Source organism: Homo sapiens, chromosome 13 (assembly GCF_000001405.40).
Source record: "Homo sapiens chromosome 13, GRCh38.p14 Primary Assembly".
NCBI classification, from domain to species: domain Eukaryota; kingdom Metazoa; phylum Chordata; class Mammalia; order Primates; family Hominidae; genus Homo; species Homo sapiens.
Genome location: NC_000013.11, coordinates 86,329,435 through 86,401,523, shown reverse-complemented (window position 1 = coordinate 86,401,523; position 72,089 = coordinate 86,329,435). Strand labels below are relative to the sequence as shown.

Genomic DNA, 72,089 nt, shown 5'->3' with positions numbered 1-72,089 from the left:
AACTCAGAGAGTTTTGAGTCTCAATGCTGGACTTAAATTAGATTGAATTTAATAACATGAATAAAATGTGCACTCTTTTATGAAGAATTCAATTTTTATAATTGTACTCATTTAAATTAATTTTATTAATATTTTAGTTAAAGAAATTATTTAAATGTTATTTGCATTGTTCTTAAATATAATAATGTTTAACCTTAATTTGTCTGAATATAAGCTGTCAGGAATTATTACTAAAGATAAAATTAACAGTGGAAAAAAATGTTCCAGATACTTTAATGAAAACAAAAAACATAAGAAGTAACAAACTTTTTAAAAACAGTATTCCCAACTGAATGCAAAACATGTTTGTCATTGAATGATGAGATATACTTGGACTTGAACAGAAATGGCTTTCATTTGCTATGACAACCCTCTGGCAGTACATTGCCAAAAAGTTTTAGAAATTTTATGTTTTAGAGTGACAAAACAATTACTATTGGAATCTCTTGCTGGTTGACAGGAAATATGACCTTACAAATGTTAAACAGAAAATCCCTGCAAAGAGAGCTATCTTTCTTGGTTGATGAACTCTCTAAGGAAAATTGTGCTATTGTATAAAGAATCAATTTATTTAGTCAAGAAACTGGGTCATCTCCAACTAACTTTCCATTTGACCTCATTATAATTGCATTTTTATGTTGGGCATGGAAGTCTTTATTCCTTACATCCATTGCTCTAATTTAAGGGGAAAAAGGCAAAGGAACGTAATAATCACAAATAACTATGCATACATATTTTAACCGTTTTAGAAAAAATTAAGGATATATAGGAAACTTTATGATTATAAATTATTTATGAACATGTCTTAATTACATTTTCTTGTTGTTTAGAAAGGTGATCCTTGAAACAGTTATACATTTGTCGAAAAGATTATTTCAATGAAATTATTCCCTTTTTCTTCCTTTTACATAAGCAAAAACTTGTGTTGGTAAATGTATCAACTTTAATGTAGTTTAAGTATATTATCAGGCAAAACTGGGGTTATAGGTCTGTAATAATTATATAATTTAATATAAGAAATCATTGGAATAAGTGATAAACAACTTTCCTCCTATGAATTTACACAAAGATTGACAATCCCTGGGACTACCTTAAATGAACGCTGCAGTCATCTTTTCTTACAGCTTATATTATAAATGCCCATCGTGTACTCAGCTGCTTGAGTGAGAAATCAACTTTAGTGATAAATAAATAATATTTATGATAAAAATATTAAGCATGTAACATTCAGTTGAATATGAAACTCACACTTATCTCAGTAAGTATAATATTTTTAAACCTTTTTGTTTCCTTCAATTTGAAAATGTTTATTGCATGTTGGTTTTCTATTTCTGCCATTAAGGTATGCATTAGCACACATTTCAAAGGGAAAGTTAATGTTTTCTTATTATGCTATAGGAGGGTTCTCCAAAGAAACAGAACCCAGAGGATGTGTTTATATATATATATGTAATCGCTCACATGAATAAGGAGGCTGAGGAGTCCCAATCTGTACTTCAGAGGAGTGCTGCTGTGGAGTTCTAGTCCAAAACCAAGGAGAACTGACAGGTAGTTTTAATATGGGTCCAAAGGCCTGAGAATCAGGAGAGCTATTGGTGTGAGTTCTAATCTGAGAGCTGGCCAACTTGAGACTAAAAAAGTGCCAATGTTTCAGTCCAAGTCTGCAGGCTGCAAAAGACCAATGAGCCAGCTCAGTCAGGCAGTCAGGCAGTCACAGGGAGTCCCTTCTTGCTTAGCCTTTTTGTTCTGTTCTGATCTTCAACTGATAGGATGAGGTCCATCTACATTATAAAGGGCAATTTCCTTTACTCACTCTACAAATTAAAATGTTGATATTAACATCTTCATAGACACACCCAGAATAATGTTTGACCAAATGTCTGGGCACTCTGTGGCTCAGTCAAGTTGACACATAAAACTAGCCATTACAAATACCCCTGAAAAAGAGTTGTCTCCCCACTATACGTAAAATGTACTGCTAACATCTGATTAAAGAGGACAGATTGAATGTTCTAAAACCCCACTAAAATAATTATTGAAATGTGTAAACCTAATCTTGTGGATTCCTGTTTCTAATCAACCCATGATAAGCCATGAAAGTAAGAGAAAAACACGAATTTCAGAAAGAACCAATCAAGTGACCAATCAATAAAAACAGCAAAAACACAATAATACTTGAGAACAGCCTAGGGAGAATAAAGACTGCAAAGACCAGTGTCTTTTTGTGCTTGAGTTAGGGCAGTGGCTAAGGTACATATGGCAAAAAGAGATTAAGAGCTTCAGATGAAAAAAAATTTTGAGATTATGCTTTTTTCCTCATTTATTTACTGTCTTTGAGTAACTTCTATTATAAAGTGTGTTGTGACAGTCATGACCACTGATACTGCAGTAGGTTGTGTTACTGGATAAATAGCAAGGCAACACAAAATCTTGCTGGGGTGAGGAGTAGAAAACTGTAAGTGCAAGCTAGCCTGTGGCTATTAAGATACTCACTGTTTTAATCTTTATCCTAGTATTCTGTTTTGTTTTGTTTTTCTCCCAATGCAAATTCTTTCTAAGTTTAAAAGTGAAACAGTAGCCAGAGGGTCTGCTTTGCAGAGAAGGCAAACAAGGGTGAACATCACAGCAGAAGTAATTAGATAGTCTTGTATATGGTGTACTTTGAATTACATAAAGCAAAAATCCACCGAATGTGTCATAGATACCTTATCAAGCAATTTCACTCAGATAAAATATTAAATTTGGTAAGAGGGGCTTATAAATATTGTTTCATGTTTCTACAAAACAGCTTTCTTTCAAATGTTTATGATATACCATACTTCTCACTAAACAATTGATGTATCACAATGCACTTATTACAAACAGTAATATTTCCTGCAGGTTTACAATTTTAAAATGACATGAGAAACTCTTTCACATAATTACGCCCATGTGAGAAATTCATGTGGCTAATGGCTATGAAATGTAACTACTTAATAAATTAAAATAAATATGATAGCAACATACATTTTGATGTGTGTGTGCACTGATTTTCACTATATTTAATTTGGTTATGCTATAAAAATAACCATTTATAAAATAATATTGACTATATAAATAATTGAGAAAGTATAGTTCTAAGATACTACATATCATGAGTCATACAAGAGAAAGAAATATGATTATGTAATAAAAATTATATTTCTCTGAATTCATAATTTTAAATTTTAGCAATAAAGATGTACATGTAAGAATATAATTATAAATATGTTATTAAAACAAGTATTTAGGATATCAGATGCTTGGGATTTACCACTGAATTATTTCAATGATAGTAACACTTTGTCTTTGAAATCACCGTTTGAGTAAATTTAAATGTTAGAATATAACACCATAGAATTTCCAATATTAAGCATGATATAAATATTTTATATGTTTTTAAAATAGGATATATTGATAAAAAGAAAATAAAATATGCCTTTATATCATAAGACAGTATGTATTAAGTGAGCTACATTATTAGAAATTCCATGATAACTACTTATATAACATAAAATAAAGCTTAAAATTAACTTAAAAATACTTAAGGCCTAGCATATGAAACATTTGCTGACATCAACTGTCTAAAATTTCAATGTGTTTATGCCAACTGCTTGTAAAGACTGTCATAACTTACAGACATGTGAAACAGCTACAATCATTCATTTGATTTATGCAGAAATTTCTTCTGTCCTTAGGCAAATGGTAAGGAAAAAAATAAGTGGATTCCTTCAAAAACATTTTCTAATTAGCTGCAATAGAATCAAAGACATTTTTAGTCAGTGTATCTCACACGCATGGGTTTGTAAAAGGAAAGTGATTATTACCATGTAATATATAGCACCATTTCTCTCATTTTCAATAACAAGATTTTAAGGGCCTTAAGAAATGAAGACAATCAAACTCTAGGCAGGGGTGTAAGCTTGATTTTAATTAGAAATTGAAATGGCTTTGATGTCACAAAAAATAATGAAATCAAAATTCTACTCATTCAGAAAAATTCAATAAAGAGATATATAAGTAATAAATGTACTATCGTATTTTTTTAATGTAGGAATAATATTACAGTATTAAAAACCTACTATCGAAGTATTCTCTTGATTATAACAAAATTTGAGCAACTAAAATACATGTTTTTGGATCACCTGCACGATGCCTTATTTAACATTGATAACATTTGACTTGGAGCAAAAAGCATGAACAAAATATAAAGCTCTTATGTATGACCCAAGTACCACTGTGACAACATCAAAAGACATGAAAAACGATGAAGTAAAAGACAATTATCTCCTTAGTGCGAAAACTATCAACTCCGTGGAAGAAATAATTTGCCTAGTAAACAGAAATACATTTGTCAGTTATTTGCCATTTTGAATATTTGCAGATGTGTGACTATCCTCCTTAATATATAAAATCCAGTGCTTTGTAATCCAGACATTTTCGACAGATATTGAATGCGGAAACCGACAAGGACCTTTGCATAATCCATCATCAATCTTATTTTTAAAAAAACAGCACGCATTATGTCATGCCTTAAAATGCTTGCCACCACTACACTCTTTTTTTCATTAAGAAAAATAAATGTTCAATATAGTCTTTCTGTTTCTACAAAAAATACAGTCAGAATATTTTCTATGAAAATTGAATTATTAATTACTCATTGTACATCTTCTCATTCTTTGAAATTTAAATAGTCAATAACGGCATAAAAAGAAAAAAGTGCTTACAAATATGAATATATTTTCAAGAAAAGGACCTAAAATTTAGCTTTCTAAAAAAGTTTTGTATTTTTCCTAAGTGTTAATTATTGATTATTACATTGTTTACAGTGATAAATATCACACTAATTTAAAACACAGTCTCGTGTCTTAAACAATCTCTTCACACAATCTAAGCTCAAATTTAGCTTTTTACAAAGGGGTAGAATTTTTCCTAAGTGATTAATAATTACTGATTATTACATTGATTACATTGATAAATCTCACACTAATATAAAACACAATTATCTCTTGATTGTGAGATTTATCAATGTAAACACAACCAGGAGATTGTGTTTTAAATTATAGCTAAAAGTTTGTTTTTACCTAAAATCGGTAAGATTGGTTAACTCTTTGTCTTATTAAAGGTTGAAAATTAAATTTCTTTAATTTTCTTGGTTATTAAACAAAGATCAAGCTAATATGTAAAAGCTTTGTAATTACACTGAATTAACATAGTTGCCAATGAAGAAAGAAAAAATTGGTTGAAACATTGAAAAATACAAATATTGATAGACAAACTACACTATATTTAATTTAATATATGCACTAAAAGTTATACCTTTTTAAATAAAGTAGCTTTAAATTTTTATTTTATGCATTATATTTCCACTGACTAAAAAATGAATGACAATGTTGAAACGTGCTCACCTAATTATATGATAAAAAACACTAATCTCTATTATATGAGTATTTCAGTAATAATACAAATAATTATTAAACATCTTTTGTCTCAGTCTTCTTTGTACCAAGGCCTTATACTGAGGATGTTTTGAGATATCTACCATCTAAAAAGTTAAAATGGAAAATACTATTTTAAATTTTTAAATTTATTTTATTATTTGTTTATATCTCTAGACACAGGAAATTTAAAACAATTGAACTTGAGGTAGCTTAATATCGCTTTTTTTTCTATACAATGAAGACAATCACAAGCAGACAAGAAAAGAGTAATATTAGTCACCAGAGTGGGAAATCACCATCTCTTTAACTAGGTCCAGATTGAAGTCAATTCTCAGACTCAGATTTCCTTGACTGATGGAGTAGCTGAGTATACTTGAATAAAGGTCCTGCAATCTGATAGCAAATATATAAATACAGACTTCCCCAATCCTTTCCCAGAGCACTTAAAGCCATTTATGTGAGGAATAGGAAATTCTCACATATATGAAGGGTGTTGATTACAAGTTTTGTTTTATCACAGGCACCAGAGGATTGGAAATGCCATTACACACTCCCCCACCTCCACAAACATCCCACATATGAGTTTCTTACAGAGTCTAGGAGACAAGTAATACCCTGTTTCAAATGGGTCCAGTGGATAAATAGGCACATCTAAGTTTCATGTTCCTGGTCACTGTATGCTCTGAATTAAAGTCTATTCTGGTCATGCCTAACAAATCATAAAAGCAAACTTCAAGCTTTTCATACTGTTTCCAAGTAGCCTAACTGAGTCCCAGAACAAACTCAAGAAAATTTATAAGGATACAAAAATATACATAACCCAGCAAGGTAAAATTCACAATGTTTAGTATCCAATAAAATATTGCCTACATGCTAAGAAGCTTGAAAGTACAATCCACAAAAAGAATTTTAAAAAATAATAAATGAAAATGAACCCCAAAATGATACAAGTACTAAAATTAACAAACAGACCTTAAAACAGTCACTATAATCATATTAAATATGTTCGAAATGACAAAGAAAACATAGGTTTAGGAAGTTAAGTAAGGAAAAAAGATTTTTTTAATACATAAATTCAAATTCTGGAGATTAAAAATAGAATGAGAGGACAGACTAAAATGGATTGGTAGCAGATTAGACACTGCAGAAAACAATTAATGAACTTAAAGACATAGAAGGAGAAAGTAATAAATTGGAACACGGAGAGAAAAAATAATAATTTAAAGGTAGTGAATAAAGTATAAGTGTACTCAGAGCCACTTTTAAACAGACCAAAATACTAGATGTACTTAAAAACCCTAAGTATAATCGGAATCTTTGAAGGATAGTAATGAAGGGAGACATAAAAATGGTTAATGTAGTAGTGTGTGATAATTTTCTAAATTGGTAAAAACTACAAAACTATAGATCCGAGAATTTTAATAAAACCCAAACACACAGAAATAAAATGAACAAAACTTTATCAAGCATATTATAATCTAATTGCTTGAATGAAAAACATAATATCTTAAAAGTAGCCAGGTAATAAGGACATATCACATGTACAGTAAAAGACATAGTAACATAACTATTACCTTTATGAAAAAAGAGAATAAAGAACAACGATAAGAATCAAAGAAGAATTCTCAGAAACAATGAAAGCCTGAAAATAGTGGAGCAACATATTAACACATTGACAGGAAAACAAAACAATACAAAATCAAGGGCACACTCACATTCTATATCTAGAGCTAATATTTTTCAAATACAAATCTAAAGTTTCCTTAACATACAAATCTTGACATCAAATCTTCAAGAGAAGACCTATACTACAAGCAAGGTTAGGAAAGACAATGTGCCCAGATGGAATCTGATCTACCCAAAGAAATCGAGTAAAAGAGAAGTGAAAAATATGTGGGAATATATAATATACTTATTTTTCTTATTGCTTAAATATCTTTAAAATACAGCTGACAGTTTCAAACCAAAATATTATACTATGGGCTTATAGTATATGGAGTATTAAAATGCATATCACTAATAACACAATTCACTTGCTGGCATGAATTTCTTATTTTAGAAGTGAAATAGTGTATTACTTGAAGGTTGACTGTAAAAATCCAAAGACATTGTGATAGGCAAAATTCTGATGGCTTCCAACTTTCCACCTTTTGTGGTACATGCCCTGCAAAATATCTTCCCTTTTAGTACACATGTTCTTAGACTTACATGCAGATATGTCCAGATAAACTCATCACAAGTTGAAAATATCACGTCAGTTTACAATATTTTCAACTTACCTTGGCCAGGATGGTCTCAATCTCTTGACCTTGTGTTCCACTCTCCTCGGCCTCCCAAAGTGCTGGGATTACAGGCATGAGCCGCCACGCCTGGCCTCAGCTGTAATATTTTTTGTTCCTTCTCGACCCTTTTTTATTGTTGATCTGATTGAGTTTTCTCAGAAGGAATTCTTTAGCTCTAGATTTACTCTGTTATCTTAACCAAGGGGACACATAGATGTTTCCATTGTGATGCCTTTATGTAAATGCCATACATTTAATATTAAATGTTTGTATATTCTGTTTATTGCTCATATATTTTATAAAAGTTTTTATACTATAATTATTTAATTTGTATTGATATATAATATGAACACATATTTTGAGGCTACATATGATATTTAGATATATTCAAATAATGTGTAATGATCAAATCAAAATAATTTATCTATCACCTAAAATTTTTCTTTTTTCTTTATGGTGGGAACAATTAAATTAATCTCTTCTAGTTATTTTGAAATATACAATAGATTATTGTTAAGTAAAGTTACCCTACTGAACTATCACACAACGGATCAATTTTATTCAAAATTTTGTTCCAAACTGTACTTTTTATCATCATATTTTCTATGCTCAGACTTTGATTGTGAACAGGGAACTCAGTTCAGTGTCTGAGTCTCATCAACATTTCTGACAACTAATTTATCAGTCTGAAAATAGTGTATTAAACTTTTAGTTTTAAAGATAAAATTGCTATGAAAAAAGTGCAAATATAGGGTTATATTTTTCACATAGTTAAATTAAAAAATTCTTTAATCATTAGGAACTTCATTTTTGTAAGTTTCCGTATTTTGTTTGTTATTAAAATTTTTATTTTGAAATAGAAGAGCTGAGGCTGTCATAAGTTTTGTAGGGTTACAATTTGAGGTGAATGAGAGAAAGCAAATATAAAATGGCAAAATCAAAATGTCAAATCATTCAGCTTGAGAATTGTTTAAAAAAAACTAAAATGTTTCAGAACTTATAAAATGTTAATTTAAATTATGTTTCTTTTAGCAGAAGATAAATACTCATTACAGATTTGGTTAAAATTACATAAGCATGTTAGATGGTAGAAGGGATTATAAAGCTTGGGAAAATATAGCATTTGTTTTCTTAGGCAAATGCACAGGAAGAGAAGAAAATATCATGCCTTAAATTGCTAAAAGAAGTAAATGGTTATGATTTGGTACATTTATCAATTCCAGTCTTGACACTCACCTGGGAGGCAGTACCACACACAAAAAATGTGACTGGTGAGAACCTGAAACTTAAAAGGTTAATAGCTTACCCAAGTCACATAACTACTTTGCATCGCAATGGAATTTGGGTGAAAATTAGTTTGTCAAACTGCAAACGCATGTTCTTGCTTAGGCTGCTATAGTGCCTCCATCTATTACTGTAACAATTAAAGATTTGTATTTTAATAAATGAGGCAATGCATACATGTATGAAATATAACATGATAGCAATTTAATACCATTTATCATTGAAGTACATGGGTATTTTTTCAAATACATGTTTTACACATTTGGTCTGGAACATAACTTATAATTAGCTTACATTGACCTACTATCATCAGGCATGCTAAAAGAAAATTTAGACATTTGAAAGTTTACAAAAGGTTAATTGAAAAAATAAATTTATAAAAATTGTCCATTTAACTGGCTTTAAGCAATTTAGGATTGAAAGCAATTACACAAGCTATAGAATTGAAATATAGTGTAAGCTTTGAAGTATGTACTGACATAATTATGTGGACCATCACATTTTTCTCCCATTTGATGAAAAGAAAGAACTAGATAGAATTGGCTCAAAGGCAATGGTATTTCTCCAACAAAATAATTCCTTAGGGGTTAAAGAATCAGGAGAAAATCATCTAATAACGTGCAAGCAGAGGTATCAAGTTAAGATTTTAATGCCATTTAATTGACATAAATGTGAAGTGACTCTCTACTATAGCTAGCAAACATAATTACAGAGCACAGCTAAAGGGTTATAACTCTGGAAAATTATGCTTTTGGTGAGCTACCTCTTGTTCTTATTTTAGAGAGAGGAGGAGGAGAAAGAGAGAGCTGGATCTTTGTTTTTATTGATAATTTCTCATTCTATTTTGTCAAGTATATATCAAGACACAATTACCAATACATGAACATGTAAATTTACATTTAAATATTACTGGAACAAAGTCATCTAAGGGCTAAATGTACATATACAACCATGCAAATGATCCAGTATCTTGGAATTGTGTAAAAAGAACTGAAAAATGTAATAAAAGGTATGATCTGGACTGGGAAAATTTATCTACAAAGAGCAGAAGCTGCAAAACAACTCAGATCTATCACAGCTTCAAAAGGAGATATATAGAAAGATCAATCTGTGTGCCAATTTTTAATAAAATCTAATAAAATACTCTGTATTTGAATGAAGGAAACACATGATTAAACATCTTCAATCCCAAAATGTTACATTTGATTCTATGCAGAAATGTCATTTTAAAGTTACGTACACATTATCAGCATACATTTAGTTTACTTTACTGATATTTGTAGATTTACTTTTTAATTTTAAATCACAACCACAAACTTGATCATTAACCTACCTGGTTACCTCCTTCTATCCAAATAGAAAGCAGGATTACTCTGTCTCTTTTTATTGCCTACATTACATTTTATTCATATCCCTAGTTTAGGAACTGTCACATTTTACTTTAAGGTTTTCAAGCTTCTAATAAATAGTATTGTGAACTTTCTGAGACTAATACTATGTGCTTTATTTTTATCTGCATTTTGATAATGAGAAGAATGCCTAATTTAAAAGAAGGCTTCCATAAATATTTATTAGAATACTTAAATATATTGTAATCGCTTAATAATTTACTTAACTATATTTGGTCGTGATATTCAATATAAACACCATTTCTACTTAGCCATTCAGCAAGTCAATGCCCTTATTATAATAAAAGGGTTGCAAATATGAAAAGAAGTGCAACGACAGAAAAAGCTTCTTAGTCTCTCTCTTTCTCTGTCACACACACAGACACACAAACACATACAAATGCACACCTACACTCATACGTTCTCCCACGTGGACGTGTTTTTTTATGTAATTATCTTTACCTAAAGTGCCTTTCTCTGTTACCACAAGATAAAATTCCACTGTCCTTTAAGGACCAATAAAAACTCATAAAACCTTCAGACTCACCATTGTATTTCTTATTGATATCCTTTCTCCTTATTTTTATTTATCATAATATATCCTAGGAGCTCACAAATATTATCATTTAACACTTGATTGTTATCTAATGTTTTCCAAAAATCCTTAGTGTTTTTCTTGCTTTCTTTTTCTACCTTACTTCCTTTACATCCAAACTGATGACAGGTCCTGCCAATTTCTACCTTCTCAATCAAGTACAGAACGTAATGAACATAACGTAGTAAAAAGTAGTTTAAAAATAGCCTAGTAAAAATAGTAGCCAGTTATCTTTAAAAACTGACTTACTTTTCCAACTAGTTCTGTACAACTACTTGTTAGAGAAACTCTCTTCTCTAATAGTTTATTAACCCTTTTCTCTGCCTTCACTTGTGGTCTAGACGAATTATTTAGGCCAGGAATCAGCAAACTGAGGCCCATCTGCTCATTATCGTACAGCCAGAAGTTCAGCAAATAAAGTTTAATGAAATAGAGTCACCTTTACTAATTAATGGATATATTAACTATACTAATTTCTTTCCACAAGAGCAGAGATGAAGAGTTATGAGCAATGTCAGCAAATGAAAATGTGTACTATTTGGTCCACTAAAGAAAAGTTTGTCAGTCTCTGATTTGGAATATTACATCTATTCTTTCTAAAGTATAAATTAGATTATTGCATACGTTGTTTAAATTCCTGATTTATGTGTATTACTATGGGTAGAATTTCCAAAAACACCTGTTCCTCTGGCTCAAGAACGCCATTGGCCTTGACTCCTGTCATTCTTACTCCTCTTTTATTTTTTCATGACATACATTTGTTTGTCTGTCTGTTTGAGACGGAGTTTCAGTCTTATCTCCCAGGCTGGAGTGCAATGGTGTGATCTCGGCTCACTGAAACCTCCACCTTCCCTGTTCAAGCAACTCTCCTTCCTCAGCCTCCCAAGTACCTGGGTTACAGGTGTGTGCCACCACGCCCAGCTAATTTTTGTATTTTTAATAAAGATGAGGTTTCGCCATGTTGGCCGGGCTGGTCTCGAACTTCTGACCTCAGGTGATCCTCCCAACCTTGACCTCTCAAAGTGCTGGGATTACAGGTGTGAGCCACTGCACGTGGCTCATGGCATACTTTTACTTTTCTTTAGATCCATATATAAATATCACCTCTTCCAAGAGGATTTCATGACCTCCCATTATTTTACCTTTTTCTAACTTAAGTACTAAGTCAGTTAAATAACATTAAGTCAGAAACGTCCAGAGAAGCAGAAACAATAGGAGATACACTCATACATGCATATATATATATATATACACACACACACACATATACATACATATATATATATGTATACACACACACATATACATACATATATACTCATATGAAGAGATTTATGAGAATTTGGGTCACACAATTACAGAGGCTGAGAATTCCCATAATCTACTGTTTGCGAGCTGCAGGCCCATGAGGACCAAAGGCATATTTCAGTCTAAGTCCAAAGGCCTGGTAAGTAGAGGAGTCAGTGGTATAAATTCCAGTCCTCAATGGATTGAATGAGGCCAAACCACATTGGGGAGGGCAATGGACTTTACTAAATGTGCTGATCCAAAGTGTTAATCTAGAATTAGCCTCAAAACACATCCAGAAATAATGTGTAGCCAAATATCTGCATGCCCCTTGACACAGTCAAGTTAATGCATAAAATTAATCATCACAAACGTAAACTCTCATTACTTTTATTTTTGTTTTATAGTACTTGTGTCAATTGAAATCATACTGTTTATTTTGATTATTTGTTCAAAGTATGGCTCAACTACTGCATTGAAAACACTAGTCAGAAACCAATATAAAATTAAATATTATTCTAGTACAATGCCTGATAAATAGTAAATGAAAATATAAATATTTTTGAATGAATAAAGTAGCTTACTTCTGCAAGCAAATGTTGATAACTCTATCTGCCTAATTGTTATGCTATGCTTTAGAGTCTTTGGTTACCTAGTATAATGCAGCCCTTGTGCCTCCTCTACTTACCCTTTCTCCCTTTGTTCATAACCCTTACTCTACATCTTGTAGAATAAATGAATTTAATAATACTCAGGACTTTGTCAAGAGCTTGCCATGTAGTAGGTTCTTGATCAATCTTTACTGAATAATTAATTTTATTTTATTTTATTATTATTATTACTATACTTTAAGTTCTAGGGTACAAGTGCATAACGTGCAGGTTTGTTACATATGCATGGATGTGCCATGTTGGTGTGCTGCACCCATTAACTTGTCATTTACATTAGGTATATCTTCTAATGCTATCCCTCCCCCCTCTCCCCACTCCACGACATGGAATTAAATTTATTTTAATTTCTCCACCTATCCTCGCTAACTCTAAGCAATGGATTGTATATTTTCATCTCTGATAAGGCTAGAATTTTGTTGATGGTTTGATGCTTTGAATAGAGTAGAATTTTAGAACTTTAGAAATTTAGAACTAAATTTCCTAAGCCATAAACACCACCTTTGTCTTGCAAAACTCACATTTTTACTCAAATTCTACACTCCTCATGATTTCAAGATACCATATTAAAATATTTTATTGTAGTTTCTACTCTTATTCAAATACTTCACACATGACATACCTATTTTGCAGGCATTTTCATATTAATTTAGTGCAGAAATTACTTTACCTGTGTCAAATATGTCTTCCTTTAATCAAACTCCCTATTCTACCAACTAAAATTTAGGAGCTCACAATTTGGTAAGAAAGATAAAGCTTTTACCAGTTACAAAATGATAAAATACAGATTATATAATAGTAATGTTTTAAGATTTGGCAGTCACAAAGATTACATTTATTTAAGTTTTTCAATAACAGCCTATTAAGTAAATTATCATGTACTCTAATATAAATATTTTTTGTTTTAATTGATCTGATTAAAATATAAATTTTTTCCTACATGTATAATACTAAATGTTTGTTTTTTTTTACAATGTAAACTAATAGGTGAAGATTTAATTCCAAAATAATTATAGAAGAAATACATGTTTAACAAGATATCTTTGATGGAGAGCATAAAATAAATATTTTAAATAGAATCAAATTATTTTAACAAAAAGTGTACTAATGGCCTTTCTTTAGGCACCCATCCAATTCCCTATCACATTTTCATTTTATGTAATAAATTGAGTAACCATTGCGTAAACTTAAGAAATCTAAAATAATTTATACAAGAGGAAAAGAAATAAAATATATTTTGCAATAAATCAAGAACTCTGATATATTCAAAGAATTAGATGAAAAGGACAAATTTTACTTTTAAAGAAAGCTACTCTTCTAAAGAAAACTCAAGCCATAATCTTTGCATTTCGAATGAAGCAAACTTAATAATGAGATATAGAAATTGGAAACAAAAACCAAAAAAGAAAAAAAAACAGAGAAAATCTTGTTTTTTATAAGGTGTTCTGCAACAGTGTTTGCCAATTCTAAAATACTGTGTCAAATCTTTTGAAAACCTGAAACCTCAGAGGAATTTCTATGACAGAAGAGACAAAAGTTGACAAGAAAACGTCCACTTGTTTGGTGGGTGATGATTATCTGCCTTTTTTCTGACATCGCCTTTTCTGCAATTCATCCTTTTATCACCCTTTCTTTTGGCAAAAGAAATAAAACTGATTTCAGCTAAAGATACTGAATATCACTTGTTAAAATATATAGCCATTTCAACACTATATTTATGAAAGTGAATGAAAATATACTGAAGAAAATCTTTAAGTTGCTCACACAGAGTTGAATATACTATATTTACAAATAAATAATATAAATTGAAATAATATAATCTAAAACATAGAATTAATCAGCTTATTTTTTAAACTCTAAACCTATTTATATACTTCCAAGTAAATAATGAGGACATTTCTTATAATATTATAATTATAAAATATATACAAATACACACAAGATAATACTAATTCTTATAAACGCTATAATATACAGTCTTTACCTGACATATTCCTTTCACTTAAAATTTTGCACACTTCTGATAATGTATATCCTTCCTATGTTCCTTCCTATTCTTAAGGAATTAGTTTCTTCAAGAACTCCTCACTAATTAAGTTATAATATATCTTGATGTAAATATCCAAACATGACACTTCTAATTTAAACATATCTCAAGGTTACTAAATGTAATAATACAAAGGCACAAAAGCTTCCTTTAATCCTGGTTTTAACAGCTATTCTGCCACATCTCTTTTCAAGCATAAGTAACTTCTACACATATTATATCTAACTTTAAAATACTGTTATTTCTCAATCCAGTGAAACTCAACTCTGTCTACAATAATTTATAAAAGGTAATTTTGCCATCAACTCCAGAAAGCTTCACATCATAATTGATCTAATTTAGTTCGTATCTACTATCATTTGCAGTAGCATTTAATACTAAGAATTATTCCTTCGCTTTTGAGGACCACCCCTCTGTTGGCTATGATTCAGACATAAAAAATCAAGAGCCTCTTGTTACCCTCAAGCGCATATCTCACAGGCACTTTAACTCATGTCTAGAACTGTACTTACAACCTTGTCTGTCATCTTGACCCTCTTCCAGTGTTTTCTATCTCAGTAAATGTATCAGAACCTTCCCAGTTCACGGTTTAAAGGTTGTATTTAGCCTTAACATTTGTTCTTTTCCCCTCTTCTGACCACAGGTCCAATTAAATGCAAAATCACTTTGTGTCTCCCTTCTAAATACCTCTTGAAACTATTGCTTTTACTCACATTGCCACCACTGCAGTGCAAGTCAATACATTCCCTTAACTTTATTAGTGTAGTAACCATTCATACTTACCTACTTATCCTCCAATCTGCCTCAGCAAATAAAATGTAATTTAACAATAATAATATATTAGCCATCAATCAATTACCATTTGACTTGAAAAAGTACAAGAACAAAAACAAAACTAAAAAATTTAAATATTCAAAACTAACAAAGAAATCCAAATATTTTTGAAATAGACAAAAAGTCCATATGTTATCCCCCTGCATATTTCATGAGCCTCATCTCATGTAATTTTTCCCTACAATGGTAATATACTCCTTTTCTTTACATTTAAAAAATATTATTATTATTATTATTTTTTTGAGACGAAGTCTTACTCTGTCAATCAAGCTGGAGTGCAGTGGCACGATCTCTGCTCACTGCAACCTCCACCTCCTGGGTTCAAGCCATTCTCCTGCCTTAGCCTCCCGAGTAGCTGGGACTACAGGCATGTGCCACCACGCTCGGCTAATTTTTGTATTTTTAGTAGAGGTGGGGTTTCACTATGTTGGCCAGGCTTGTCTCAAACTCCTGACCTTGTGATCTGCCCACCTTGGCCTCCCAAAGTGCTGAGATTACAGGCGTGAGCCTCCGGGCCTGGCCCCAAAAATACTATTTTTTCTAATTGAAATTCTTGTTTTTTATTATTACTTTACTCATTACTATGCATACCTCATCTTAAATTGACCCCAGAAGCTCTTAGTGTCAACATCAAAAAAAAATCTTAAAGGCAAGTATAACCATATAGTGCAAGAAAGAAGGAGCTTTAGCTTGTCAAGTTGTGAAAAATTCATTGTGAATTCATGACTTTAAAAGATATACTTTCTGGCTTTGTCAATGTTAAGATGAATAAATAGTAACTGCAAATGCATTTCTGCACACCATCAAACGCAGGAGCACCATTAGTTTTCAGATTTTTGTCCTTAAACTAATTGCTACTAAGAAAACAAGGAATCCTTGGAGGGTATTTGGTCCCACAGGTTGGACCAAGAAAAGTCAAAATGAGTCTGAAATATGCCATTATCACCAGAACTAGAAATGCTCTGAAGAAAAGCACAAAGCAATGGTAAGATCAAGTAGGCTACTAAAGGGTTTTTTTTTGTGGTAAGTTGTAATACATGGAACTTTAAATAATAAGAATAATGAAATCAATCAAAACAAAGTAACATTGTAAAACCTCATTAATTCATAATGATATTCTACAAATTCCAATAAAAACATAGACATAAGACAATTATACAAAAAGTTGATTATACTTATTTTATAAATATTTATTTTTGTTGATTTTAATAAGTAGGACATTGTTTTTGTTTATATTTTTGCTTCCTTTGTAAAAGGGACGGTTTATAAATTTCTTGTTTCTATTGTTTAAGCAGAAAATAGTTAAATAGAATTTGTGAGTGAGCCAGTTAGTTTTGAAGAGTAGGATTCACAATAACAAGCCAGGTGAATCAACATTAGAGTTCATGTATGATAAATATACAGAAAGTGATGCATCATATACAACAGGTAATTAAAGGATGATTCCAATAATGTATTCCCTAATGATGAATTACCAAAATATTCTAAAAAAAGCAAGTATGAAAATTCATTCCCTCATTTTATCAAAGAAGAAAATTGAAGGTGGCTCTACTAACTGCAATAAAATATGAATAAGAAATATATACATTTAAAAATAAATATTAGGTAAAATATATTTTGTAATATAATACAATATGTTTATTTCAAAATATGACTAATTTAGTTACCCAGCCATGTAAACTTAAAAAACATACAAACCTTTTCTTATTGGAGACAAATAAGAAACTCTAAATTAAAATTAATATTTAATACAAAATACAGTGTCCCATTATGTAACAAGTAAAAATCTGTGACAAGAGACACAGCTCTCTCTCCTTACACTGAGAACAAGTACCTGTGACTGGAGCAGGAATAAACCAAATTCTGCATTGCTGTAGGCTTTTTTTGTTTGGTTTGGTTTGCTTTGTTTACTTTTGATTTGTAAAAATCGAGGACTAGGCATTCAAATAAATAATAAAATTACATAACAAAATACATTTAAGAGTAAAGCAAACTTAGTGGTTCAATTAAAATCCACGACAGTTACATTCATTAATGATCTTGCACATTTATAGCTTTGTATTCATTGTAACATTGCATGTACATTTCTCTGTTTAAGAGTTTGAAACATTTAGTGAATAAACAATATTGTCACAGGATCTTCAGGGTGTCTCTTCACCAGCTGGTCCTTAATGCCTCTGTTTGGGTTTTGCTTGCACCTGCTGGGCTCATTCTGTCCACTCGGCCCAGCAAGCTACACTCAGCTTGTATTACCAGCCCAGATCCCATGCCTGCCAAGGGTGGGCCAGGAACAACGCAGTAAGGGGCATGTGAGTGAGCAAGTGCAGGGTTCGGCCACTGTGCACAGCCAGGCATGCCAGCTGCAGCAGGATGGGCAGCTCCAAGTGCTGGCACAGGCACCAGCTCTGTGAAAGGCTGTGGCTGGACCAGACATACCGCAAGTTGCCTCCACTGTGGGAACCAGGGTCTGGACATGGAGAACATGGTGGCGCCCCAAAGTTTGGAGATACCAGGAATTGCAAAGCCCCAAAGAGGGGGTTATAGCATGTCACATCCCTGGCTCAGGGATACCCAAGGTCTGGGATCCCAGAAGGGCCACAGCTCTTCTCTCCTCATCACCCGTAATGTGGCGCACATGGGGAGTGTTTCAGCCCTGTTTGTGTCACAGCTCTTGAAGGCCCTCCATTCTACAGGTCCTGAGTTCTTGTTGCACATCAAGAAAGAATGAGGTACATGGACAATTGGAGGGTGAGCAAGAGCTTCAAGGAGCAACAGAACAGCTCTCAGGAGACTCAAAGTGGGTAGCTCCTTTTTGCAGGCAGGTCGTCCCCATGAGTGTCCAGCTGTCAGTGGAGGGGAGACCTGTGGTGAGGAGCTCCTTTCCTTAGACAAGTTGTTCGAAAGAGTCGAGGAGACTGGAAGTGGGTAGCTCCTTCCCGCAGCTGGTAGTCCTGACGTCTGAGTCTGGGCTTGTTATGGGCAAATCATTCTCTACAAGCATTTGGGGATGAGAGTTTTTAATAATCAAGTAATTTGGGCCGGGTGCGGTGGCTCACGCCTGTAATCCAGCACTTTGGGAGGCCGAGGCGGGCGGATCACGAAGTCAGGAGATTGAGACCATCCTGGCTAACACGGTGAAACCCCGTCTCTACTAAAAATACAAAAAAAAAAAAATTAGCTGGGCGTCGTGGCGGGGGCATGTGGTCCCAGCTACTCGAGAGGCTGAGGCAGGAGAATGGCGTGAACCTGGGAGGCGGAGCTTGCAGTGAGCGGAGATCACACTACTGCACTCCAGCCCGGGCGGCAGAGAGAGACTCCGTCTCAAAAAATAATAATAATAGTAATAATTTGGTGTGGGAGGAGTGGTGGACAGTGAATCGGAAATGCTGATTGGTTTGGTGGATGATGAAATCATTGGGAGTTGAAGCTGTCCTCTAATGCTAAGTCAGTTCCTGGATGGGGACCACAAGATCAGATGAGCCAGTTTATCAGTCTGGGTGGTGCCAGTTGATCCATCAAGTACAGGGTACAAAATATCTCAAGAACTTATTGTAGGTTTTACAATAGTGATGTTATCCCCAGGAGCAATTTGGGGAGGGTCAGAATCTTGTAGCCCCACGATGCAAGACTCCTAAACCATAACTTCCAATATTTTAGCTAACTTATTAGTCCTACAAAGGCAGTCTAGTCCTTACGCAGAGGAAGTTTGTTTTGGGAAAGGGCTGTTATCATCTTTATTTTAAACTATAAACTATAAACTAAGTTCCTCCCAAAGTTAGTTTGGCCTATGCCCGGGAATGAAGGACAGCTTAGAGGGTAGAAGCAAGATGGAGTTGGTTAAGTCAGATCTCTGTAACCGTCTCAGTTATAATTTTGCGATGATGGTTTCAATGGTTTCAATCATTTCTCTCCATTACTTTTTCCTGTGACAATAAGAAAAACCAATGAACATCATTATATTTCTTAGTTTTCAAAAACTGTTCAAAATGTTAAATACAGATTCACTTAGCTCCTTTCTTATTATAAGTGGTTGATTGGGAGTATCCAATGCAAAGGTTTTACGTAACTATAAAGTTTGCATCACTGACTGTCAGTGCTCAATTTACTATTGAAAACAGTCATTAATGTCTTAAATCTAATCGAACTTAAGAGCCAATACCAGACACCCCAGAATCAATTCAGAAAACCAAACCTTAAATTTTGTTTCTCCAGATCCACTCTCTGTACCAGAATCTGTATTAGTCAGGGTTCTTCAGAGACACAGAACCAATCAGAGATATGTAGAGATATAGATATAGGTAAGATTCATTATAGGAATTGGCTCAAACAATTATAGAAGCCAGTAAGTCCCACCATCTGCTGTCTGCAAGCTGGAGAGCTAAAAAAGCATGTGGTGTAATCAAGTCACAGCTCAAAGGCCTGAACGCCAGAATGAGGGTGAGGTCAGGTGGGGAAAGTGAATGTGGTTTTCCTTCAGTAAGTCTACTGATTCAAATGCTAATATTTTCCAGAACCACCATCCCAGAAACACTCAGAAATAATGTTTTACATCTATCTTGGCACCTTTTAGCCAAGTTGATACATACAATTAACCATCACACGCTATCATCAAGTCATTGAAAAATAAGGATATAAACTATCAGGTTGGTATTATTCATAGATAATATTTACTCCACAACAGTATAATCACTTCAAACATAATTCTGATAATTAATTTTCCTTTTGCCATAGAGGACCCATGGTAGCCATTAATAAATGCAGAATGATGTAACAATAAATACTGCCACATGCTCTAGTTGATAATGTCATGCATGGACTCTTCATGTACATAATTAACAAGAGTCTTGACAGTAACAACATATATTTTCAGAAGGTTATTTGAGAGCTGTTTTGTAAACATGTCTTCTAGTGTACACTGTAATATTTATATTGTATACATTAAGCCTTCAGTGAATCCTAATCATTAATATGCCATGAATAAATAGAGCACAAAAGGGCACATATTTCACTTAATCTAACACTTTAATGGTAAGTGCACTCAAGTGATAATTTTCCATATACAATCAATTTATTTAATATTATGAAACAATTTAATTTATTTACAAAGTATGTCAAACAAACTTTCAACTATAATAATAAATTACAGTGCATATTGCTTAGCTATTGTAGTTTCTCTTAAGGAAATAGTCTCATTTTGCTTTGTATGTTTAGTCCTCTAAATGTCTTTTTTATAGTGGATATATAGAGAGAGGATATATATATATATATATATGTATTCATAAAATAAAGATTGGCCATATACATATAAAACACTAATAAAAATTTACAAAATAAGAAAAATATTTTTGCTGTTCATAGGCTGATAAAATTTTTTGTCATTTTTGAAACCTCATTACAAATCCCTTTCTACAAAAATGTAGGTCTCCAATGCCAGTTTCAATGCAAATAGGATTTTTCTTATTTTTTCATAATAATTTTTTATAATATATAAAAAGACATCACATGTATTTCTGCTTTAAATTGCTACCAGTCAGAAATATAACCTGTGGTTATTTTATGTCAGAAAAGAGTCAATTTAGTTTAATGTAACATTATTTTATATGATCATGGAAAGATCTATAATGTGAAAATTACCAACAATGAGATAATATTTTTGAAATATTTCAGAGATCTTCTGGAAAGCAAATGATAATGAGTATAATACTGGAAAGCAAGTGACAACTACTCAATGGAGTATACCATAAGAAAAGTAAATGTCTTGCTAAGTGTAATAGAGAAATTAAAAACACTCTCTGAAGACATAATGGGTATTAACATTTTAATATCTGAGACCATTGACAGAAAAATGGAACTGCTGCAGCTTAGATATCATAGGAAACTTGAAAGTTATCTGAGAGAAAATATTTAATTATTAAAAACTAAAACTAAAATTAGAGAAAGTCATCTTGAAGTGTATAATAAAAGCATGTTGCCTTAAATATATTTGCAAGCACATGCACAAACTTATACACTAAATGGATAAATAATTAATTTTCCTACAGCGCAGGGCATATCTATCTACAACAATCAATTTTATCTTTCTCTCTCTCTCTTCTAAAATGTAAAACGAACAGTTTCAACAGATGATTTACAAAGAATGTTGTCCTCTTCTGAGGATTCAAAGATGAATAAGACCAAGTTTTCATACAGAAAGAGATGGCTATTATAAGTGAATACTGATAATGTCACATTTAAAAAATATTGACAGGCCGGGCACGGTGGTTCACGCCTGTAATCCCAGCACTTTTCGGGGCTGAGGCGGGCAGATCACGAAGTCAGGAGTTTGAGACCAGCCTGACCAACATAGTGAAACCCCGTCTCTACTAAAAAATACAAAAATTAGCCGGGCATGGTGGCACGCGCCTGTAATCTCAGCTACTCAGGAGGCTGAGGCAGGAGAATCACTTGAACCCGGAAGGCACGGAGGTTGCAGAGAGCTGAGCTCGTGCCACTGCACTCCAGCCTGGGTGACAGAGCGAGACTGTCTAAAAAAAAAGAAAAAAAAAAGTGTTGACAATATAAATTTGATACATAAAAATATTCAGTGTAAAAAAAAGATGCCACTAGGATTTGAATAAGATTTTGTAGGAATAGTATCATAGGGTAGAAAATTTGGAGGAAATTCATGAACAAGTTACATGTCTTATGTGTCTTCATAAGTAAGTAGGACAGCTTATTGACAGTCAACGAGAAGCAAAGGTGTTGAAAATGGAAATGTTTGTTGAGGAGACTTTAAAGGGTAAGCAGTGGTTTAAAATGTTTGTATAACATAGAGTCCATAATGCATACTGGCAGAGTTGAAGTTGAATATTCAGGGAGCAAATGATGAAAGGTTTCATATTTCATATGCCACACCAAAAATTATTATGTATAGTCAATGAAATGTCTTAGAGGATTTTAAGTCGGAGATTCATATTAACAGATTCAAATACTGGATATTTTAACACTGTGGAAGATTTATGAAGACTTGTCAAAGGCTGTTAGAATAATTTTGCAAAATCATAATTCCCTTAATTAATGTGTGGCACAGAGCATAGAAAAAAAACAATTGATGCAAAAGACATTCGAGAAGGATGGCCAACTTGGCAACCAGTTGAACAAGGTAAATGAAAGATAAGGAGAATGTAAGAATAATTATGACTACAGATTTGATCTTTCAAGATAACCTTTAGCAATGAACAGATTATTGAGCCTGTTTTTCTCTAAGACTTATGAATAATAAATGGGAGCCCCAGGAAGGTAATTTGAGAAAATTTACATTGTTTTCCATACTATGAATTGGTTTTTAAAATTTTTAAGCAGCAGAATAATTTGATCACAATAAGTAGTATGACGCTTGATTATATAAATTACTGTGGCACTTTTCTGTTCAAAGAAGAATGTGGTTAGACTGGCTTTAGACCATCTATCTTCTCCTTGTGCATAATGCAAATCCCTTCAAATGCTTCCAGAGAACTTTGTATCCAATTTTGAATAAGTAGTAAATTGAGTAATGCTTCATACATGTATCTCATGTACACATAAAATGTATGTGTGTGCTGCTGAAGTTACTAAAATTCTGTTTACAAAATACAAAAATTAAATTATATATGTATTGTAAAATTAAAATTATTTCTCAATTCTAATCTTGTTAGCATAGATCAAGTACTCTCTACACCCTCATGCATGGCATTTTCTCATTTCAGGGTTAAATATTCGGAGTCAGACATGTTTACTTAGCTCTGTTCAGATATAATACTTATTTATGTTCACGATCATTTATTTAATCCCCATCCTTACTTTCAGTGTCTGATATTCATTGTACAAAATTTCTAGCAAGAAGAAGAATACTGTTTCATTACTACCTATGCTACTGTCTGTTGCTATCTATGATGCACATAACTGCAACAGATTAATTTCGTTTGGCATGATTTTATAGTACCTTTCAGAAGAATGAAAATTGAATTGTTCTGTTAGATCAATCAAGCATCAGGTCATCTGGAGTCCAAGCAAATTTAATCAGAGCAAGAATCTGTTCAGCAGACTTTATGCCTATATGTCAGCCAACTCAATTGTATCAGGGTTTTTTTCCCCCTGTATCCATGTACCTATGCATACACTTTTAAATTATGCTCACAAATTTATTTTTCTGAATTTTGCATGGCTTATTTAATTTTATTTAAAGTCAACTTGAATTTTCAAGGTATGATTGAGATATATTTTTAGAAATAGTTGGAAATACTCATTAAACAGAAGAAAAGACTAAAAGCCAGCATCTCAGTTGTTTTCACCAGACATAAAATGAGAAAAGTGACTGTAAATTCTGAAAAATTTGTAAATGATTGCTCAGATTAAATTTACAAGGAATATAAAAACTCTCTATTCCAAACATAAGCACAACAATCTTTGATAAATTTGGCGAGAAAAACATGTTGCATTTTTTTTACCCTGTATTTTTTACTTTGAATTCCTTTGGATACATAATAGTTGTACATGTGCTATTTTGATACAAGCATACAATGTGTAATGATTAAAGCAAGGTAATTAGGGCATCCATCACCTCAAACGTGCATCCAATCTTTGTGGAATATTTCAAATTTACTCCTCTAGTTATTTTGAAATACACAAAAACTATTGTTAACTGTAGTCATCCTACTGTGTTACCAAACACTAGACATTATTTCTTCTATCTAATTATATTTTGTACTCATTAACCAATCCCCTTTTCCACTCCTCCCCACTAAAACAGCTTCCGTTAAGCATCATTCTACTCTCTATCTTTATGGGTTTATTTTTTTTTAGCCCCCACATATTAATGAGAACATTTGATATCTGTCTTTCTGTGTCTGGCTTATTTCACTTAACATAATATTCTCCAGTTGTATCCACATTGTTGCAGATACAGGATTTCATTATTTTTGTGACTGAATAATATTTCATTGTGTATATGTATTACTTTTATTTATTCATCTGTTAATGGAAACATGGGTTGATTCCATATCTTGGCTAGTGTAAATAGTGCCTCAATAAACGTGGGAATGTAGGTATCTCTTCAATGTGCTGATTTTCTTTTTTTGGATATATATATCCAGCAGTGGGATTGCTGGATCATATGGTAGCTCTATTTTTAGTTTTTTTCAAAAACCTGCGTACTGTTCTCCAGAGTGGCTATACTAATTTACATTCTCATCAACAGTGTATCAGCATTCTGCTTTCTCTGTGTTCTGTTACTTTTTTATCTTTTTGATAAAAGCCATTTTAATTGGGGTGAGATGACGTCTCATTGTAGTTTTGGTTTGCATCTATCTGAGAATTACTGATGCTGAGCATTTTTTTATACTTGTTGACCATTTGTATGTCTTCTTTTGAGAAATGTCTATCATATCTTTTCAAAAGAGAAGCCATTTGATTAATTTGATAGCCATAATCATTACACCTATTTGATTTCTATGATGTAATCTTGCTTTAAAAATCATCATTGTACAATGTGGTTATTTATTTCATGTTGAACAAAATAGGGCAAAACAGCAATCGAGAGCAGAACAATCATACAAATCGAAGGAAACCTGTTCAAATGACAGAAGCCAGCTGCTGCTTTGTATTTATTTATGAAAAGCCTATAGAATTAAACATAAATATTTATAAAAATTGAATGCTGTTTACATAATATAATGCCATACTTATGATATATACTGTTTTTATAATTCAACCAAAATTTATATAAAAGGGGTTTAGCTTTCTACCAGTAATTGATAGGTTACTTTGAAATCCATTTATAAATGGATTTCAAATTACAGATAATTTCTAATTAACATCTAATTTTTATGTCTCATAATTTCGTTACTTTTCAAAAATTTAATGAACAATTGTATATTTAATTTTTACAAGATACCAAAACTTTATTTTCTTAAATAATTATAAAGTTAAGTGTCTGATCATTTACTTTTTAGTAATTTGATATTATTTGCATATTGTTTAAAAATGTTGAAGCAATATTCAGGAAACTTGTTTTAGACTTAGTCAATTTTCAGCTATGTAACTCATAAACATGGCAAATATCGATTTTATATTTCAAGATTTAAGATGACATTAACATTAGAGGCAAATAATAGAAGACAAAGATGAGCTGGTCCCATTGTTTGAAGGCAAATTCATCCTTCAAAAGAAGATATGTCACATTTTAGGTGGGCAACAATTTTTTTTTTTTTTTTTTTTTTTGATGGAATCTCGCTCTGTCGCCTAGACTGGAGTGCAGTGCCGTGATCTTGGCTCACGGCAAGCTCCGCCTCCCGGGTTCACGCCATTCTCCTGCCTCAGCCTCCGAAGTAGCTGGGACTATAGGAGCCCACCATAACGCCAGGCTAATTTTTTGTGTTTTTAGTAGAGACGGAGTGCCACCGTGTTAGCCAGGATGGTCTCGATCTCCTGACCTCGTGATTTACTTAGGTGGGCAACGTTTTGCAAAGTTATTTAAAGTTTATAATTGAAACCAAAAGCAAATAGAAATTAGACATAGAAATAACTAATTTTGTTTCATTTTAGTTAAACATAAAGATTGTATATTTATATCAATGGATAACTTGCCTGACATATATGATTTGCTATCCATACCTAAAATTGTCAAACTTAATCTAAAATGAAATAAACGTGTAAATTACCATACAGACAATAAACACAAAAATGTGAAATAAAATTTTAATATTATTACCATTGCTTTAAAACACTTTATTTCTCTGATTTCTTGAGTGTTTTATTGTAGGACTTTCTACAAATGTAGCCATTTTGGCTTAAACTACACATTACTGTTCAGTTTTCAGCAGGCATAGAACCTGTTTTAAGTTATAATCCAACCAATGCTATTATTTAGTTCACCATATAAAACATATTTCTGCATCCTTGATTTAGATGAAATTATAGAATACTTCAGTAGCAATTAACCAGGAATGTATTTCAATATGTCACAATGAGAAACATGCTTTAGAATCTTCGGTCAAAAATTATATATTATAAACTTAACTTTTGAACAAGAACTCACTGTCATGATAAATAAGCCATTGCCATAACAATAACATTAATCCATTTTAAAAGGCAGAGTGTTCATGATCTAATCACCTCTTAAATGTTCCATCTTTCAACACTGCTAAAATGACAATTAAGCCAGTGCAGTGGCTTGTACTTACAGTCCAACTACTTGGGAGGCTAAAGCAGGAGGATTACTTGAGCCTAGGAGTTAGAGGCTACACTGATATTTGATCAGGCCACTATACTCCAGCCTGGGTAACAAAGCCAGAATCTGTCTAGAAAAAAAAAAAAAAAAGGCAAGATGAGGTGGAGTAAGATGGCCAGATAGAACTATCCAGCTATAACCCCCAACCCATACAAGAACACCAAATAGAACAACTATGCACAGGAGAAAACAGCTTCATGCAAATCAAAATTTAGCTTGCGTACCAGCTCAGCCGCTGTGGGGTAGAGCAACAAGTGGGTACCTGTGGTCCTAGATTCCAGGTCTTGATTCCTAGGTGGCATTTATAAACTTATCCTGGACCAAAGGGGGAGCCTACTCCCCTGAAGGGAAAGACCCAGGCCTGGTTGCATTTACCACAGCTGGCTGAAGAACCCATGGGCTATGAGTGAACATTGACAGTAACCAGGGAGTACTTGCTGCAGGCCTGGGACAGTGATGGCCACAAATAAAGAATCCTTCTGCTTGAGGAGAGGATATGGAAAAGTGGGAAGGACTTTGTCTTGTGGTTTGGGTGCCAACTAAGCCATAGTAAAATAGAGAACCAAGTAAATTCTTAAGGTTTGTGACTCCAGGCCCTGGCTCCCAGATGGCATTTTTGAACCAGCATCTCCACTGGGGGAAATTTTCTGCCCTGAAAGGAAGGACAAAACACTGGCACAATTGGACACATACTGACTGAAGAGCCCTTGGGCCTTGAGTAAACACTGTTGGTAACCAGGTAGTGGTTTCCAAGGGCTTTGGGTGAGATAGAGTGCGGTGCTGGGCTTCAGTTCTGACCAAGTGCAGTCCCAGTGGAGGTGGCCACAGGGACGCTGTGTCACATATCCCCCAGCTCCAGACAGCTCAGCATGGAGAGAAAAACTCCATTTGTTTGGGCACAAGTAAAGAAAGAGAACAAGAGTCTCTGCCTGGTAATTCAGGGAATTCCCTCAGATCTTACCCAAGACCACCAAGGTGGTACATTTTTTAGTCTAGAAGAGTCACAGTGTTACTTAGCTTAGGGTGCCCCCCTTATGCAGAGACAGCTGCAGTGACCAAAGATTTAAATCACAATACAACATTCCCTTTGGATACATTGAAAGCCTTACCAAGAAGGATGAGTAAAACAAGCCCAGACTGCAAAGACTATAATAAATTCTTAACTCTGCAAAGCCCAGATATCAATAAATACCCAAAATCATCAAGACCATCCAGGAAAACATGATCCCACCAAAAGAACTAAATAAAGCACATGTAACCAATCCCAGAGTGATAGAGATATGCAACCTTTCAGACAGAGAATTACAAATAGCTAATTTGAGGAAGATAACAAAATTCAAGATAAGATAGAGAAGAAATTCAGAATTCTATCAGATACATTTTACAAAAAGATTAAAATAATTTTTGAAAAAGTCAAGCAGAAATTCTGGAGCTGATTTTGCACAGCAAAAGAAACTATCATCAGAGTGAACAGGCAACATACAGAATAGGAGAAAATTTTTGCAATCTATCCATCTGACAAAGGGCTAACATCTGGAATATACAAGGAACTTCAACAAATTTACAAGAAAAAAAACAACTCCATCAAAAAGTGGGAAAAGGATATGAACAGACACTTCTCAAAAGAAGACATTTATGTGGCCAACAAACGTATGAAAAAGAGCTCATCATCACTGGTCATCAGAGAAATGCAAATCAAAACCATATTGAGATACCATCTCATGCCAGTAAGAATGGCAATCATTAAAAAGTCAGGAAACAACAGAGGCTGGAGAAAATGTGGAGAAATAGGAACACTTTTACACTGTTGGGGGGAGTGTAATTTAGTTCAACCATTGTGGAAACAGTGGGGCAATTCCTCAAGGATCTAGAACCAGAAATACCATTTGACCCAGCAATCCCATTACTGGGTATATACCCAAAGCATCATAAATCATTCTGCTATAAAGACACATGCACAAGTATGTTTATTGCAGCACTATTCACAATAGACATAGACTTGGAAACCACCCAAATGTCCATCAATGATAGACTGGACAAAGAAAATGAGGCACATATACACCATGGAATACCATGCAGCCATAAAAAAGGATGAGTTCATTTCCTTTGCAGGGACATGGATGAAGATGGAAACCATCATTCTCAGCAAACTAATAGAGGAACAGAAAACCAAACACCTCATGTTCTCACTTATAAGTGGGAGTTGAACAGTGAGAACATATGGACACACAGAGGGGAACATCACACACCAGGGCTTATTAGGGGCTGGGGGGCTAGGGGAGGGATAGCATTAGGAGAAATACCTAATGTAGATGACAGGTTGATGGGTGCAGCTAACCACCATGGCACATGTATACCTATTAACAAACCTGCACATTCTGCACATGTATCCCAGAACTTAATGTATAATTAAAAAAAAATTCAGGAGCTGAAAAATGAACTGACACACTGAACAATGCATCAGAGTTTCTCAATAGCAGAACTGATCAAGCAGAAAAAGAATTAGTGAGCTTGAAGACAGGCACTTGAAAATACACATTCAGATCAGGAAAAAAAAGAATAAAAAAGAATGAAACAGGCTAAAGAGATCCAGAAAATAGCCTCAAAAGGGCAAATCTAAGGGTTATTGGCTTTAAAAAAGAGATAGAGAGATAGATCAGGGTAGAAAGTTTATTCAGAGAAATAATAACAGAGAACTTTCCAAATCTAGAGAAAGATATTAATATTCAAGGAAAAGGCTACAGAATACCAAGAATATTTAACCCAAACAACACTACCTCAAGATATTTAATAAACTCCCAAAGGTTAAGGATAAAGAAAGGATCTTAAAGCATAAAGATAAAAGAAAGAACATAAAAAGAAGTTCCAATATGTGTGGCAGCAGACTTCTCAGTAGAAATGTTGCAGGCCAGGAGAAAGTGTCATGACATATTTCAAGTGCTGAAGAATAAAATTTTTATTCTACTATGGTATATCCAGTGAAAATGTTCTTCAAACATGAAGAAATATTTTCCCAGACAAACAAAAGCTGAGGGATGTTATCAACACCAGGCCTGTCATACAAGAAATGCTAAAGGGAGTTTTTCAGTCCCAAGGAAAGGATATTAATGACCAATAAGAAATCATCACAAGGTGTAAAACTTACTGGTAATAGTAAGTACACAAACAGAAAATATTATAACAGTGTAATTGTAGTGTGTAAATTACTCATATATTGAGTAGAAAGAGTAGAAAATAAACCTATCAGCAATAACTACAACAACTTTTCAAGAAATAGTATAAGATACAAACTGAAATTTTAAAAAGTTAAAAAGTAAAGAGATGAAGTTTTTATTTTCCTCTTTGCTTATTTTTAGTTTGTCAGTTTTTAGTTTTGTCAGTTTTTGCAATCAGTGTTAAGCTGTCATCAGTTAAATGTAATGGGTTACAAGATGTTCTTTGCAAGCCTCATGATAACCTCAAATCAAAACAAGTAGAACAGATATACAGACAAACAATAAAAAGCAAGAAATTAAAACATACCACCACCGAAAATATGCATTCTTCTCCTTAGCACATGGATTATTATCAGGGATAGACCATATTTTAGGTAACAAAACAAGTCTTAAAATATACACAAAAAAAATTGAAAACATATCAAGTAAGTTCTCTGGCCACAATAGAGTAAATCTCTAAATCAATAGCAAGAACTTTAGAAGCTTGACAAACACATGAAAATTAAACATGTTAGTGATGAATGGGTCAAAGAATAAATTAAGAAGGAAATTGAAAAATGATTTGAAACAAATGAAAATGAACACACAACATATCAAAATCTATGGAATACAGCAAAAGTCCCAGTAAGAGGAAAGTTAATAGCAATAAGCACCTACATCAAAAAAGTAGAAAAATTTCAAATAAAAAACCTGGCCAGGTGCAGTGGCTTACACCTGTAATCCCAGCACTTTGAGAGGCTGAGGTGGGCGGATCATTTAAGGCCAGGAGTTCGAGACCAGCCTGGGCAACATGGTGAAACCCCCATCTCTACTAAAATTACAAAAATTAGCCAGGTGTGGTGGCACATGTTTGTAATCCCAGCTACTTGGGACGCTGAGGCACAAGAATTGCTTGAACACAGGAGGTGGAGTTTGCAGTGAGCCAAGATCCTGCCACTGCACTCCAGTCTGGGTGACAGAGGGAGACTCAGTCTCAAAAAAACAAACAAAAACAAAAAAGCCTGATGATGCATCTAGAAGAACTAGAAAAGCAAGAGTAAACCAAAAACAAAAATTGTAAAAGAAAAGAAACAATAAATATCAGAGAAGAAATAAATGAAATTGAAATGAAAAAATTAAAATGAAGTTAGTTTTTTAAAAAGATAAAGTCAAAAAAACTTGTCAGACTAAGAAAAAGAGAGAAGACCCAAGCAAATAAAATCAGAGACAAAAAATGAAACATTCCAATTGATACCACATAAAGTCAAAGAGTCATTAGACTAGCATGAGCAACTATGTGCCAATAAATTAGAAAATGTAAAAGAAATGGATAAATTCCTAGACAAAAGAACCTGCTATAATTAAACTCTGAAGAAATTAAAAACCCGAATAGAACAATAACAAGCACTGAGATCCAAGCTGTAATAAAAAGTCTCACAGGAAAGAAAAGTCCAGAACCCAATGGCTTCACTGCTGAAAGTTACCAAATACATAAGATGAACTAGTATTAACACTACTCAAATCATTCCAAAAAATAAAGGAGGATGGAGCACTTGCAAACTCATTATATGAAGCCATTATTACTGTGATACCAAAACCAGGCAAAGACACCTCACATCCATAAACAAAACAAAAAAACAAAATCAGTTAAAACTACATGATGGTATTTCCGAGGAATACCGATGCAAAAATCCTCAACAAAATGCTAGCAAACAAATTCAACAACACATTAAAAAGATCATTCATCATCACCGAGTTGATTTATCCCTGGGATACAAAGATAATTCAAATATGCCGATCATTAATTTGATACTGCATATCAACAGAATGAAGGACAAAAACGTATGAACATTTCAATTGATGCTGTAAAGGCAGATGGAAAAAGTCAACACCCCATCATGATAAAAAACATAAAAAGACTGGGAATAGAAGGAACATACCGCAACACAGTAGAAGTCATATATGGCAGTCCAACAGCTAGTATTATAATCAATGAAGAAAAAATAAAAACCTTTGAGTGGGCGCAGTGGCTCACGCCTGTAATTCCAGCACTGTGGGAGGCCGAGGTGGCCAGATCACGAGGTCAAGATCTCGAGACCATCCTGGCCAATATGGTGAGACCCCGTCTCCCCTAATAATACAAAAATACAAAAATTAGCTGGGCGTGCTGGCACGTGCTTGTGGTCCTAGCTACTTAGGAGGCTGAGGCAGGACAATAGCTTGAACCTGGGAGGCGGAGGCTGCAGTAAGCAGAGATCGCGTCACTGCACTCCAGCCTGGCGACAGAGTGAGACTCCGTTTTAAAAAACAAAAACAATAACAAAAACAAAAAAAAACATTTTTTTGTAAAATCGGGAACAAGGCAATGATTCCCACTTACCCCACTGTTATTAAATATCCCACTGGAAGTCCTAGCTGGAACAATGATACAAGAGAAAGAAATAAAGGGCATCTAAGTTGGAAAGGAAATTAAATTATCATCTTATATTTGAAAAAACCTAAAGACTCCACCAAAATACTATTAGAACTGATAAACAAATTCCGTAAAATTACATGATATAAAATTAACACAAAAAATCAGCATCATTTCTATATTCCAATTGTAAAAGAAATTAAGAAAGTAATCCCCTTTACAATAGCTACAAATAAAATAAAATACCTAGGAATAAACTTAACCAAAGAATTGAAAAATATGTGCAAAGAAACTATAAAACATGATGTAAAAAACTGAAGGGGACACAGAAAAAGTAGAAAGATACCCCATGTTTATGGATTGGAAGAATCAATATTGTTATAATGTTCACACTACTCAAAGCAATGCATAGATTTAATTCAATCCTTATCAAAATACCAATGACATTCCTCAAAGAAAAAGCAAAAATAATTCTAAAATTTATATGGAACCACAAAAGGCCCAGAATAACCAAAGCTATCAAGAGCAAAAAGGATAAAACTGGAGGAATCACATTACCTGACTTCAAATTATACTACAGAGGTATTATAGCCAAAGCAGCACGGTATTAGCATAATAAACAGACACAGAGACCAGCAGAGGGGCACTGGGCTGGAATGTGGGGATCTTGGGGTGTCCTTGGGCATCAAGCTAATGGAGGGTTCCCCAGGCTCATTCCTCAAAATCATTCTGCCCTCCTAGAGGTCTAGACCTGTAATGAAAGGACCAGCCTCTAAGATCTTCAAAATCCCTTTGGGGTCATTCTGGCATTGTTTTGATGATTCCTTCTCACTATACTAAACTCCTTAATAGAATGCCAGTTAGCTACACTCTTATTTTTTTTTTCCCAAACATGCAAACATGCACTTGAAGTCTTATTTATTTATTTGTTTCTAATTTTGAGACAGGGTCACCCTCTGTCACTGATGCTGGAATGCAATCATTGCTCACTGCAGCCTCAACTTCTTGGGCTCAAACAATCTTCCTACCTTGGCCTCCCAAAGGGTTGGGATTAGAGTTATGAGACATTGAGTTTAGCCCTTTTAAGATTTTACATTGCCAGTTATAAGTTTTTCAAATGTTTCCATTTTACATCTATTTTAATTGTAAATTTTGCCTTCAAGTAATTATTTTCCTCTGGCATTTTACAATATGCAGTTAAATGTAGCCACACAGTAGCCTGAATGCTTTGCTGCTCAGATGTTTCTCCTGGCAGATATGCTAGTTCATTGCTCTTAAATTCTGCATTGCATAAAACCCTAGGGCATAGAAGTAATTCAGCCAATTTCTTTGTGACTTCATAATGAAGATACTAGTATTAGTCAGTTTTTTGTGTCACTATAAAAGAATAACTGACACTGGTTAATTGATAAAGAAAAGAAGTTTAATTGGCTCACAGTTCTAGAGGCTGTACAGGAAACGAGGTGACAGCATCTCCTTCTGGTGAGGACTTCAGATAGCGTATAATCAAGGCAGAAGGCAAAGGAGAAACAGACATATCACATGATATGAGAGGAAGCAAGAGAGATGGGGGAGGTCCAACACTCTTTTAAACAACCAGATCTTATGTGAACTCATAGAGTGAGACTTCACCCATTACTGTAAGGATGATACCAAGCCATTCACCACGGATCCACCCCCATGACCCAAACACCTCTCATCAGACCTTACCTGTAACATTGGGGATTACATTCAAAATGAGATTTAGAGGGGACAAATATCAACACTATGTCATTCTGTCTCTGGCCCCACTAACCTCATATACTTCTTATATTGTGTGATAGTTAATATTGAGTGTCACCTTGATTGGATTGAAGGACGCAAAGTATTGTTCCTGAGTGTGTCTATGAGGGTGTTGTCAAAGGACATTAACATTTGAGTCAATGGACTAGGAGAGGCAAATCCACCCTCAATCTGGATGGATACCATCTAATCAGCTGCCAACATGGCAAGATAAAAGCAGGCAGAGGAATGTGGAAAGACTAGACTGGCTAAGTCTTCTGGCCTCCATCGTTCTCTCATGCTGGATGCTTCCTGCCCTCAAAGGTCAGACTCCAAGTTCTTCAGCTTTTGGGCTCTTGGACTTACACCAGTGATTTGCAAGGGCCTCTCAGGCCTTCAGCCACAGAATGAAAGCTGCACTATTGGCTTCCCTACTTTTGAAATCTGGGGACTTGGATTAGCTTCCTGGCTCCTCAGCTTGCAGACAACCTATTGCGGGACTTCACCTTCTGATCCTGTGAATCAATTCTCCTAATAAACTCCCCTCCATGTATTCATCTATCGTATTAGGTATGTCCCTTTAGAGAAGCCTGACTAATATACATCGCAAAATGCAATCATCCCTTCTCAGTAGTCCCCCAGTTGCTTAATTCATTCCTGACCCAACTCAAAAGTCCCAAAGTCAAAAGACTTATCTGAGATTCAAGTCGATTTTCTTCCACCTATGAGCCCTTACGATCAAAAACAAGTTATTTGCTTGTAAGATAAATTGGTGGCACAGGCATTTTGATAAACATTCCCATTCCAAATGGGAGAAATCAGCCAAAGGAAAGGAGTAACAGGTCTCATGCTAGTTAGAAAAGGAGAAGGGCAGACATTAAACTTAAAGCTCCAGCATAATCTTTCTTGATCCTGGGCATACTGGTATAAAGGGTAGGCTCACAAGGTCTGCCTTTTGGCTTTGTAAGTTGTAGACCAAGTGGTTGCGCTCATGGTTTAGAGTTGAGTGCTTGTGGCTTTTCTAGGCAAAGGATGCAAGCTGTGAGTGAATCTACCATTCTGGGTTCTGGAAGGTGATTCCCCTTTCCTGCCACTCCACTAAGAAGTACCCTGGTAGGGACTCTATGTGGTATTCCAATCTCACACTTCCCTTCAGCATTGCCCTAGTAGAGTTTCTCTGTGGAGGCTCTATCCCTAAAACAGGCTTTTGCGTGGACACTTAGGTTTTTCCATATATCCTCTGAAATACAGGTGGAAGCCACCAAGCCTCCTCTACTCTTACATTCTGAGCATCTAAAAACTGAACACCTTGTGGAAACCACCAAGCCTTATGGCTTTTGCTCTCCTGAGCTGTGGCCTAGGTTGTGCCTGCACCCCTTTGAGCTGAGGCTGAGGCTGGAGTGGCCAGGATGCAGAGAATGGTGTCCTGAGGCTAAGCAGAAGGGTGGCACTCTGGGCCTGGCACTTGAAAGCATTCTTTCCTCCTATGCCTTTGTGCCTTTGATGGGGTGGGGGTTTCTTAGAAAGATCTCTGAAATGCCTTTGAGTCTTTTTCCAATTATCTTCGATTTTAGCACTTGGTCCTTTTACAGTCATGTTAATCTCTCTAACAAGTGGTTGCTCCACAGTCTGCTTGGATTCTTTCTATCCTGAAATGCTTTTTTCCTGCTCTATCACATGGCCAGGTTGTGAATTTTCCAAACTTTTATGCTCTGCTTCTCTTTTAATGTAAGTTCCAACTTTAAGTCATGGCAGCAAATGGAAGCAACAGAGAGAGAAAGAGGCCAAACTTCATCTTTTTATTAAGAGCCCACTCCCAGCTACTCAGGAGGCTGAGGCAGGAGAATCGCTTGAACACGGGAGGCAGAGGTTGTGGTGAGTCGAGATTGTGCCACTGCACTCCAGCCTGGGCTACAGAGCAAGACCCTGTCTCAAAATTAAACAAACAAATAAATAAAATAAAATAAATAAATACATATTTTACACACTACAAATGTAACAACACAATACTCCTCCATTGAAAATACTAATTATATTAGCCAGATTGAATACATTATAGTCAGCTTCTTTGTTTGGGTTTATAAAGCAGTAAAGTCTAGCTGTTATTTATGTAAAACAGCTTTCCAAGAAATTTACTATGGATAATTATTGCCGATAACACATCTAAAATTTGAATGACAATCTATATAAATAAATTTTTAGACATTTTGTAAACTTCTATATGCGACATTAGCTATCTAAATAAAATGATGGAAACTCCTTAAAACAGACTCTTTAGAAGTAATTATTTCAATGATTTGAAAGTTATCTCAATGGATATATACAACTATAGGTGTTTTTGTTTTTTTTAAATGCATACCACATTACAGTCTTACTAATATTTAAAAAGACTTTCAGGATGAACATACTGAGTTTCTAATCAGCTCATTAAAAAGTAAAGTAAATTTCATTAACATTCTAGAGTAATTTCTGATATATTATACACTTTCAGCATTAAATTAATCAACAAATGGGAATAATATCAAAGCGTAAGCACAACACACAAATAATGATAAATAATTCTGTGCTTTTCACAGTCTACAATATAAACATCTATTCACAGCTTCTCTCAGCATCATTGAAATATCTTCTTAGCACTCTCTCTTCCAAAGCCTTTTTCACCTCAGGAGAGCATAAATGCCTGCACAAAACTGTGAACTTTTGGAGTTGTGAATCTCCTTGGTCAGTTAATCATAATGTTGCCTACACAACTGTATGGGTCAGCTGAAGTTCAGAAGAAAGGTGGCAATAAACCATTGGTAAAATTTCAGATGGTACGGTTAGAAAGAGGTCAACTACACAGGATAATCTAGAAGTGTATTGTCCCTCTTACCCAATATTTAGTCAGACTTTCATGCGCGTCCGTGTGAAGAGACCACCAAACAGGCTTTCTGTGAGCAACATGGCTGTTTATTTCACCTGGGTGCAGGCGGGCTGAGTCCGAAAAGAGAGTCAGTGAAGGGAGATAAGGGTGGGGCCATTTTATAGGATTTGGGTAGGTAAAGGAAAATTACAGTCAAAGGTGGTTTGTTCTCTGGCAGGCAGGAGTGGGGATCCCAAGGTGCTCAGTGGGGTTGCTTTTTGAGCCAGGATGAGCCAGGAAAAGGACTTTCACAAAGTAATGTCATCACTTAAGGCAAGGACCAGCCATTTACACTTCTTTTGTTGTGGAATGTCATCAGTTAAGGTGGGGCAGGGCATATTCACTTCTTTTGTGATTCTTCAGTTACTTCAGGCCATCTGGGCGTATACGTGCAAGTCACAGGGGATGCGATGGCTTGGCTTGGGCTCAGAGGCCTGACATTCCTGCCTTCTTATATTAATAAGAAAAATAAAACAAAATAGTGTTTAAGTGTTGGGGTGGCGAAAATTTTTGGGGGGTGATATGGAGAGAGAATGGGTGATGTTTCTCAGGGCTGCTTCAAGTGGGATTAGGGGCGGCGTGGGAACCTAGAGTGGGAGAGATTAAGCTGAAGGGAGATCTTGTTGGGTTGTTAGAAGAAACATTTGTTGTATAGAATGATTGGTGATGGCCTGGATACGGTTTTGTATGAATTGAAAAACTAAATGGAATAGCAGAAGGAGAAAAACAGGTATAAAAGGTCTAAGAATTGGGACGACTCAGGATATCTGATTAGAGAGTGCCTAGGAGATTCAGCATAGTCCTGCCAGCAAAGATTATTTATTTACTTCAAGAGTTAAGAGTGGCAGTTTGGGGATAGCACCAGGAGATATCAGCTGTGATGGCTTGGAAAAACAGTGTAAACCGGCAGTGTAAACAAGAGCAGGGCATGTATGAGTAGTTGAGAACAGTGAATAAGAGTGTGACTAGACAGAAGATAGTAGGGATGACAAGTTTTTTGGGGCACAGTCTAAGTTGGTCTGGTGTCTGGAATGAGACTGGGGCCTAATAAAAAGGAGCGTCTATACAGGAGCTTAAATGGGCTGTAGCCTGTAGCATTCCGAGGACAGGCCCTGAATTCTGAGAAGGGAAAGTGGTAAAAGTATTGTCCAGTCCTTTTTTGGTGGCTGAGCTTGGTGAGGTGTGTTTTTAAAAGACCTTTAGTCCATTCTACTTTTCTTGAAGACGGAGGACCATAAGGGATATAAAGGTTTCACTGAATACTAACAGCCTGAAAAACTGCTTGGCTGATTTGACTAATAAAGGCTCATCTGTTATCAGACTGTATTGAGGTGGAAAGGCTAAACTGAGGAATTATATCTGACAGAACGGAAGAAATGACTGTGGTGGCCTTCTCAGACCCTGTAGGAAAGGCCTCTACCTATCTAGTGAAAGTATCTACCTAGACTAAGAGGTATTTTAGTTATCTGACTCAGGGCATGTTGAGTAAAGCTAATTTGCCAGTCCTGGGTGGGGCAAATCCTCAAGCTTGATGTGTAGGGAAGGGAGGGGGGCCTGAATAATCCCTGAGGAGTAGTAGAATAGCAGATGGAACACTGAGAAGTTATTTCCTTGAGGATAGATTTCCACGATGCAAAGGAAATGAGAGGTTCTAAGAGGCGGGCTAGTGGCTTGTACTATAGTATAACCTGCCTTTGCTGGTGTGTGGCGATTAGGCCTGGTGGAACCGCCATCAATAAATCAAGTGTGATCAGGGTGAGGAACAGGAAAGAAGGAAATCTGGGGAAATGGGGTGAATGTCAGGTGGATCGGAGAGATACAGTCATGGGGGTCAGGTGTGGTATCAGGAATAATGTGGGAGGCCGGATTGAAGTCTGGGCCAGGAACAACGGTAATTGTAGGAGACTCAACAAAGAGTGAGTACAGCTGAAGGAGCCGGGGAGCAGAAAGTATATGCATCAGGTATGAGGAAGAAAATAGATTTTGGAAGTTATGAGAACTGTAGAGAGTGAGTTGAGCATAGTTCGTGATTTTGAGGGCCTCTAAAAGTATTAAAGCAGTGGCAGCCGCTGCACGCAGACATGAGGGCTAGGCTAAAACAGTAAGGTCAAGTTGTTTGGACAGAAAGGCTACAGGGTGCGGTCCTGGCTCTTGTGTAACAATTCTGACCGCGCTAACCATGCCTAGGAAGGAAAGGAGCTGTTTTGTAGAAGGTGCTTGGGTTTAAGAGATCAGTCGGACACGATTGGCAGGGAGAGCACGTGTGTTTTTATGAGAATTATGCCAAGATAGGTAACAGATGAAGAAATTTGGGCTTGATTGAAGTAATGGGGGCTGTCTGTGAAGCTTTGCGGCAGTACAGCCTAGGTAATTTGCTGAGCTTGATGGGTGTCAGGGTCAGTCCAAGTGAAAGCGAAGAGAGGCTGGGATTAAGGGTGCAAAGGAATAGTAAAGAAAGCATGTTTGAAATCCAGAACAGAATAATGGGTTGTAGAGGCAGGTATTGAGGATAGGAGAGTATATGGGGTATATGGGTTTGGCACCACGGGGTGGATAGGCAAAACAATTTGGTTGATAAGGCGCAGATCCTGAACTAACTTGTAAGGCTTGTCTGGTTTTAGGACAGGTAAAATGGGGGAATTGTAAGGAGAGTTTATAGGCTTTCAAAGGCCATGCTGTAGCAGGCGAGTGATAACAGGCTTTAATCTTTTTAAAGCATGCTGCGGGATGGGATATTGGCGTTGAGTGGGGTAAGGGTGATTAGGTTTTAATGAGATGGTAAGGAGTGCATGATTAGTCACCAAGGAGGGAGTAGAGGTATCTTATACTTGTGGGTTAAGGTGGGATACAAGAGGAGGACGCAAAGGAGTCTTTGAATTGGGAAGAAGGGCGGCAATAAGATATAGCTGTAGTCCAGGAAAAGTCAGGGAAGCAGATAATTTAAAGTGTCTCAGCCTAATAAGGGAACTGGGCAGGTGGGGATAACTAAAAAGGAGTGCTTAAAAGAGTATTGTCTAAGTTGGCACCAGAGTTGGGGAGTTTTAAGAGGTTTAGAAGCCTGGCCGTCAATACCCACAACAGTTATGGAGGCAAGGGAAACAGGCCCTTGAAAAGAAGGTAATGTGGAGTGGGTAGCCTCCACATTGATTAAGAAGGGGACTGGCTTACCTTCCACTGTGAGAGTTACCCGAAGCTCGGCGTCCGTGATGGTCTAGGGGGCTTCTGAGGCGATCTGGTAGTGTCAGTCTTCAGCCGCTAAGCCGAGAAGATCTGGGAAGGAGTCAGTCAGAGAGCCTTGGGCCAGAGTTCCAGGGGCTCTGGGAGTGGCTGCCAGGTGAGTTGAACAGTCCGATTTTCAGTGGGGTCCCACACAGATGGGACGCGGCTTAGGAGGAATCCTGGGCTGTGGGCATTCCTTGGCCCAGTGGCCAGATTTCCGGCACATGTAGCAAGCTCCTGTGGGAGGAGGTTCTGGAGGAACGCCTGGACGCTGCGGTTCAGGCGTTTGGAAGTTCTTGTGTGCTGGAGATGTGGCTGGGGTTTGTCTCACAGTGGAGGCAAGGAATTGCAACTTTTTTCTATTATTGTACACCTTGAAGGCGAGGTTAATTAAATCCTGTTGTGGGGTTTGAGGGCCGGAATTTAATTTTTTGAGTTTTATTTAATGTCGGGAGCACATTGGGTAATAAAATGTATTTTGAGAATAAGATGGCCTTTTGACCTTTTAGGGTCTAGGGCTGTAAAGCGTCTCAGGGTTGCTGCCAAACGAGCCATGAACTGGGCTGGATTTTTACATTTGATGAAAAAGAGCCTAAACGCTTCTGACTTGGGATAAAGAAAAGGAGCATTAACCTTGACTATGCCTTTAGCTCCAGCCACCTTTTTAAGAGTAAATTGCTGGTCAGGAGGGGGAGGGCTAGTCACGGAAGGAAACTGTAAGCTGGACCAGGTGTGAGGAGGGGAGGTGATAAAAAGATTATAGGGTGGAGGAGCAGAGGCTGAGGAAGAATTGGGACCTAGCTTGGCCTGGCGAGGAGCAGCCTGGGGAGGAAGGGAGAGGTCAGATGGGTCTGTAGAAAAGGAAGGTTAGAAAGACTCAGCGACGCTTGGGGTTGGTACTGAGGGGACAGGCGGGAGGGAAAGAAGGAAGATTTGGGACGAGTTGCACTGTGCGCAGAGACTAGGAAGGGACTGATGTGTAAAAGAATGCCTGGACGTCAGGCACCTCAGACCGTTTGCCTATTTTACGACAAGAATTATTTAGATTTTGTAGGATGGAAAAATTCAAAGTGCAATTTTCTGGCTATTTGGAACTACTGTCGAGTTTGTATTGGGGTCAAGCGGCATTGCAGAAGAAAATAAGGCATTTAGGTTTTAGGTGAGGTGTGAGTTGAAGAGGTTTTAAGTTTTTGAGAACACAGGCCAAGGGAGTAGAAGGAGGAATGGAGGGTGGAAGATTGCCCATAGTGAAGGAAGCAAGCCTAGAGAAAAGAGAGAGTAGAGAAATGGAGGGAAGGGGTTCGGGGGTTCTTACCTTCCAGAAAAGTGGGAAAAGGGGTTGGGGCACAGAGATAAGAGGTCGGGCGTGGAAATAAGGGATGGGGCGCAGAAATAAGAGGTCAGGGTGTGGAAATAAGGGATTGGGGCTCAGAGATATAAGAGGTTGGGGTGCGGAAATAAGGGATTGGGGTGCAGAGATATGAGGTTGGGGCACGGAAATAAGAGATTGGGGTGCAGAGATACGAGGTTGGGGCATGGAAATAAGGGATTGGGGTGCAGAGATAAGAGGTTGGGGTGTAGAAATAAGGGATTGGGGCACAGAGATAAGAGGTTGGGGTGCGGAAATAAGCGATTGGGGGGCAGAGATAAGAGGTTGGGGCGTGGAAATAAGGGATTGGGGGTTCTTGCCCCGTAGAAAAGTGGAACTTGCCGCTAAGGGTGAAGGAGAAGGGGTTGAGGGGTACTTGCCCCTCTCCCAGAAAAGCAGAGAAGGGGTAGAGACAAGGAGAGAAGGGGTTGGGGTACTTGCCCCTTCCCCAGAAAAGCGGGACTTGCCGCTAAGGGTGAAGGACCAAGGCAGGCGTCCCTGTGTGGTCTGACACCCTTGAAACGTGGGTGTATAATTGCACCCATTGCAGAGAGGCGTCCCTGCAATGATTAAACACCAAGGGAAGGCTGCCTTCCCAGTCCGTGACAGGCGCCGGAGTTTTGGGTCCACGGATAAAACATGTCTCCTTTGTCTCTCCCAGAAAATGAAAGGAATTGAAATTAAGAGAAGGGAGAGATTGAAGAGTGGAAAGGAGAAAGTTGTTGAGGGACAGTGAGAGAGGTTGGAGAAGAGAGTAAGAAGAGGCTGCTTACCTGATTTAAAATTGGTGACATGTTCCTTGGGCTGGTCGGTCTGAGGACCTGAGGTCATAGGTGGATCTTTCTCACGGAGCAAAGAACAGGAGTACAGGGATTGATCTCCCAAGGGAGGTCCCCCGATTCGAGTCACAGCGCAAAATTTCATGCACGTCCGTGTGAAGAGACCACCAAACAGGCTTTGTGTGAGCAACATGGCTGTTTATTTCACCTGGGTGCAGGCGGGCTGAGTCCCAAAAGAGAATCAGTGAAGGGAGATAAGGGTGGGGCCGTTTTATAGGATTTGGATAGGTAAAGGAAAATTACAGTCAAAGGGGGTTTGTTCTCTGGCGGGCAGGAGTAGGGGTCGCAAGGTGCTCAGTGGGGGTGTTTTTGAGCCAGGATGAGCCAGGAAAAGGACTTTCACAAGGTAATGTCATCATTTAAGGCAAGGACCAGCCATTTACACTTCTTTTGTGGTGGAATGTCATCAGTTAAGGTGGGAAAGGGCGTATTCACTTCTTTTGTGATTCTTCAGTTACTTCAGGCCATCTGGGCATATACGTGCAAGTCACAGGGGATGCGATGGCTTGGCTTGGGTTCAGAGGCCTGACAGAGTCCAGCATCAAATCTTAAGTCTAAATGTTTCAGTTTCAGTGTTCTTAGGGTTGCAACATTGCCCTGTTTTGTTGGTTGGATTAAATACATCATAACTTAAACATACTTAATGTGATTTTCTATTGCTAAGTGACCTCTTGTGATAACTAATTTTCTGGTTAAAAAAAGAAATTTTTAGCATCCTTTGTTATGCAATCATATTTGCAACCCCAAATTAGAATTCTTAGAATTTATGCTTTTTTAAAAATGGGAATGGTACATCCAGGGCTTCAGTGGACAGACATAAACAGCCAAGTGAGTCCTCATGTACGACACAGGATTTTCAAAGTAGAATATTCAAATGTTTGCTTCCTTGGTAACAAGCCATAGATATGGTAGTATTCACTCCTTCAGAGCTACTGCTTGGCTCTTGCTAGGTAACTAGAAAAAAATCTTGTATTGATCAATGTTAACTAGTAAAGTATAAGTTCATCCTGTGAACAAGCATGACAGCTAGAACATGAGACAGGTGTTCAGTTGTTGTTGTTGTTTTTCAGTTATTTTCATTGTTCTTTGTTTTCCCTCCTTTTATGAAAGGTCCTACTCTTTTGTTTTCCCCAGTCACTAAATTATCTCTCCAAAGTGCATCTTTATGAACAGGAACCTAGTCTCTTTGATCACTTATCTCAATAGAAATTGGGACTAACTTCTTATAGGATCAACTGATTTTTTTTCTAGTGAGTTTAATTTAGCAGCACACTAAGCTATTGTGATTAGGTGATAAATAAGAGGTTACTACTGCTTACATGACATGCCAGTGGAACAGACTATAGCATCCAAAAGTAGGCCCTCACTTATGTAATTTGTTGAAGTTCAAAAAGTCTTTGAAGTAATTCCATGAAGAAAAGCAACACTGGAAATGCTCTACATAAATATACAAGTTCCTGCAGTCTAGCCCTGAAGGATTCTGTATACATAAGTCCAAGTCAAGCTTCCTAAATCAATTTTTCTTTTACTTCCCTGTGGATACCGATAAGAAATATTTATGTGGGTGCCTATACACTGAAGCTTAAAGCAATACTTTTTGGTGGGTAATATTAGACAAGGGTGGCAAAAAATAGCATGTGGATTCTCAACTGGTGGTGGTGTAGAAAGGGAACTCTCTTATCCAGCATCCTAAGGACAGTTTGTGAGATCTTTCATGGGTTATACCTACTGTTATCTATCACTCCACTCTACCTCAAATACAACAAAAACATTCACAAACATTCTCCCACCAGATGTGTCCTGGACAGTTCTACACTTACTAATAGCATGATTGCAGAAACTGAGTTTCAACTTGTTATCTATTCTACCATTTTATCTTCCTTAGACTGCTGCAGTTGCTTCTCTTCCTGTTTTCATCTTTATCCCATTATACTTTAAATATCAACTTTTTATTGATTAGTGAAATAATCTCGATATACATCTAAACAAATACTTATAAAAATGTCACATCATATTACTCTCCTCAAAAGCTTCCAAAGACTTCTATCTTACTTAGAGTGTAATAGCAAGGCTTTGTATTGAACTACAAAGCCTTACATGATCTGTCCCTACTCCCTGCTTCTAATATGCTACCACTTTGCTCTCTCTCCTTCATAAATACTAACCTTCCTATTCTTCCTCTAATTTTTACTGGGTATTTCACTTGTTATTTCCTCCACAGTGTCCTTCCTGTACGTGCTGAGGAAGATACCACTTTGTGCTTTCCCTGAGTCACAGTGTCTAAAATAGTCACACCCATCACTGGCTATATAATTCTTAGATTCCAGCAAAAAATAAAAAAAAACACATGACCTTTGGCTAAAAAAAGTCAAAAAACAGCAGATGCTGGCCAGGTTGTGGAGAAAAAGGAATGCTTTTACACTGTTGGTGGGAGTGTAAATTAGTTCAATCACTTTGGAAGACAATGTAACGATTCCTCAAAGACCTAAAGAGGGAAATACCATTCAACCCAGCAATCCCATTACTGGGTATATACCTACAGGAATATAAATCATTCTTTCATGAAGACACATGCACACATACGTTCACTGCAGCACTATTCCCAATGACAAAGGCATGGAATCAACCTAAATACCCATCAATGATAGGCTGGATAAAGAAAATATGGTACGTATACACCATGGAATACTATGCAGCCATAAAAAAGAACAAGATCATGTCCTTTGCAGGGACATGGATGGAGCTGGAGGCCATTATCCTTAGAAAACTAACACAGGAACAGAAAACTGAATACCACATGTTCTCACTTGTAAGTGGAAGTTAAATGATGAGAACACATGGACACACAGAGGGGAACAACACACACTGTAGCCTATCAGAGGGTAGAGGTTTGGAGGAGGGACAGGGTCAGGAAAAATAACTAATGGGTACTAGGCTTAATACCTGGATGAGATAATCTGTACAACAAACCTCCATGACACATGTTTACCTATGTAATAATCCTGCATGTGTCCTTGAACTTAAAAGTTTAAAATAAATGATAAATAAACATTTATATTCCTGTAAAAAAAAAAAAAAAAAAAACCCAAAAAGCAACCAACAAACAAACAAATAACAGAACAAGTTATGCTGGATGGTGACTCATGCCTGTAATTTCAGCAGTTTAGGAGTCAGAGGTGGGAAGATGGCCCAAGAGATTGAGGCTGCAGTGAGCCGTGATTGTACCACTGCACTCCAGCCCAGGTGACAGAGTGAGATCCTATTTCAAAGAAAAAAATATCCCCCAAAACAAGTAATATTAAGACAGTGTGCAATGGACTGAATATGAATGTTTATTTTCCCACAAAATTTGTTGAAACTTAATCACCAATGTGACGTTATTAGGAGATGGATTTTGGGGAGGGATTAGATCATGAGGGCAAGTCCCTCAGGAATGCAATTAGTGTCCGTATAAAAGAGAACCAAAGGAGCTCAGTTGTCCCTTTCAACATGTAAGGACACAACTAGAAAGCACCCTCTATGAATCAGAGAGCTGCTCCTCATTTGACATTGAATCTGCTGGCACACTGATCTTGGACTTCCTAGCCTCTAGAACTGTGAGAAACAAATTTCTGTTGTTTATAAGTATTTTAGTTTATAAAATATTGTTGCAGCAGACCAAAATAACTAGGCGGCAGTGAAAGTAGAACAATAAACCAAGGATGACCTTGTTATTTATGTAAAGCAGCTTTCCAAGAAATTTACTGTGGGTAATTATTGCCAATAACACATCTAAAATTTGAATGACTATGTAAATAAATTTTTAGACATTTTGTAAACTTCTATATGCAACATTAACTATCTAAATAAAATGATGGAAACTCCTTAAAATCAAACAGACTCTTTAGAAGTAATTATTTCAGTGATTTGAAAGTTATCTCATTGGATATGTACAACTATAGGTGTTTTTTCCCAAATACAATTTTTCCCCAACTAGTGACATGACCACATCAGTCGGAGTCCTGTCTATATTTAATGAACAATCAGAATATACTTGTAGATTGGATAATAGAACAACATTTTTTAAAAAATTCCTTCTAAATTATGTGTTTGCATTTTCAAGGCTCCCTACAACATCATTACTGGAAAAGTTCATGATAGAAATACATTAGTTTTAAGTAGTAATGGCAATTTAATGTTAAATGTAGTGGTGATGTAGGAGTTATTAAGAAATTATTTTAGGCAGATAGAGAGGAAAAGGGGTCCTTGAGAAGTTTTCGTTTTTTAAACCATCTCTGGAAAAGTTTCTTGTAAAGCCTCTGCTCTTAAGAGTCAGGCAGGCAATCTTTGATATGCAAATGCAGACCATTAGAAACTGGGTCCACCCAACATGGGGATCCCCGCAGCCTTCTTGCCCTTCCCCAACATGGGCCTGGTAACATGATGGCCCTCACATATCCCCACGTGTGTAGAACATCATGGTGCCCTACATTTGCCTATTAAAAGGCTAGGGTGAGAAGGCCAGCTTTTTCGAGGGCTATATGAATGACATGCCTGGTCAAACCAATCCCCTGAGCCCTATGCAAATCAGACACTGGTTCCTCCAGCCTCTATATATACACCTGGCTGGTTTCCACCCTACTTGGGGTTCCCTCTCTTGGCTTTGGAGCGCCCCTCCCTCTGTCTCTGTACAGGGGAGCTTCTTCCTTCTCCCTTCCATCTTGCCCCTTCTTGCCTGTTAAACTCTCTGCTCCTTAAAACCATTCCACATGTGCCTGTGTCATTTTATTTAAACCTGCATGAGGACTAAGAACCCTGGTGTCCTACACTCATCAGAGCCATATCAGTGGTTTATGTTTCTTGGTAACTCTGATGAAAACAACAGCTTAATAATAAATTAGCTGAAAGTTATTGTATTTAAAAGCTTTGACTCTATACAGAAATAAGAAATTATGTATTGTTTATAAAAGATTTAAAATGTCTCCTACTGACATTCAAATGTGAAGTTTTAGGCTAGGTTTTGTTTTAACTTTAAAAATTCAAAGGATATGAGTACTGCAATACAGTGTAAAGTGACATATTTCATTCCCATCAGACCCCATCTTACAGATTACAGCTGTAGGGCATTTTTATTAACTTAGCTTGAATATATCTCTTCTGTTGGTTTTAGTCTTTGTGAGAGTTTCTAATTTCATAAGAAATTAAACCTTTTAGTATGAAAGTGACTAGACTATATGATGTCTATCAATTCCTTAGGTAATATATTTCTTAATTTTCAGAATAAGTATGACCTTGCAGGAGAGGAGAAAACTGTTAAAATCTATGGGGATTTAAAACTTTTAGAGTCTTGTACTCTTGTCTGATCAGGCGTTTCCATGGCAAATTTGCATGTGGTGCTAATGAAGATTAAACACGTCCTACATTACAGAATGATGCCATGACTATTTTCATCCAAGTAACAATGAAATAGTAGTAGAATAATCAACAATATTTGTGACTGTATTTTCACAGACATTTTAACATAGTAAATTCATAATTAATATAAAATACTAAATTCAGATTTCTAGACAGTAAAATTATGTATGTATTAAAATTTAATATATTAAATCAATTAGAATTTCTATTATTATATATCCTTATATCAGTAGCAAACTTTTATAGAGCAGACCAATAGAAAAAAGGTTAACTGGCCAGGTGCGGGGGCTCATGCCTGTAATCCCAGAACTTTGGAAGGCTGAGGTGGGCAGATCACTTGAAGTCAGGAGTTCAAGACCAGCCTGGCCAACATGATGAAACCCCATCTCTGCTAAAAATACAAAAATTAGCTGGGTGTGATTGCAGGAGCCTGTAATCTCAGCTACTCTGGAGGCTGAGTCAGGAGAATCGCTTGAGCCCAGGAGGCGGAGGTTGCAGTGAGCTGAGATCACGCCATTGCACTCCAGCCTGGGCAAAAGAGTGAGACTTTGTTTCAAAAAGAAAAAAAAAAAGAAAGAAAAGAAAAGAAAAAAGGTTAACTCACACACACATCTATGTACATACATATCCATAAAGCCAATAAATCAAAAAATAAATTTGTTCCAAAAAATCAACTTGATATGAATATGATTTGGTCTTATATGTGCAGTAACAGATATGAATTATGCTCCACTAAATCACTCTTTTTCTGATTAAAAAATGAGTCTTTTTTATTGCTGTCTTAGTCTGATTCCAATAATTGTTTATATAATTTTGATTAGTAAGAGATTTTAGTTTATGGTAATAAGGGTTAATATTATCTATGTAAAATGTAAACCCATAACCTTAACTTTTTTCACTCTTCCTTTATGGGAAGAGCAGAATTCTGGTCCGAAAAGCTATGGATGAAATAAAAGAAACATAGTATGCGTTGTCATCACCGTCTTTGGCTTCTGTTCCCCTGTTGCTCTGAAAAGAAAAAAGTTTTGGTTTGTTTGTTTTCTTAACGTAAGAATACGCGGTCATCTGTTGATTTGCTGATTCTACGTTGCTATGGTTTGAGTGTGTCTGCTCCGAAATTCAGGTATTGCCAAAGTGATAGATTTAGGAGGTGTGGCCTCTAAGAGGTGATCAGATCAGGAGGGCTCCTTCCTCTTAAATGGGATTACAGTTGCAAAAGAAAAGGCTTCATGTAACTTTTGTTCTCCTGCTCTTCCGTCTTTCTCACACACAGCTTTGTTCCTGTCTGTAGAAGGCAGTTGAAACATCTGGTGCCTTGACCTTCTAAACCTCCAGAACTAGGAGAAATAAATTTCTTTCCTTTATAAATTACCCAGTCCCAGATATTTTGTTATATCAACATAAATGAAATGAGACATATGTATAACATTTGTCAAGAATTATTTTTCTCTGTATGACAGGCTTACAAAGTCTGGCCCTCTCATGAGGATGAACTCCTAATTTCTGGAGGGCCTGAGGAAGTTCTCTATGCACAGGTGCTTGTGTAGGAGGTGTGTCCAGGGCTTGGCTTCTTACTGACATGTGTGGTCATTTTCATTGCCTTTGGCATTGGGATCTCCTTATTCAGTGTGCTTCCTTCTCAGTGTCTAGAGACATGACTGAAGCTTCAGGCAAGACCATTGAAAATCCAACGACCTACACTAGTGTCCATGACTACTGTCAGGAAAGAAAAAAAAAAAAAAGAAAGTCACTCTCGCCCATCAAACATTCACAATGTAGACAATGTAGACAGCTTCTTGACAACTTTCTTAGTTCAGTTCCTCTGTCCTGCATATTTTTCCATACTTCAGCATGCTGATCAGTGATTATCACCAAGACCTTGCTTAGTTGTAGGGCTGTTTGGTACACTACATCATATACAACTGAGAATGTAGGAAACTAAATGAAGCTATTCTTAATAGAAAGAATGAAGGGATAAGATAATTTCTACTGCACAAAATTCATATCACTCTAGGAGAAGATATTTGTGTTGCCTGAAATAGTCCTGTACTCTGGATAGCTTACTAATATTTCTTTACACTCTGCCATGTAGAATTTAATAATTTGTTCTCAACACAGTGTTATCACTATTATAATCCCTTTACCTTTAAGTTACCTCAGGCAATAAAAACTTTCAAATGCTATCTGAATTCTGTTTCAATAATAAAAGTAAAATTGCCTGTCTAAAAAATAAATGAATTAATAAAAACATGGGAATATTCTACATTAGAATGTTTGCCCTATGATTTAGTAAACTCTATGGCTATCAACCTGTTCATATGGCTTTTTAATAATAAATTCCACAAAATGAAATCTTGTTATATATAAAATATTGGTTTAAATTATGTATAACAGCCATATGAAAATACTTATATTATTTTTCTAATACTATTTTAAAATTGAATTAATTTAAATGGCCAAATTCTTGTTAGAACAATACTTTTCCAGGATCATGGCCATTTAGATAATTAATTGGAATAGAGAGGAAATAAAAAAATCAGATAAGATCTGAGAGAAGGTCAAGAAAGCATGGAATGGATGATGCAGTGTAGCTGAGAAAAGTAACAACTAGAGTCTCATGATCGGTTACATAAATATTTTAACATTTACCCTAATTTTTCAATATAGTTCTTCCTACTATTTTATCTTAGTGTGTTGTTGGTTGTTAATATTACAAGTGAATGTGAGAGAATGTCAAATTAGGGTTATGACAAACCTCATGAAAAAATAGACATCAAGCAAACATGGACTTATAAATGGGTTCAATAACAGAAGATATTTTGAATTTTCTCCTTCTGAGTATAAGCTGAGAATAGCTTTTTTTTCCTCTAAAAGGCTGTTATTTGATGCTAGAATCTAACATTGATGAATTGAATGTGTAAATACAAAACTGTGGTGTATATTGATGTTGGGCACCCATGGTATGGGCTGGGCCTAAGTAGAAATCTGTCACATTTATGACTTTCTGAAATAAACTGAAACATACTGCTACACTTGGGGAAATTTATGCACAATTCTAACTTAGAGGTCAGAACTAAGACAGGCAGATACAGTTCCAGACTTAACACAACCCCCAGATTTGGTCTAGAAATGAAAATACTAAGATAAGGATTCAGCATATAGGTGCATTTTACTGTTTCCAGTGGTGATGGAAGTGTCTCTGTTTCAGTGGTTAAGGAAATAGAAGCAATTTACTAATGGGTGCAATATTGATATCTCATGAGGAAGTCACCTTGATGCTGGCAGTGGTATGTTAGGTATTTGCCTTTGGTGTGCCCAATAATTCTACATCAAATCTAGTAGGATTAAATAAATGCTTTTTATTAAACCAGTCAGAGTGAACCCTGTAGTTTTAACTAAGAATCCACCAATTTATTATATTTTCATATGTTTAAATGGATAAGAAAAAATAATGCAGAGAAATGTATTCTACACACAGTCTGTACTGTGAAGTAATGAAATTGGGAGTGACACCACTGTTACCCCAAGTAAACTACTAGCAAAATGTTTGCTTGCTGTACCCATGAGCTTATGCTTTGCTGGCTCCGAAGTCTTAGTTCCAAAGGGATAAATGTTTACAACAGGAGATACAGCAACAATGCCATTAAACTGGAACTTAAGCCTGTTACCTGGCAACTTCTGACACTTTATGCCTCTGAATCACAGGCAAAAAAGGTGTTTTTTGCTACCTGGGGCTTTCTGACTACCCAGTGGAAATTGGACTACTACTCTACTAGGGAGGCAAGAAAGAGAATGTCTAGAATGTTGGAGATCCCTTAGTGTATCTCTTAGCATTACCATACCCTATGAATGAAGTTAATGGAAAATTACAAAAGCCCAATTCAGGTAAAACTATGAACAGCATAGAACTTCCAGGAATGAAAGACTGGATCACCCCATCAAGTAAAGGACCATGACTAGTTTAGTTGATTGCCAAGGGCAAAGGGAATACGAAATGGTTAGCAGAAGGAGGTAGCTGTAAATACCAGATGACCAATTGCAGAAACAAGGACTATAATCCTCATGAGTATGTCTTCCTTATTTTATTATGAATATGTGTATTTTTGTGTGTGTAGCAAATTCTTTTGTTTTCTTTCCTCTTTTATTGCCTAATCATGTAACAAAAGATGCATTGAATTTGTTTCAGGATGTAAACTTTATATCACAGTGTTGAACATACTGTGATGGTTAATTTTATGTCTATTTGACTGGATTCAGGGATACCCAGATAGCTAATAAAGCATTATTTTTGAGTTTGTCTGTGAGAGTGTTTCCAAAAGAGATTAGCATTTGAATCAGTGAACTGAGTAATAAAGCTCTACTCTTATCCAATGTGAGGGGTCACTATCTAATGAGCTGATGGTCAAGATAGAGCCAAAGGCAGAAGATAGGTGAATTATCTTTCTCTCTTTTCTGGAGTTGGAACACCCTCCTTCTCCTGCCCTTGGACACCAGAGCTTCAGGTTCTCTAGCCTTCAGACTCCAGAACTTGCAACAGCATCCTGAGCCCCAGGTTCTCAAGCCTTGGAGGGAGAGTTTCACTATTATCTGCCATGGTTCTCAGGCCTTCAAGCATGGCTTTATCTGTTTCTCCAGCTAGCAAACTATCATGGGAATTTTCAGCCTCCGTAATTGTATGAGCCAATTCCCCTAATAAATCCCTGCTCACGTATCAATATGTATTTATATCTGAAGAACCTTGTTTAATACACATATATACAGAGTATTTAAATTGTGGTATTTAGCAATTTTACACCATACTATTTAATAGTATTTAAGCTATAAACAAAATATTAAGGAGAAGAGTGAACATCTCCCAAAGACTGCATCCTTTTCAGGGGAAATGGTTAATGTGTTTTTGGTTATATATTGGATAATTGTACTATTTCAGGCAGAAATATGGCCTTGTAATTGTCTTTATTTTGAGATTTAGAATAATTAAAGGAGATGCATATGGGTGTCAAGTTGACAAGGAGTAGTCTTTTGACAGTTAATTTTATTTGTCAATATGATTAGGCCATTAAGATCCAGATATTTAGTCCAACATTATTCTAGATGCATCTGCAAAAGTATTTGTTAGATGAGATTAACATTTAAATCAGTAGACTTTGAAGAAAACAGATTACCTTCCATAGTGTGGGTAGGTCTCATCTAATTAGTTGAAAGCCTTAACATGAAAAGGTGAGCCTCGCTGGAGGAAGAGCAAATTCTGCAAGCTGAAGGTCTTTGGATTCAAACTGTGAAAGAGAGAGAGAGAGAGAGAGAGAGAGAGAAGATATTTACTGCAAGAAATTGGCTTACCTGATTGATGATTGTGGGGGATGGCCAGGCAAATCTGAACCACATAGAGAAGACCACCAATACAGGCAGGTTAGAAACTTTTAGGCTGGTGGAATTTCTCCTCTTCTTTAGAAAACTCTACTGATCCTGAGGAATTTAAACGATTGAAACTGGTCCATCTATTCAGATCATCCAGTATAATCTCCTGTCCTTTACAGTCAAATGGTGTAGATGTTAATCATATCTAAAAAAATGCCTTTACAGAACACCTACATTAGTGCTTGATTGAATAATTGGGTACTATTGCCTAGTCAAGTTGACGCATAAAATTGAACATCAGAGCATATGTGCATTACACACTAATTAATTTCACCTATATTTAGAGAGCACCTATAACTTGTCAGGGGTCCTCAAGTTTGCTATAAATAAAAAACTGTTCTTAAAAATAAAGTATGCTATAAAAAGGAGTAGCCTATGGATATTCAGAGAAAGGATAAAAAAGAAACAATTTAATAGACAATAGTAAATGATGATTTCGAACAATAAGGCTACAGTGTAGGTGGAAAAATAATAGGGTAGATAGACTGAACTCCTTTAATTGTGCTTGAGCGGTGGGTTCATAGTGTGCCACTTACCAAGATGAGAAACACTGGGAAAGAAATACATTCAGGGACATGAGGACAGGAAGTCAGTTTTTATGATGGCAATTTTGAAATTTTTATTGGATATGTAATTTAAAATGTTGTATGCCTAGTTGGACTCTGAAAATAAGTTTGTTGTGTAGTATATTATCATAGTTGTCCTATAAATTAGGCCTACTTGATTCATTATAGCCTCCTCCCACATTGACTCTGTCATTACAATGTGAATTGCTTTATTCAAGTGGACATTGATAAACATGATGCAAACAGAGATTTGGAAAGTTTCTGAGCAAAGGAGCTTATTATCACTTTCTTCAACGAGTCTATCATCTGACCAAATGAAGGCTGTATACTACTGGAGGATAAAGATGTGGAGAGATGAGCATTCCAAACTGAATGCTCATCACATGCCCAATTACAAAACACCAGTAACCAAAACTGCATACATTATCTCAGGCAAGACCTTCAGGAGAACCACCCAACTTAGACAAGTGAAAATATTTCACTCAGAGAATCAGGAACATATTCAATGCATTTTGTTATAAGAGAAAAAATAAAACTTCTATGGTGTGTGATGGTTTGGTATGCAGAAATAGATAACTAATTCCATGTTAGATGTGGTTTTTGGAAAAATAAGTTTACATTCTTTATGAAACACTAATAATTGGATTAAATATCTATGTGATAAAAATACATAACAAAAACAAGAGAATTGTGACAATGCCAAATGGCCAAATGCCGATGAGGATGTGGAACAAAAGGAATTATTATTCATTGTTTTTGGGAATGCAAAGTGGTACAACCACTTTCAAAGACAGTTTGGCAGTTTCTTAGAAAACTGGAGATACTCTTACCATATAATCCAGCACTTTTTGGTAATTACTCAAATCAGTTGAGAGCTTATGTTAATATAAAAATCTGCACACAGATGTTTATAGCAACTTTATTCAAAACTTCAAAAACTTGGAAGCAAGTAAGATGTCTTCCAATAGATGAATGAATAAACAAACTTTATCACATCCAGACAATTGCATATTGATCAGTGCTAAAAAGAAATGAGCTAGAAACCATGAAAGGCCATGAAGAAAACTTAAATGCATGTTGCTTAGTGAAAGATGACAATAAAAAAATACTGCATACTGTATTATTTTGACTATATGATATTCCAGAAAAGGCAAAACTATGGAGACAGCAAGAAGATCAGTGGTTTCCAGAGGTTGAGGGTAAGGAAAGGATAAATAGGTGGAGCACAGAGGAATTTCAGGGCAGTGAAATGATTCCATAGTTACTATAATGGTGGACAGTAGCTAGTATAATGTTACGTGCATGTCGTTACACATTTGTTGAAACCCATACGTTGTATAGCACCAAGAGTGAGCCCTAATGTAAACCATAAAATTTGGATAATAATAATTTATTAAACTAGGTTTATCAATTGTAACAAATGTACCACTTTTCTGTGAGATCTCTATAGTGGGGAGATTGCATATTTGCAACAAGGCATAAGCGTATAAGAACTCTGTTTTTCAACTCAGCTCTGCTGCAAACTAAAATTGCTCTGAAAAGTAAAGACTATTTTTTTTCAGAAAAGGATTGGACTTTCCTTTTGGGGATTATGTAATAGACAAACATTTTCTATTTCTCCACTGAGTATAACTAAAACCCTGAACATTAAATATAAAATGCACATGCAAATGGTATACAGACAGAATTCTGATTTTATTCATAAGTTAATTAAGGTAGAAAATAAAAGCAAGGATGCATATGGTTTTTGTTGAGAATATTTGCTGTAAATAAATTTAGAAAAAGAACATGATTGACAGAAGTACAAGGTCAAGGAATATTAGATTGTTGATAGATAGGATAGATCGATAGACAGATATAGATAGATAGATAGATAGATAGATAGATAGATAGATAGATAGATTCTTATGTTGAAGGCCTAACACTAAATGAAATGTATTTAGAGATGAGGCCTGTAGGAGTCATTTAGGTTTAAATTAGGTTACACAGGTGTGGTCCAATGATGGAATTAGTTAGTGCTCTTAAAAGTAAGAGAGACAACAGCTATCTCTTTCCCTTCGAGCTGCCATGTGTAGACATAGTGAGAAGAGAGTGGTCTTCAAACCTAGTAGTGGGCTTTCACCAGAAAACAGAATTGTCTGGCACCTTAATCTTGTACTTCTAAGCCTTCAGATCTGTGAGAACATAAATTTCTTTTGTTTAAGACATCTAGTCTGTGTCATATTGTCTACACATAATTTTAATTTATTTGTGGTTAGACAAAATCTACTTTCTTGGCAATTTTCAAGTATAAAATACATTGTTATTAACTATAATTACTATGTTTATAGAATCAATCTCTTGAGCTTATTGTTTCTAAGTGAAATTTTGTATACTTCAACCATCTCCCACTCTTCTTTCTCAACCCCTTGGTAACTACCATTCTACCCTGTTTCTATGAATTTGTCTTTTTTTAGATTCCACATATAAATGAGATTATGTAGTATTGTGCCTTGCTTATTTCACTTAGCATAATGTCCTTCAGATTCATCTATCTTATTGCAGATGACAGAATTTCCTTTATTTTAAAGACTGAATGGTACTGTATTGTGTGTATTTACCACATTTTCTGTATTCATTCATGCTGTGAAAGAATGAATATTAATGACACATAAGTCAATTCCAACTGAGCTTGGCAACTGTGACTAATGATGCAATGAACATGGGAGTGCAGTTATCTCTTTGATGTACTAACTTTCTTTCTTTGTGATGTGTACCCAATAGTGAGATTATTAAATTATGTTGTTCTATTTTTACTTTTTAAAATAACATTCATATTATTTTCCTTTATGGCTCACATAATTTATATTCCCACTACTAGTGTGCTAGAGATCCCTTTTCTCCACATCCTTGCCAACACTTGTCATCTTTTGTCTTTTTGAAATTGTCATTCTAACAGGTGTGAGGTGATATCTCATTGTGGTATTAATTTGCATTTCTCTGATGATTAATGATGTTGAGAATTTTTTCATATACCTATTAGCTATTTGTATTTCTTCTAAGAACTGTATTCACTTCATTGCCTATTTTTTATTAGGATTATTTGTTTTCTTGCTGTTCAGGTGTTTAATTTTCTTACACATTTTAGATATTAACTACTTATCATATGTATGTTTTGCAAATATATTCTCCCATTCCATAGGTTGTCTCTCCTTTGCTGTGCAGAAACATTTCAGTTTGATGGGTTTCCATTTGTCATTTTTGCTCTTGTTGTCTGTGCTTTTTGGGTCATATCTACTAAAAAAAAAAAAAGTACCCAGGTCAATGTTTGGCACTTTTGCCTTATGTGTTTTCTCTAATAGTTTTACAGTATGAAAACAAGTTTAAGCAGTTTATATTTTGTTACAGCAGCCTATATTAGTCAGGGTTCTCTAGAAGGACAGAACTAATAGAATAAATGTACATATAAAGGGGAATTTATTAAGGAGTATTGACTCACTTTATCACAAGGTGAAGTCCCACAATAGGCCTTCTGTAAGCTGAGGAGCAAAAAAGTCAGTCAGAGTCCCCAGACCTCAAAAGTAGAAAAGCCAAAAGTGCAACCTTCAGTCTGTAGCTGAAGGCCAGAGAGTTCCTGGCAAACTGCTGGTGTAAGTCCAAGAGTCCAAAAGCTGAAGCACTTGGAGTCCAATATTTGAGGGCAGGAAGCATCCAGCATGAGAAAAAGATGAAGGCCAGAAGACTCAATAAGTCGCTCTTCCTTCTTCTCCTGCCTGCTTTATTCTAGCCTTGCTGGCAGACTCTCCCAGGCCACTGACTCAAATGTTAATCTTTTTTGGCAACTCCCTCACAGACACACCCAGGAACAATACTTTGCATCCTTCAGTCCAATCAAGTTCACACTCAATATTAATCAGCACACAACTTCAATTAAGGTAGATAGATAGATAGATAGATAGATAGACGATAGATCAATGGATAGATGTATACATACATAAACAGAGACATACATAAATCTATTTAAATACAGGTGAGTGACACCACAGTATGAAATTATGCTCATGCTAATCATCCAACACAAAAATGGAAATTGAGCATTCAAGAAATATCTCTTGTTTTGTTGCTTTTCATTTTCACCTGTGGAAAACTGACAGTTTAAAAATCCACTTACCTTATCATTTTATTAAAAACTAATCATAACAAATTTATAAAATATTGGCAAATTTAAAAGAGTAACATATATATTTACATGCCTAAATATATTTTTAAATAAATGACAACAGAGCATCAGTAGTTACATAATAAGTTACACAATTAACTTAGTGGAAGTCTAATCCAATGTCAAGGTGTCACAAATGAGGAACCTGAACGAGATGCAATATCAAAAGACATTTATCTATAATCTTAACTTTGGAGGGAAATTCAACAGACACTTATGTCAGCTACACAAAAAGATAAACACATATTCCAAGGAAGATAACTGAATAGAAGCCTCCAGTGACCATTCCCCCTGCAGGAACACCAAATTGAACAATGATGCACACAATGAAAGCAACTTTATAAGAACCAAAAATCAGTTGAGCAATCACAGTACCTGGTTTTTAACATCATATTAAGGAAGGAGGCACTGAAAAGTATAGAAAATAGTCTCAAATTGCCAAGACGACCCTGCCCCATCCACCCGCAGTAGCTGCATAGTGTGAGAATCTGTGCCCTTGGTTGAGGGACAGAGCAGTAATTGTGAGATTTTTCATTGGAATTCAGGACTGCCCTGTGACACTGGAAAGCAACATGAGGCAGAAATCAGTTGGTGCCCATAAAGGAAGCATCTAGACCAGCCCTAATTAGAGGTGAATCTCTCATTCCAGCAGTCAGAGCCTGAGTTCTGGCAAGTCCCAGCATGGTGGGCTAAATGGCTTTGGGTTCTAAATAATCTTGAAACAGTCTAGGCCACAAGGACTGCAATTCCTTGGCAAGTCCTGGCGCTCCACTTGACTCAGGGCTAGTGGACTTGCAGTGCCTAGTGTCTATATATGACTAGTGAGACACCAGCTGGCATGGCCAAGGGAGTGTTTGTGTCACCCCTCTGCCAACCCCAGGAAGCACAGCTTGTAGCTCCAAAAGAGACTCCTTCACTCTACTTGAGGAGAGGAGAAGGGAGAGTTAAGGGGACTTTGTCTTGCAACATAGATACCAGCTCAGCCACATTGGAATAGGACACCAGGCTTAGTGCTAAGGCTACCATTTCAGGACTTAGATTTCACACATTTATAAACACAACCTGGGCCAGAAGGAACCCACTGCCTTGAAAGGAAGAACAAAGTCCTGACAGGATTCATCACCTGCTAACTAAAGAGTATTTGGGCCCTGAACAATCAACAATGGAAGCCAGGCAGTACTCTCAGCAGGCCTTGGGTAAGACTCAGAGCCATGCTGGAATCAAGGGTGACCCAGCACATTCCCTGATGCAGTGGCCATGGGGAGACATATCTTTTAGTTAAGGAAAGGAGAAGGAAGAGGAAATGAGACTTTTGTCTTGAAGCTTTGGTACCAGCTTGGTGTAGAGAACCACAGTGGCATAGAGAACCAAACAGTTTCCTAGGGTCATCAATCCCAGGCCTTGGTTCCTGAATGGCATTTCTGGACCAATCAAACCAAATAAGTCACCAGTGATCAACCCCAGAGTGACAGAGATCTGTGACCTTTCAGACAGAGAATTCAAAATAGCTGCTTACAGAAAGTTCAATGAAATTAAAGATAACACAGAGAAGGAATTCAGAATCCTCAGATACATTTCACAAAAAGTTTAAAATAATTAAAAAGAAACAAGCAGAAATTCTGGAGCTGAAAAAATGCAAATAACATACTAAAGAATGCATTAGAGTCTCTTAACAGTAAAACTGATCGAACAGAAGAAAGGATTAGTGAGCTTGAAGACAGCCTACTTGACAATACACAGTCAGAGGAGACAAAAAGAAAACAATAAAAAAGAATGAAGCATGCCTACAAGACCTAGAAAATAGGGTAGTGTGTGGTGGCTCACGCCTTACCTCAGCACTTTGGGAGGCTAAGGCAAGTGGATATCTTGAGCCCAGCCTAGGAGTTTAAGAACAGCCTGTGCAACATGTTGAAACCACGTATCCACAAATAAGTACAAAAAATTAGCTTGCCATGATGGTCCATGCCTGCAGTCCCAGCTACTCAAGAAGCTAAGGTGGGAGCACTGCTTGAGCCCAGTGGGGTGGTGGGTGGTGGTAGTGCAAGGCTGTCATGAGCCATGATCATGCCACTGTACTCCAGCCTGGGTGACAAAGTGAAACCCTGTCTGAAAAACAAAACAAGCCCCAAAACAAGATCTAGAAAATACCCTAAAAAGGGCAAATCTGAATTATTAGCCTTCAAAAGGAGGTAGAGAGAGACATAGGGGTAGAGAGTTTATTCAAAGGGATAATAACAGAGAACTTGCAAAACCTAAGAAAGATATCAATATGCAAGTACAAGTAAATTATAGAGCACCAAAAAGATTTAACCCAAATAAGAGTACTTCAAAACATATAATAATTAAACTCCCAAATGTCAAAGATAAAGAAATGATTCTAAAAGCAGTAAGAGAAAAGAAATAAGTAACACATAAAGGAGCTCCAATATGTCTGGAAGAAGACTTCTCAGTGGAAATTTTATGGGCCAGGAGAGAGTGGTATAACATACTTAAAGTGCTAAAGAATAAAAACTTTTATCCTACAATGGTATACCCAGCAAAAGCTATCCTTCAAACATGAAAGAGAAATAAAAACCTACTCAGACAAACAAAAGCTGAGGAATCTCATCAACATCAGACCTGTTCTACTAAAAATGCTAAAGGGAGTTCTTCAATCTGGAAGAAAAGTACATTAAGGAGCAATAAGAAATCACCTGAAGGTACAAAACTCGCTGGTAATGGTAAATTCAGAGAAAAACACAGAATATTATAGTACTCTAATTATAGGTTGTAAACTACTTATATCTGGAGCAGAAAAAATAAAAGATGAACCTAATGAAAATAATAACTACAAAAACTTTTCAAGACATAGGATAAACAAGTAAATAAAAACAACAAAAAGTTAAAAAGTGGAAAAGGATAAAGTTAAAGTGTAGCATTTTTATTAGATTTCTTTTTGCTTGTGAGGTTTGTTTATGCAATCGTTGTTATCAGTTTATAATAACAGGTTGTAAGATATTATTTGCAAGCCTTCTGGTAACCTTAAATCAAAATTATACAACAGATAAGCAAAAAATAAATAACAGGAAATTAAAACATACCACCCGAAAAAATCTTCACTAAAAGAAAGACAGGAAGGAAGAAAAGAAGGAAGAAAGGATCACACACACAAAAATAAGAAAACAAAAAACAAATGGCAGGAGTAAGTCCTTACTTATCAATAATAACCTTGAATGTAAATGGATAAACTCTCCAATCAAAAGACACAGAGTGGCTAAATGGATTTTTAAAAAAAGACCTGAAGAACTATTGCTTAGAAAAAAAATATTTCATCTATAAAGACACACAGATACTGAAAATAAAGAGATAGAAAAAGATATCCCATGCAAAATGAAAACCAAAAAGAGCAGAAGTTACTGTAGTTTTATATAAGACCAAATAGATTTCATAACAAAAATTATAAAATCAGATGATGGTCATTGTATAATGATAAAGGGGACAATTCAGCAAGAAGATATAACAATTATAAATATATATGTACCCAACACTAGAGCACCCAGATATATAAAGCACATATTATTAGAGTTTAAAAGGAAGATAGACCCCAATGCCATAATAGCTAGATACTTTAGCTAGATACACACAACTTTCAGCATTGGATAAGTCATCCAGAGAGAAAATAAACAAAGAAACTTCAAACTTATCTGCACCATAGACTAAATGGACTTGATTGATATTTACAGAACATTTTATTCAACAGCTGCAGAATATACATTATTCTGCTCAACACGTGTATCATTCTCAAAGATAAACTATATGTTAGGCCACAAAACAAGTCTTAAAAAATTCAAAGAAATTGGAACTTTATCAAGTATCTTCTCTGATCATATTGAACAAAACTAGAAAACAACAACAAGAGAAATTTGGGGAACTATAAAGCACATGGAAATTAAACAATATGCTTCTGAATGACCACTGGATCAATGAGGAAATTAAGAAGAAAAAATTTTAAATTTCTTAATACAAATGAAAATGGAAACACAGCACACCAAAACCTATGGGGATACAGTGAAAACAATACTAAGAAGAAAGTTTATAGCAATAAGTGCTTACATCAAAAAAGTAGACAAACTTCAAATAAACAACCTAAAAATTCTTCTTAAAGAATTAGATAAGTAAAATAAAACTAAACCCAAAATTAGTAGAAAAAATAAATAAGAAAGATTAGAGCAGGGATAAATTGAAAAAACAATTCCAAGATCAACGGAATTAAAAGCTGCTTTCTTGAGAAGATAAACTAAATTGATAAACCTTTAGCCAGATTAAGAAAAAATAGAGAGAAGATCCAAATAAAGTCAGAGATGAACAAAAAAAATTACAACCGATACTTCAGAATTTCAAAGAGTCATTAGAAGCTATTACTATGAGCAACTGAATGCCAATTAATTGGAAAACTTACAATAAAAATATAAATTTCTAGACACATACAATCTATCAAGTTTGAATCACAAAAAATCCAAAACCTATGCAGACCCATAATATATAATAAAATCAAAGCTATAATAAAAAGTCTTCCAGCAAAGAAAAGCCTGGATTCACTGCCGAATTTTACCAAAAATTTAAAGAACGATGAATACTAATCCTAGTCAAAATATTCCATAAAATAGAGGGGAGGAGATACTTTTAATCTCCTTCTACAAGTCCAGTATAACTCAGATACTAAAACCAGACAAAGACGCCTCAAAAAAAGAAAATACAGGCCAGTATTCTTGAGGAACATTGAGGCAAAAATCCTCAACAAAATACCAATGAAAAAAATTCAACAACACATTAAGATCATTCATCACGACCAAATTGTATTTATCCCAGAAATGAAAAGATGGTTCAAAATATGCAAATCAATCAATGTGACACATTATATCAACAGAATAAAAGACAAAAATGCAATCACTTCAACTTATGCTGAAAATGCATTTGATAAAATTCAGTATACTTTCATGATGAAAACCCTCCAAAACCTGGTTATAGAAGGAATATACCTCAATACAATAAACACCATATATGAGGGACCCACAGCTAGTATCATGCTGAATGAGAAAAAACTGAAAGACTTTTCTGTAAAATCAAGAATAATACAAATATGCCCACTTTCATCACTGTTACTCAACACCATATGAGAAGTCCTAGCTAGAGCAGACAAGAGAAAGCTATAAAGGGCAACCAGATTGGAAAGGAAGAAGACAAATTATCCCTGCTTGCAGATGATATGATCTTATGTTTGGAAACAAAGCCTCCACCAAAAAAACTGTTAGAATGGATCAACAAATCCTGTAAAGTTGCAGGTCACAAAATCAGCATACAAAAATTAGTAGCATTTCTATATGCCAACAGTTAATAATCTAAAAAAAAAACCTAAGAAAGTAATTCCATTAACAATAGCTACAAATAAAATATCTAGTAATAAACTAGATATTTAAATATTATTATTTAGATAATAATAGATAATAAAATATTATATTATTAATATTGGTTAATAGCTCTGGTTGCTATAACAAAATACAATAGAGTGCTTAAATGTAAGACATGGAATTGTGTAAGTGTTAGAGGAAAATACAGAGGAAACCTTCTGCATTAGACCGTTTTTATTCTTGTATTGCTATAAAGAAATACCAGACCCAAAAAAGTTGAGGCTGCAGTGAGCCAAGATCATGCCACTGCACTTCAGCCTGGGTGAAAGAGCGAGACTCCATCTCTAAAAAAATAGAAAGAAATATCAGGGACTGGGTAATTTATAAAGAAAAGTAGTTTAATTTGTTCTGGGTTGTGCAGACTTTAAAGTGTGGCATCAGCATCTGCTTCTGGTGTGGGCCTAAAAACTTACAATCATGGTGGAAGACAAAGAGGGAATAGGCATCTCACGTGAGAATGGGAGTTAAGAGAGAGTGGAGGGGAAGATGCTGCATACTTTTAAACAGCCAGATCTCATGATAACTTACTATCACAAAGACAGTACTCAGGGGATAGCACTAAACCATTTATGAGAAATACACCCCCATGATCCAATCACCTCCTACTAGGCCCCACTTCCAACATTGTGGATTACAATTCAACATGAGATTTAGAGGGGACAACATCTGAATTATGTCAACTTCCATAACATTGGTCTGGGCAATAATTTTTTGGTTGTGACCCCAAAGCACAGGCAACATACCCATCAATCTCATATAGTTTACCTTATTCATGTGTGTGTGGGAAGAGTACCTAAAATGTACTCTCTTGGCAAATTACCAGTATGCAATACAATAATATTAGTTGTAGTCACTTTATACATTAGATCTCTTGACTATTTTATCCTACATAACTGCAACTTTGTACACTTCAACCTATAGCTTCCCATTTCCTGCCATTCTCTCTCCCTCTTACCCTGGTAACCACTGTTTTACCCTCTGTTTCTGTGCATTGGATTTTTTTTTAATTTTTAGATTTCACATACATGTGAACAAAGCAAAGTGTTAAAAGCAGTTCATCTGCTTTTAACCATAAATCCAAATTGACTAGAATAACACCTTGCTTTGAATTTTGGAAATTAGTATAGGCTTATTTATGTACCATTTATGTACAGTGAATTCTTTCTTTCTAGTGTAGAGTTCTATTAATTTTGAAAAATGAAAATAATTATGTAACTATCACCAATGTCAAGATAACCAGTATCAAAATAGAAGAGTTTCATCCTACTTCAAAATTTTCTCTGGACACTTTGTAGACAATCACTTCTCACCCACATACTTTCCTAGTGGCTTTATGCTTTTATGCTGTAGGGAAAAATAGTCTGGGCATGTGGATTAAGAAGATCCTCAATCTTTCATGCAATGGAGCCACTTTCCTCCTTCAAGCCTGCACCAATGAGAAAGGCTGTTTTTGATTTTCCTCCTTGGTTCCAGTCTTTCTATTTAGTGCCTCGTGGCAGTTCATGTGTCAGTAGATTGCCAGTGGGTTCAACTATTTCTTCTCAGTGGCTTCCAAGGTTTTCTGTGCTAGCTTACATTCCACTATCAGCAATTTGTTAGAATGTTTAGCTGCATTCTTCCCACCTGCTTCTTTGGTTGGTTCCCAGCATCCATTTATCTCATGCCATGGCACAGATGATCCAATGCCCCAGTTCCATGTTTCTTTGGGAGTACTTGATGTTCCATAGTATTCAGACTGCTTGGTTGCAGTGTGATTTCAATTATCTGATGAGTTCAAAAATTGTATCTGACTTCTTCTTGCTGTAAAACAGGACCAATTTTGTTCTCAGCTTCCTACATTCTAGGGGAAAAGCGACTGTCTTCTTGATTTGGATCCTAACATACCAGTTCGATTTTCTGGAATTTTCAAGAATCATGTACATTTTTTCAGGGATTTATAGAATTATCTTGCCTTTGTCTTCTAAATATAATGCATAAATATTTTATTTAGATGAAACCTATAAATTTTAACAGCAAACTTATCATTGCACACTTATCTTCAAATATGCGGTTCTCACCAAACACTCCTGGAGAAAAAATACACAATATCCATAAGCATAATGTAATCCATGGTATCAATTTTAACCCAGAAAACTTGTTGAGCATTCAGTATAAGCGGTTAAGAACATAATCTTTGGTAGAGAGTAATGTTAAAAAAAAAAAAACTTTTCTATTTTTCTTGGTATGTGACTTTTGACTAGTTTATTAACCTTATCAATTTTCTAAAATTGATATAATAATAAATTACAGATTTTTGTACAGATTGGATTAGTTAATTCATATGGATTTTTTTGCATTTAACTTCTGAGTAAAATTCTTATTACATATTTGTTGTTATTTTAATTATCTTCATATAATTAGTGGCATCATCATGAGATCAGTTCTCTAATATCAAGTGATTTAAAATAACTGGCAAAATACCACTAGATTGGAGGATAATATGGACCATTTTTATTTGCTATTATTTAAGAAAGATGTAATAGATTTTAAGTCTACAGAATTATGTAACAATAATTCTAGTTTTGTAGAATCCTGTACGATGTGCATATCTCAAGTGAATTGTAACCTTTTTTAAAAAACACTTGAATTGAATGTATACACAAGACAAACCTAATGAAAAGGGAAATTACAAAACTAGAAAATAAAGAATAACCAGGGATATATTTATTTTTATTTGTCTAGAGCCTAGATTAGTTTTGGTACATGCTATGGACTGAATTGTGCCCCCGCCCCATTCATATGCTGAGACTTTAGTCACCAATGTGACTGTATTTGGAAATAGGGCCTGTGAAGAGATATTAAAGGTGAAATGAAGTCATATGGGAGAAGATCTAGTTTAATAGGGCTTGTGGCCTTATAAGAAGAGACGCCAGAGCTTGTCTTTGCCGCCATGTGGGAGCAGAGGAAAAAGGAGGCCATCTATAAGCCAGGAAGAGTTCCCTCACCAGAAACCAACCCAGCTGGCACCTTGGTCTTGAACTGCCCAGCCTCTAGAACAGTGAGAAGTAAATTTCTGTTGTTTAAACCACCCACTCTATTGTATTTTCTTATGACAGACTAGACAGACTAATACAGTACCCAAAAAGGGAAATTTAAGTCAAAGCGGTTAGTATTTAATACCATATATGCAATTTACATTTTATACCGTGAATAAAAATTATATATACAATAAAAATTAAAAACGTTAAAACCTCAGATGACTATTGCATAATCTGAACAGAAGTCAAATATTTTATAACTAACTTTCATTTACATAGGAGGTTCTATAGTTACTTTCAATAAAATTTCCAGATACATTGCAATGTAGTAGATGCTTTTTGGCATTTTTATGTACAGACATTTAAAATGATATCAGGAGATCAACAGATATTTTAAAATTAAAGTTTGTAGGTTTGTCTTTCATTGAGTACAATTATGTACCTGAAATTATAATAGGTATTAAAACAATTATTTAAAAAGGTGAAAATTCCAATTAAATATTTACATAAGTGAAAATATTAATTAACTAGGCTATTTATTCAAAGATTATTTTAAGGTAAAAACCAAAAACCTCTGCTATTACAATCCAAAGGCATTTGTTAATTATTAATAAACTCATTATATGCTTTAGTATTTGCAAAGTTTAAACTCTTTTAGTCTACAAAAATAATGTTCTGAATGATCATGGAAAGAAAATATAACAATTATCATAAATAATAAATTATACTCTTCTTAGTCATTAAAATGTTCTCTGTTTTAGTTGTTTTCTTCCCCCAGAGCATTGACACAAAAAGGAATTTCTAATTAGTCTTTAAATAATCAGAATTTTAATGAAATTTTCACATTACTCCCTGAAAGTTCTGATTAATTAGGTCTTGCTCTCTAAGGGATTATTCGTATAATGCAGGAAAAAAGGCAAATAGAAATAAAACTGTAAAACTTTACTAAACATAGGATAATTGAATAGAATTCAATCACCCATTCAAAATTAAATTGAGAGCCTAATTGAATCAAAGCTTAAATAATACACTATAGTCTACGATCATGGTTAAATTTTTTCAGGTTTTCTCTGGAGGCATTTCTGGAAGTGCTTTTCTTATTATAAGGTACAAACACAGGATACATCTAAATATTAAAACTGGAAGCTATTTATTTCAAAACTTGTATGTAGAAAAAATGTAAAAGTTCAGTGAAATATGCCATTTAAGTATTTTGATAGGTTAATAAATGCAGATTGAAAAATGTAATCGATTTGAATTCTGTTAAACAATTTTTCATAAACAGAAAAACCCATGGCCAAAGAATCATATAACTATTGTTATTTTAAAGTGTTTTACCTTTAGATTTTTTATTTGATTCTAATGATTATATGCATCTTGATGAACAAGACAAAAGAATCATAACAGTTGAAGTCAAAGAACTACTGTACATGAAGGAATCAATGAGTCTAATGAAATGGAATATCACTTTAAAATTTAATTTTTTTTATTTTGTTCTCTGAGAATAATGTCGCTAGAGAATGAGAGAAAACATGAAATAAAATGATTGAGAACTGGTGTTAATACTGTGATTGTATGCATCAAACTGTAAATGGGCTTTTCTATAACTGCAACAATATTAATCACAGATTCAACTTATACACAAATTTATTAATGAATCATGAGGGAGATTAAAAACTAACTGATGATAAATAAACACAAAAAACATCACATACAAAAACTTATGAGATGTAGCAAAATCAGGGCTCAGAGGGAAATTTATAGCTGTAAATGCCATATTTAAACAAAAAAAATAAAGGTCTTAAGTCAGTGACCAAGCCTTCTACCTTAGGAAACTGGAAAAAAAAAAAAGAGAAAACTTTCCATAAGCCAACGCAAGCAGATGGAAAAAATTAATATAAATTAAAATAGAAGTAAATGAAAAACATCATAGATAAACAATAATGAAAATTAATCAAGCCAGAACAGAATGTCAATATTTTATTTTGATTGACAAAGAAAAAAGAACAGAGACTCAAATAACCAGAATCAGTAATGAAAGCGGGAACATTACTTCTTAGCTTACAAATAGAAAGAATTCTCATGCCTGTAATCCCAGCACTTTGAGAGGCTGAGGCTGGTGGGTCACCTGAGTTCAGGAGTTCGAGACCAGCCTGGCCAATGTGGTGAAACCCTGTCTCTATTAAAAAAAAAAAAAAACACAAAAATTAGCTGGACGTGGTGGTGGGCACTTGTAATCCCAGCTACTTGGGAGGCTGAGGTGGGAGAATAACTTGAACTGGGAGGTGGAGGTTGCAGTGAGCTAAGATCATGCCAGTGCACTCCAGCCTGGGCAACAAAAGCAAAACTCTGTCTCAAAAAAAAATAAAAAATAAATTTAAAAAAAAGAGAATACCATGGACAACCAGATATCCAAAAAATCAGACATCCTAGATGAAATGAAAAAATCCCAAGAAATACACAAACAAACCACACAAAGAAAAAAAACTGACTCAAGTAAAATCAAAATTATAAGCAGATTTATAATAAGTAAAGGGATTAACTAGTGATTAAAAAAAATCCTAGAAAGGAAAAAAAAAAATAGGCCCAGATAGTCACTGGTGAATTCTACCAAATATTTAAAGAAAATTTTCATGGTAAACGCTTCCAAATAATAGAAAAGTGGGGAACACTTCTCACTCAACATGTTTTATGAGGCCCCTATTACCCTGATACAAAATTCATACTAAAAGGAAATAATAAAAAGAAAGAAAGAAAAAGAACTAATGACCAATGTTCCTTATGAATATAGATATAAAATCTTAATAAAATACTAATAAACATAATCTAGCAAATGGAACAAAAATTAGCTGGGCATGGTGGTGGGCACCTGTAGTCCCAGCTACAGGAGGCTGAGACAGGAGAATCCTTAGAAGCAGCAAGGTGCAGGTTGCAGTGAGCCGAGATCTCGCCATTGCACTACAGCCTAGGCAACAAGAGAAAAACTTCATCTCAAAAAAAAAAAAACCAAAAAAAAAAAAAAAAAAAAACTATTAGAAGTAAAAATGTTAAACAAATTTTCAGGTTAAAAAAATCGATGTACCAAAATAAATTTTATGTCTATACACAAACAACTGATAATCTGAAAAGGAATTTGAGAAACAATTCAATTTATTTAAAAATTTGGTAGTAAAATATTCATTAACAGAATATTTGAAAAATTTAAAGATATGAAAGTTTTTTAAAGTAATAAAAGTATGAATAACTTTGGTTGAAAAATGTACCTGTGTATATTTTATAATTCATGTACTTAAAACATGTACATTAAATTGTTCTATTTGGAGTGAAAGCATTTGAGTAATTTGAAATTTGTAATATAGTAATTGATGTAGACTTATTCTAAGTTGAAATCTTGTAACATTTATGTTCAATATTGAAATATATGAAGGGACTTAATGCTTCCTGCGCTTGTAAGTCTATTTGGTTGGATTTATAAGCAATGTTTACTATCGAGGAGGCTTTATTAAGTTAAGAAACTAAAGTACTTAAAATGGAATTGAGTTAATGGATGTATTTCTCAATGTTTTAAGATATTTAGTTAACTCAATATTTAGATAGGACTAAATACTATTTAAAGGCCTTTTAAACTTAATGATTAAATAATGTTTAGGTTTTAAAAAAAGAAATAATGTCAGTGAGCTTAACTTTGAAAGAAAACTTCAGCTTTTCAGTGTGTCACGATGTCCATAGCTTCGCAAAGGAATGTTTTGTGCCATCTCCTGAATACGATTTTTCCTGTCTTCATTATAGCATTGAAAATCAAAGGTTAATTATTGCACTATTTACCACAAAATAATTCTAAGGGGTTATTGAGCAAGGCAAATATTAATAAATTGCAAAGCTTTGTTCTAAACTGGTTTCAATTTTTTTGAGACGGAGTCTTGCTCTGTCACCAGGCTGGAGTGCAGTGGCACGATGTTGGCTCACTACAACCTTTGCCTCCCGGGTTCAAGCAATTCTCTGTCTCAGCCTCCCAAGAAGCTGGGATCACAGGCACCCACCATCACGCCCAACTAATTTTTTTCTGTTTTTTGTAGAGATGGGGTTTCACCATCTTGGCTAGGTGGGTCTTGAACTCCTGGCCTCGTGATTCACCCACCTCGGCCTCCCAAATTGCGGGTATTACAGGCATGAGCCACCACACCCAGCTGTTTATCCTCAACTTTCAAAATATTTTAAAACTGTTTCCTTACCTGGGAAGTAAGGACCCCAAAAGCCTAAAAACATAACTGAATGCTGTGCAAAATAACCTACAGAAATAGAAGAGAGAGAATGGCAAGGTATACCTAAGGACAAGAGAGAAATTATTCAAAAAAGAAATAAAACAAATCAAATGAATGAAAGTACAACAAATGTTCAGATCCTTTCAAAATGTCATTAATTGTAGCAAGAAGGATCCTGGACAATTTAGCATTTCAAAATCCTAAAAAAGGACCTTTCTGAAAATCCATCAATGAGCTTGTAGGAAAGCCCACAGGAATCAAATTTATCTTTAGTTGTGCTTATATCGCCAAATCCAAATGATTCCTTTTTGTCCAGTGCAGGTCACAAAATTCAGCTTTTGATAGTTACTGTGTCAAGTAAATCTATGGTGAATAAGAAGAAAGAAGAGATCTCTGACATTTCTTTCCTCTGTGGTGCAGGCTGGAGTGCAGCAGCATGATTGATTATAGCTCAAATCGCTGGGTTCAAGAGATCCTCCCATTTCAGGCTCGTAGTAGCTGGGACTGTACTGGTGCATGCCACCATGCCAAGCTAATATTTTTAATGTTTACTTTTGTAGAGACAGGGTTTTATCAACAGTTTTTTGAGTCCTTTTGGCCAGTTGATAGCCTTGGTTATGATATTTTGTGGTTACGGCCTTTACCATCATTTGACACCAAGTCTGTAACATTTCCCTCCCATTTGAAAGAGTAGCTCATAATTTTTTTAAAAATGTGCATATCCCTCCTTGTATCAAATCATAGTCTCATTATTTCATTAAGAAAACTATAAATATATATTATAGGTCTTCCAAATTGTTATCACTTACACTGTTTTCATCTTTACCAGAGTGCTGGAGTAATAGAAAGAGAAGACGGGTTCTAAAAACGAGTCAACCAAAATACATCACGACAAATTTTAAGTGGCTTAAAAAAATTATTTTACTCTACTGATTCCGCAATGGTCTCAAACAGAAATAAAC

The 72,089-nt window shown here is 35.4% G+C and overlaps 4 annotated features.

Moving 5' to 3' along the window:
- Positions 35,726 to 36,264: an enhancer, noted in NCBI's record as "NANOG hESC enhancer chr13:87017515-87018053 (GRCh37/hg19 assembly coordinates)". NCBI's record gives its function as "activates a minimal SCP1, AML or CMV promoter by ChIP-STARR-seq in primed H9 embryonic stem cells {active_cell/tissue: H9 hESC(primed)}" and the evidence as "EXISTENCE:reporter gene assay evidence [ECO:0000049][PMID:30033119]".
- Positions 36,823 to 37,822: an enhancer, noted in NCBI's record as "OCT4-NANOG-H3K27ac hESC enhancer chr13:87015957-87016956 (GRCh37/hg19 assembly coordinates)". NCBI's record gives its function as "activates a minimal SCP1, AML or CMV promoter by ChIP-STARR-seq in naive and primed H9 embryonic stem cells {active_cell/tissue: H9 hESC(naive and primed)}" and the evidence as "EXISTENCE:reporter gene assay evidence [ECO:0000049][PMID:30033119]".
- Positions 37,823 to 38,322: an enhancer, noted in NCBI's record as "OCT4-NANOG-H3K27ac hESC enhancer chr13:87015457-87015956 (GRCh37/hg19 assembly coordinates)". NCBI's record gives its function as "activates a minimal SCP1, AML or CMV promoter by ChIP-STARR-seq in primed H9 embryonic stem cells {active_cell/tissue: H9 hESC(primed)}" and the evidence as "EXISTENCE:reporter gene assay evidence [ECO:0000049][PMID:30033119]".
- Positions 42,744 to 43,574: an enhancer, noted in NCBI's record as "NANOG-H3K27ac hESC enhancer chr13:87010205-87011035 (GRCh37/hg19 assembly coordinates)". NCBI's record gives its function as "activates a minimal SCP1, AML or CMV promoter by ChIP-STARR-seq in naive H9 embryonic stem cells {active_cell/tissue: H9 hESC(naive)}" and the evidence as "EXISTENCE:reporter gene assay evidence [ECO:0000049][PMID:30033119]".